The 57,845-nt window shown below is 40.4% G+C and overlaps 2 protein-coding genes and 1 non-coding gene across 3 annotated transcripts in view; 2 read left to right on the forward strand and 1 right to left on the reverse strand.

Moving 5' to 3' along the window:
- Nucleotides 1–202, reverse strand: part of LOC110591536 (small ubiquitin-related modifier 2-like) — a 216-nt gene extending 14 nt beyond the window's left edge. The window contains exon 1 of the mRNA XM_044912686.1: nt 1–202. This exon is cut by the window's left edge and continues 14 nt beyond it. Within this exon, the coding sequence (XP_044768621.1) occupies nt 1–202 (202 nt within the window).
- An 18,622-nt stretch (nt 203–18,824) lies between these two features.
- On the forward strand, nt 18,825–39,254 carry LOC110591492 (placenta-specific gene 8 protein-like). The gene is made up of 7 exons (XM_021702414.2): nt 18,825–18,873; nt 25,475–25,602; nt 26,043–26,133; nt 31,171–31,299; nt 32,842–32,966; nt 37,278–37,400; nt 39,044–39,254. Exons 1-6 carry the CDS (start codon nt 18,825–18,827, stop codon nt 37,380–37,382), a joined length of 627 nt encoding a protein of 208 aa, XP_021558089.2. The 3' UTR covers nt 37,383–37,400; nt 39,044–39,254.
- LOC123324244 lies at nt 26,145–26,275 on the forward strand. Its single transcript, XR_006539724.1, has one exon. It is a non-coding gene; the product is annotated as a small nucleolar RNA SNORA18 (small nucleolar RNA).
- Nucleotides 39,255–57,845: the final 18,591 nt, after the last annotated feature.

A 57,845-nucleotide genomic window follows, 5' to 3' on the forward strand; every position in this document is an offset into this window, starting at 1 on the left:
CCATCTGCTGCTGGAACACATCCATTGTATCTTCATCCTCCATTTCCAACTGTCGTTCACAATAGGCTTTCATTAGTTTACTAAGTGGTGTATGGCTCTTAATCTTAAACTGCACCACAGAACCTTCCTGCCCCGCCACCTGCAAATTAATATGATCGTTGTTCTCAGTCTTGACTCCTTCCTTGGGCTTTTCGTCGGCCATGGTGAGCGCCGAGTCTCCTCAGCTGCCGCTTCGCAAAAGAGGTACCAGGTCTGCACCGAACGAGCACATGAGGAGCACTTGCCCCACTTTTTAATGTTCTTATTCAAGCTAAAGAGCAACAGCTTCCATATTGATGTGTCTTCTAAAATACACAATTTTAACTTTAAAATGCCTATATTGGGAACATATTTTCTTTTTTTTTTTTTAAGATTTTATTTATTTATTTGAGACAGAGAGAATGAGAGAGAGAGCACATGAGAGGGAAGAGGGTCAGAGGGAGAAGCAGACTCCCTGCCGAGCAGGGAGCCCGATGCGGGACTCGATCCCGGGACTCCAGGATCATGACCTGAGCCGAAGGCAGTCGCTTAACCAACTGAGCCACCCAGGCGCCCGGGAACATATTTTCTTATCACTAAATACCACACATATATCCCAAATTTGCTTTCTTTTAATGTGTCGACGTATTAGCTACTCATTGCGGCGTAGCAAGTTACTCCAAAACTAGTGATCGAAAAGAACAAGCACTTATTATTTCACAGTATGTGTGGTCAGGAATTTGGGTGCAGCTTAGCCAGGTGGTTCTGGGTCAGGTTCTCTCCCGGGGACAGAATCAAGGTGTCAGCCAGGGTCTCAGTCTTCTTGAGGCTGAGCGGGGAAGAATCTGCTTCCAAGCTCACACACGTGGCCGTGGGCAAGTCTGAGTCCCTTGCCACATGGGCCTCTCCATGGAGCTACCACAGGCCAGAGCAGTTGGCTTCCTGCTGTACAAAGTAACCCGAGCGAGAGCAAGAAAAAACCACCCAAGAAGCCGGTCTTTTAATAACCTAATCTCGGAAGTGACATCCCATAACTTCTGTCATGTTTTGTCGTTAGAAATGGGATCATACTGGGTCCAGCTCAGTATGATCCTCTGCAAGGACCCAGGTAGCACAGTTTGCCCCACTTTTTTTTTTTTTCCTTTTAAACAAGAAGTTTATTTAAACAACAAGACGCTTGACTTGAAGGGAAAACTATCTAAGATTCATTTCTTTTAGAGTAATTTATCCCTACTTAAAGACAGATTGCCCTACATGTAACAGCTACGTACAAAGAAGTTATAAAATTGTCCTTGGAGTCTCCTCAGCTGCCACTTCGCAAAAGAGGTACCAGGTCCGCACCGAACGAGCACACGAGGAGCACTTGCCCAGGGGGAGGGAATTCGTCAAGGGCACAAATACCAAAAGCAGGATCACTGAGGGTCACCCCCAAGGCCGCATATCACAATTGATAACTATGTTTCGATACAATTGCTTTTCCTTGCAATTCTTTGTATTTTATTTTTTGAATTTAAACACATTATTCTACAAATAGGTCCAAGGGCTTCTCTAGCTATACATAGCACGAATTGGTTAAGAGTCCCTGTTCCAGTGCCAGACAGATCTGGATTCAAACCCTGCCTCACCTCCCAGCCGTGTGGACCCTGAGCAATCACTTCCCCTTTGTGAGCATGGGTGGCTCCAACAATAAAATGGAGATGATAATAGCCCGTCTCCCAGACCTGCTGTAGGGATTAAATGAGATCATGCGTATAAAACATTAAGATTCTGCCAGATTGTGTTAAGCACCCAGTAAATGGTAGCTTTTATCCACAGAGAAAAGAACGTGCCTGAATTTCACACATATGTATGCTTTTCTATTTCACGTAGTTACAAAAGCCCAGGGATCACGTTTATTAATGGTTGGGTTCCACTCTTTCCCCCTGTTGTGTACCTTAAAAATCTTGAGGAATATATATGATGAAGCCCAACGTGTCTGTACCTGCTCCCTCACCAGAAAGCACCACGTAAAACACTAAGTATTATTGCAGCGGGAAGGACTAACGGTCAGTGTAAGAGCCGGACGCTGGGCCAAGATCATCCATAGGGCAGGGACATATAACTCAAGAAATCGCATACAGCTGACAGAATCTCAACCCCAGCAATTAGCATTTTCAATCAGTAAAACACCAGCCATGCAGGACACAGGTAAATAGGGAAGATCAACCCCCTTTTAAGCTTTCCAACTAAGTGTCCCTACCAGCCAGTCCAGTACAAAAAGGAGGAGGCAGGGAAGGGGCTGGGGCTACCCTATTATCGTTTTGTGATTCTTTTATGATTCTTTTAACAGAGAGGATGCATTATATAAGAATTCAGTAACAGATCAGAAACAACGTGGAAAACTGAGAGTCGGGAATGGCTTGCTGCCTACATCTGTTTGTTCCTGTGCGTCTGGAAATCAGAAAGATGGGATTTGCAAGAGCAGGGCTCACTTCCTGACCTGGAGCCTGGACACAGGTAGAAATTGCTGGTTCGACTCCACTAGAGAAAGCCTCTGTTCCAGTTGGCGTCCCTCGCCTGACGTGGCCATAACTCACAGCACACACACGGATGGAACATGATAACAAAGAGGGGCAGCACCTGTCACCATGAGGAAGTAAGCACGTTCACATGTTAGTTTTGATTTCCCAGCAACCATGTGGGGAAACCAAAACACACTGTTCCGCTCCACTCCCCACCCCTCCCCAGCAAGCTCACTCCCGGTTCCTGGGCACAGTTGTTCAAAACCTGGTGTACCAGAGAACTGGATTTGAAAGATCCTGATTAGCACCAGAATTAGAATTAAGGCTCACAAGCAAAGGATACATGGGCTCTTTCTCTGTTGTTTCTTACAACTGCATGTCAATCTATGGTTTTCTCAAAATAAAAAGTGCCATTTTAAACATCGAGCTACTCAGAATATACGACAACAGGAAGAAAGAAATAGCAACCCCCACTCACTCCTCCAAAAAATAAAAAAGCCCCATTCTGAAAATCAACTTTTTGGTTTTTTATTAGATGAACTTCCTCAATCAAGCTATTCCCATATAGTTGCCGTTCTGTGCCAAGTGGAAGGGGGTGCAAGAGAAAATGACACCGTTCCTTTTTTCTCCCTTCCCGTTACCAAATTGACAAGTTTCTTAAGAGCAACTGAAAGAATATTCTGGTAGTATAAACAAGAACTGGGAAGACACATTTGCTCCAGAGAGAGCAGAGGAAGGGGCGGGGAGAGAGAGAGAGAGATGAAGGTACACCCTTTCATGACAGATACTTTTGGACTTTTGAATTTTATATTATGTGTACATGTTGCCTGGTCCAAAACACGATTCCCCAAATTTTACATGTCCCTTGAAGGTCTAGAGCAAACACAGCCTTCTGCATGAGCGTGTCTCATCCTACCAGTTTGAATACATCCTTCTCTCCTGTGTTCCATAACGTGACGGTTCTCAATCTTGACTGCCAGTTGAAAAAACTGAGAGCTTTTTAAAAAAATACCCACACTCAGGCCCCTCCCCAGACCGACTGAATGAGAATCTCAGACGGGAGGAGATCAACAGGGATGTTTAAAAAAAAAAAAAAAAATTCCCCAGTAGTGTTAAATATGTACTCAGGATTGAGAACTTCCGCCCTGGCGTTTTATGGAGCCCAGATTCCAGCACTCACCCTGTAAGTAAAATAAGTGATTACAAAAATAAAACAAATAAATAAAAAACCACTTTCACATCTTTGATCTCATTTTGTCTGCAAAACCGCCCTGTGAACTGGGTGTCATGGCCGCGCTGCCCAGAAGAGGAAAGGGACTGTTGAAGTGTGAGAAGTCACAAAGGGTCCCTTTGGGCTTCTGGGTTCTCTACTTTGTTTGACTGGCTCCCCTGAGATTACGACTGGAGTCTCTGCTCCCCACCCATATTCTAGCACAGCACCTCATGCATAGGTGGTGTTCAACAGCGGGTTATCTGCACGGTAACAACCGAGTGGTCCCAAAGAGTGGCAGGAAGTGTCTCAGTCACCCAGAGCTCGCCCTCCACACAGAGTTCTCAGATGGGAACTATTAGCTATTAGCTATTCAGGGTGCTTTGAGATTCCATATGAATTTTAGGATAGATTTTCCTATTTCTGCCAAAAAAAAAAGTGCCATTGGTATTTTTAAAGGGATTGCATTGGATCCGTGGATCACTTTGGGTAGTATTAGCAATTACTACCCAATACTACTTAGAATTAACAATATTAAGTCTTCTGATCCATGAATGTGGATGTCTTTCCATTTATTTGTGTCTTTTTACATTTCTTTCAGCAGTGCTTTGTAGTTTTCAGCGTACAAGTCCTTTGACTCCTTGGTTAAGTTTATTTCTAAGTATTTTATTACTTTTGATGCTACTGTAAATGGTATCATTTTCTTAATGTCCTTTTCAGGATATTCATTGTTAGTGTATAGAAATGCAACTCATTTCTGCATGTTAACTTTGTATCCTGCAACTTTGCTGAATTGGTTTCTCAAATCTAACAGTTTTTTAGTGGTGTTTTTATGGTTTTCTACATATAAGATCATGTCATCGTGAATAGTGATAATTTTACTTCTTCCTTTCCAATGTGAATGTCTTTTATTTCTTTTTTTTACCTAATTACTCTGACATCTAGTACTTTGTTGAATAGAAGTGGTGAGAATGGGCATCTTTGCCTTGTTCTTGATCTTAAAAAGAAAGCTTTCAGTTTTTCACCATTGACTATGATGTGAGTTGTGGGCTTTTCACGTATAGCCTTTATTATGTTCAGGTAATTTCCTTCTAATCTTAATTTGCTGAGTAAATGAAAGAGTAATGAATTTTGTCAAATATTTTTCTACATCAACTGAGGCAAACATGTGGGGTTTTCCCCTCATTCTGCTAATATGGTATATTACCTTGACTGATTTTTGTAAGTTAAACCATCCTTGCATTCCAGAGATAAATCCCACTCCTCTTGGTCATAGTGTTTAATCTTTTTAATGTGCTATTGAATTCAGTTTGCTAGTATTTTGTTGAAGATTTTTACATCAATATTCATCAGGGATATTGGTCTGTACTTTTCTTTTAGTATTGTCTGATTTTAATCTCAGAGTAATACTGGATTCATAAAACGAATTTAGACATGTTCCCTTTTCTTTAATTTTTGGGAAGATTTTGAAAAAGGCTGGTGTTAATGCCTTCCTTAAATATTTGGTAGAATTCTCTTGTGAAGCCATTTAGTCCTGAGTTTTTCTTTGTTGGAAGGTTTTTGATTACTGATTCTATCCCCTTACTAATTATAGGTCTGTTTATACTTTTTAATTCTTCATGACTCAGTCTTGGTAGGTTGTATATTGGTACAAATTTATCCATTTCTTTTAGGTTATCAAACTTGTTAGCATATAATTGTTGATAATAGTCTTAGTCTCTTATGATCCTTTTTATTTCTGTGGTATCAGTTATGTCTCCTCTTTTGTTCTGAGTTTTGTTATTTGAGTCTTCTTTTTTTTCTTAGTCTAGTTAAGGGTTTGTCAATTTTATTGATCTTTAAAAAAACAACTTTTAATTTTGCTGATTTTTTTTCTATTCTCTATTTTGTTTATTTCTGCTCTAATCTTTATTATTCCTTCTGGTAACTTTGGTGTAGTTTGTTCTTTTTCTAGTTCCTTGAAGTGTAAAATTAGGTTGTCAATTCGAGATTTTTTTTTTAATATAGGTATTTTTCATTGTAAAACTTACCTCTTACGTTTTGCTACATCCTGCAAGTTTCAGTATGTTGTGTGTGTGGTTTGTTTTTTTTTTAAGATTTTATTTATTTATTTGACCGAGAGAGACATAGTGAGAGCAGGAACACAAGCAGGGGGAATGGTAGAGGGAGAAGCAGGCTTCCCGCGGAGCAGGGAGCCCGATGTGGGACTTGATCCCAGGACCCTGGGATCATGACCTGAGCCGAAGGCAGACGCTTAACGACTGAGCCACCCAGGTGCCCCTCGGTATGTTTTGTTTTGTTTTCATTTCTCTCAAAATATTTTCTAATATCCCTTGTGATTTATTCTTTGACCCATTGGTTCAAGAGGTAACTTCCTAATTTGGGGTTGGGGGGACGTTTATATCCAAATGATTTGAAGACCAGGTGCAAACAGGGCAGAGCTCTTCTCTTGCACAGCATGGACTCGGAAGACACAGGCTGTGAAATGCCCAGTTTGGAAAAGGGTCATCAGAACCAGCTGTGGAAACCATGATGCTTATTGAGCATCTTGATCACTATCTCCATGTGAGGCTTTGTGTCTATTTGTGGTTCTGTCCAGACAGAGCTTTGGTTTGTAGTGCAGTGACTATTCCCTGAGCATAGCACAGATGTTTCTGTACCTAATCTTGTCCCCAAGCTCAGAGACAACTAGCCACAGATAGAGAGATAGTCCATTTGGTCTCCTTATTACTTCCTCTACCTACCCCTTCCTTGGAAACCACTACTCCACTTTTTCTCTCTACTCCTTTCCCTCATTCAAAGGGGGAAGAAAGAGAGGAAATAATATACCATGTACTTAATATGAATTGTCTCATTGAAACCTCACTCAGCATTACTATCCCCATTTTATAGTTGAGAGAACTGAGGCTCAGTTAAGTAACTTGCTCAGTAACTGTTAAATAAGTAGACAGTAAGAGGAAGAGATTGGACCTCAAAATAGGTGCTTCTGGATCTAACACCCAGACTCTTCCCAATGCAGCTACCTTTCCCATTCATTCAACAAATACCTACTATGTACTTGCCCTGTGCTACAAGCTCAGGGAGCTACAAAGGAAAACAAGATATGGCTCCTAGCATCCAAGGAAGCCACTGCTGGTAGAGGACAGATACCAAACCTCTAATTACAAAGATTTTTTTTTTTTTAATGCTAAAGTGGTGTAAATACTATGGGAGCACAGAGAAGCAGGGATCCTAGGATATAAGTAGAGAGAAATCTCACATTTAGGGAAGGATTTCACTAGGGAAAAAAAAGAGGAGGAAGAGGATTTTTGGGAGTTTTGAAAAATAAATGCCAGATAGTAAATCTTTTAGGCTCTGCAGGCTAGACCATCTCTGTTGCAGCCCCTCGACCCTGCCACTGTAGCACAAGAGCAGATGCAGACAAACATAAACGGATGAGCATGGCTGTGTTCTGATAAAACTTAATTTACAAAAATAAGAAGTCAGATGGATCTTGCCTGGAGGCCATAGATTGCAGACCCCTGAAAAATCAAAGGTGATTAAAGCAGAGAAATAATCAGATTTTCATTCTCAAAAGACCACTCTGGACAATGTAGTGGAAAGATTATGTCTTCCCTATCCTTTTCCTTGGAGTAGCTCAGAGAAATGTGCACCACAGTGGGCCATCAGCTTTGGATTTTGTAAGATGAGGAGAGTAAGGGGTATGGGAACTTTCACACAACTCTCTCACTCCTTCATTCTATTCATCATCCCAATTCCATTTCCTCCTATGTATTTTTATCTGCCCCGCCCTTTGGGTGTAGATTTGCCAGATTTAGCAAATAAAAATACAGGATATCCAGTTAAATCTGAATTTCAGATAAACAATAAAAAATTTTTTAGTATAAGTATGTCTCGTGCCATATTTGGGACATACTTATGCTAAAAATGTATTCATTATTTATCTGAAATTCAAATTTAACTAGGCTTCTGGTATCTTATCTGGCAATGCTACCAGGGGGCACCTTTATTACCCAAAACTGGCTCCAACTCTTGGCGGATGCTGAGCTGGAAGACACAACCAAGTCAAAGAATAGGAAAATAAAGGTTTTATTTGCAACAAGTAAAGGAGAACACCGGGGATATTTTCCAAAGCAGAGTCTCCCTGAACAACAAAATGAGGGAAGTTTTAAGCTAAGACTGGGTACATATTCGTGAAGGCGCTTGAGCAATGGGGACTATAGCATGGAATTGGGGCAGAAGTCATCTTAAGCTGACAGAGTCCAGGTTGAAGTCACAAGGCTTGGAAAGGGTCAGCATTATCAATTCTCTGGTTTCAGTTGGTCTAGTATCTGAGTACTCAAATGGGTTTAGATCCTACAAAGATGACTTAAGTATGTGGGTCAAGTTGATCTTTACTTTGAACCAATACTGAGAATTTTACCACTGATTTTTTTGTCCCTGGTATGATTAGGTTATTTCCTATTTGTTCTTACATTCTTTCACAAGATGGCCAGGGGGCTAAATGAATTTTCTTATGTCAAGAAAGCTATATCTTGTCTTTCTTTTTCTGGGGACCCCTAATTCTTTCTGTCTACACCTTTAGTCTGAGTTGCTTGCTCAGAATTCTAACATAAGAGATGGGGATCAGGGCAGCCTGATGTCTAGATTGGATTGTGAGTGATAGGCATGTGGTCGGCAGCTCCATGTAGGTGGGGCCATAGAGTGAGGCCTAATAGAATGAGTATCAAGGTAGATTCCAGCAAATTCTGGAGGTTGAGGGAAGGGGTTGCTGTTGAAATGTGGCTGTGAGGCCTGTGGAATAAAGGTTGGGCCAGGAAGTGAATCACGGGTAGGTGTGGTACGTACTATAATCCCTTGCATTTGAATAGAGCTTTACAACTTTACAGAAGTGACTCCCACAGGAACTTTGCAGGGAGGGGGCATGAGTTTTAATAGTCAATGACCTCACCTAAAAGTGATAAAACCAAAGACTCAATATAGGTCAAGCAAGTGCCCGTGGATGACCTAAGTTAATGGCCCTGTTGAGACTTAAATAAGGTCTTTTGACCAAACTTCACTTTCCCTGCTTTCTGAATGCTTGTTCTATGGCCAAAGAGATGAATAATAATTATAGGAAGAAGCAGCACCAGCAACAGCAGCTAACATTTATCGAGCACTTACCATGCACCAGGCCCTGTTCTAAGTTCTCTGTATATTTAACTCACTTATTTCTCACAGTATCCCTATGAAATAGGTATTATCATCCCTATTTAACTGGCACAAAGAGATTGGAGCAACTAGCTCAAGATGATATAGAATGAGAATCCAGATCCAGTCATTCCTGTTCAAGAGCCCAAGAACCTGATATAGACGCTCTTCTTAACCAAACTTGAAACTCCTCTGAAACCCCTTCTCCACTAGGCCTCAACCTTGCCCCCACCCTATCCTTGCTGTGTCTAGTTATAACAAGAACCTTGCTAAGTCAGTTGAGAGAATCCTCCCCCTTGATATCTGATCAAATTCCTCATCCCTCACCCTTGATATCACATCAGTCTGGCCAGTCTTGGGCAAGAACCCCCCTGTCCTTAATGTCTTCTCTTAGCACTTTTCCATGTACTGACTCTTCAGTCTGCTCATTGGCTGTCAATCCCCAGCTGCCTTGCTGTATTTGGAGTTAAGCTCCATTTCTTTCCCCTCTTTTCTCTTTTCCTGACACCTGTGACAATAGTCCTGAATAAAGTCCTCCTTGCCATTTTGACAAGTCTGAGAATAAATTTTCACCATAACTAACCTTCAGCCTCCTCAGGTCCGAGGGCTGAAGACATGAAGAATCAGAGGGAGGAGGCTGGAAAGCAGGAGTTAGCACGAAATGAGACAAACTGGGTGACTGAACATCTCATCCTTCCCAGACTCCTCATCCCTTTGCACAAGCTGTCACCCAACTGGCCCCACCACTGTTCCCCACACTTCCTCACCCCAAACTCCTAGGCACCCTTCATCGCCCTGCTCAGATGTCGCTAGGTAGAGGAACCCTCCACTTCCCTAGGTAGTGTTTAGAACTCCTTCCCCTGAGCAGCAGACTTCTCTCTTAACGCCTGTGTTAGAGGACTGCATTGCCATCATTCACAAGCCTGTCTCCCTTAATAGACCGTGTTCTTTTCCATGTGAGGGCCATGCCACCTGCAACCCTAAATTCAGGACTTTTAAAACAATGCCTGATTCTCAGTGGCTCACACAATAGAAGTTTATTGTGAATTTCAAAGGACAATTACTGATCTGCAGGAAGACTTCCACTTGGTCATTTAAAAACCTAGGCCCCTTTTCATCTTGTGACTCTACCTTCCACTAGGACCTTGAAGTTCCCTATATTCAGCCGGAAGAGGAGGTAAGAGGATGAAGGACTGCATGTGGAAGCTGGAGGTAGCGCTCTTCACTTCTGTTCACGTTCCATTGGCCACAACTCAGTCACATGGCCACAAGCTAGCTGCAGGGGAGGCTGGGAAATGCAGTCTCACTGTGTGGTCTGGAAAAGAGGAAATGGGCCATAGCCAAACTGCCTGGGTTTGAATTATGGTTCTATTACTTACTGGTTGTGTGACCTTGGACAAGTTCCTTAATCTTTTAGAGTCATAGTTTCCTCATCTGTATAAATGAGAATGATACCTATAGGGTTGATATAGGAAATACATGAGTTAATATACATAAAGTACTTAGAACAGTGTCCAGCATCTAGGAAATGCTATATGAAGGTTAACTGTTATCAGCATTAATATCCTCTAATCACAATTTTCCTATACTTTCCCCCCTGACTCAGAGTAATAGTCTTTACAATGGCTCATGAAACTCTTACGGGAGCTGAACCCAGTTATCTCCTGCTTCTGTCACTACGCAAACCACCCTGACCTCTTTGCTCTTCCTTGAAAGTGTCAAGCATATTTCCACCTTATGCTTTGATGTGCAGTCTCTCTGCCCAGAAGGTTCTCCCTGGGTTTCTAAAGGGCTCACTACAAAACTCCTTCCCATGTCTGCTCAAATGCCACTGCCCTGACAGTTCTATCAAAAACTGCTAAGAGCCCCCCTCCTATACTTCCCATTGCCCCTCCCTACGTTATTTTTCTGGGCCATCAGCTTCACAAGGACAGGAATTTTTGCCGGTCTCATTCCCTCCTGCTTCCCTAACACCTACAATAGTGTGTGGCAGAGAGTAGGCACGCCATGACTGTTTACTCGGTACGTCAGCGAATGAATGAATGGCGATTCTCCACTGACACTCTAAGGTCTCTGGCCTTATTAAATGTCTGTCGCAAATTGTGGTGACTCTGATTTCTACATTGTCAGACACACAATTCATCTATTAAGTACGTGTAATATGCAAACACTCTGAACCAAGGGACAAACTTGTTCCCTTATTTTTTTTTTGTTTTAACAGAAATGGATTCCTTCTTCTGGTGTTCGTGTTAACTTCTGCAATTGTGTCTTGTTGGTACTTTCCTGTCAGCTTTTTCTACGTGTCAATTTGGGGAAAGGGAGGAATGTAGATGGAAGTCAGCTTTTCAAGATTTGAGTCAAGTCAAACGGCACTTTTTTGCTCACACAGATGCGAGAGAAGGCCGTCCCTTGCTTAAAGTAACACTAACAGAATCGGTGATGGGTCCGGTGTCACTTCTCCACCCAGGGGCTAATTCTAATTTTTGTTTCACACAGAGTGTGTTTAAAAGACATACTTCACAGAGTATGTATTTCCCAGCCTGTGAAAACACTGAAACCGGTTTCAGCTGGTCTGGGTGGGGGGTCAGACTGTCTACCCACAATTCTATTGAACCCACCTGTGCAGTAATCGAACCCTCCCGCCGAACAAAACAACCTTGAATGTGTCTGGCTGCATCCAACAGCAATTAAGGACAGGGTCCTTGAAACTTGGTTTTCAGAGGAAAACGAAGTGTGCGACGCCTTCCACTCCCCCACCCCCACCCCAGCCTAGGCACGGTTCCTGTGTTTTATTCTCCCAAAGCACCTGTTTGCGATGTTTAGCATTTGCGGGGATTTGTAATTTTTGGTCTTGGGAAGGGACTGGCTCTCTTGGATCACATTCACTACACTACACCGGATGCCTGGCGCAGGAAGTGCTCAATAAATCCGTGTCTCCACGACCAAGCCACTGACAACCTTCTAGCTGTGATTAACACCTGTGGGGAAATTTATTTTATTTTATTTTTTTTAAAGATTTTTAAAATTTATTTATTTGACAGAGAGAGAGGGAACACAAGCAGGCGGAGTGAGAGAGGGAGAAGCAGGCTCCCCGCTGTGCAGAGAGCCCGACGCGGGCCTCGATCCCAGGACCCTGGGATCATGACCTGAGCCGAAGGCAGACGCTTAACGACTGAGCCACCCAGGCGCCCCCTGTGGGGAAATTTAAAAGAGCACCGCCTTTAATCTGAACCCCTGAGTCTCATCCTTGACTCTACCTTTTCCAGCTTTGTGACTCTGGAAAAGTCACCTAGCCTTTTTGAGCTTTTATTTCTCCATCTGCATCCGCATGGTAAGGATGATAATATTATCCTCCTCTGGGGCATTTCTAAGAAGCAAATGTGATTACGGGCTTGGAAGGACTTTGTGGATACTCAAAGCACATCAGCCAAAATCAGTTAAGTGGTCAACATTTTAGCATTCATGTTATAAAAGAACTTTGTGGTGGAAAACAAGATGAGTAATCCCTCACTCACTTTTGCCTCTTAAAGCATTCAGCATCATTGTCCTCGCTTCCTTAATGGAAGGTTTCTACTTGTTGTCTCCAGGTATGGTTTTCTCTTTTTCTTCTGCCTCCTCTGACTCTATCCTTCCTGGTGTCTTTGCTCTCTTGTTTCTCCTGTATTCACTCCATATTTCTGGAGGGACTGCAGTGTGCCAAGCACCATACTCCCAGTAGGAAGCAACAGATGTACAGACTGCTCCGCTGGGTTGTTAAAAAGAAAACCACAGGCCCAAGATAGAGTCACTGATGCCAAGCCAAGTCACCAACCTGAGGCTAAATACTCAACATAACTGCAGTTTCAAAGTCCCCCAGAAATGTAATTTTAACTGCTCAGTGAGGAATTTTCTGGTAAGTCCCAGTGAGGCAATCTGTCAGTTGCGCCCTCTAGATCCCACAGAGGAAGATGAGGTAATCCACATGATAAGACCCCTGTTGCTTCCCCCCACCCCCTTAGAGTAACACGAACAGAATAGCTGAAAGGGACCATGCCTGAAATAATTCTATCTTTCCTTTTCCTAATAACTTCCTTGACCTGAGAAGTTATTAAAACTTTCCTTTTTTTACCACTCCTCGGAGCATCTCTCTACTTAGTAGGTGGGATGCTGCCTGATTCATGAATTGCTTAATAAAGGCAATTCGATTTTCAAATGTCCTCAGTCAAATTGTGGTTTTCAACAGGGTGCCCCCAAGGGGGGAGAGACAGGTGTGGATCAAGTCATCACAGCAATATGGACTTGCAGTGACAGCTCACAATTGCCACGGGGACCCTGGGCCATGCCACGGGGACCCTGGGTCAAAACTGGTATAACCATGGTATAACATTGTGTTACTTGTTGAGTTGAATGATTTTTTTGACTATTAGTTCTGGCTAATTGTGAGCAAGGTATTTCAAAATTTCTCATTATAATCATATAAAGTCTCCTTCCTGCCTTTATGTATTTAGTTGCTACGCTCTTTGATGCCTCCCTTGACCGTTATCTCTTCTTTATTATTTGTGCCTTTATCACTATATACGGATGTTCCTTACACTCTAAGTGCTTTTAGCCTGAAGTTCTACCTTGTCTGACATGAATGTTACCACTCCTGCTTTCATTTGTCTTCATTTGTCCAGTGTCTCTTTGCTCACCCTTTTATCATCATCTTATTTCAAATATGAATCAATATGTCCAATGGGCTGTATCTCTGCATGAATGCTTTCCTCGCACTTCAAACTTTAGCTCTGTAACACTGAGTTCCTCCTTTTCTCCCTAGAGCCCCTTCCTCTTTCTTTTCCATCTCACTCGTGACGGAAAGCTCTTGTTTTGCTTGTCTGTTCTGAATAGGGTATCCAGATCCCCTTCTGCTGGGTGGTCCCTCCCCTTGCCCAGCCCAGGAGCCCTGCATGGTGTTTCCTTATGCCCACTTTAGGATGGGCATGTGACTGCCACTGGCCAAGTAGACATCACCTTCTTCTAGCCTTAGGGACCCAAACACAACTACCATAGTACAAATGGGTCCAAAAGATGGTGGCTGTTTTTCAGTAGAGACTCCTTTTTTTAGCCATAATATTTTTTTCAATTTAAATTCAATTAATTAACATATAATCTATTATCAGTCAGTGATTCATCAGTCTTATATAACACCCAGTGCTCATTACATCACGTGCCCTCCTTAATGCCCATCACCCAGTTTACCCCATCCCCCCACTCAGCTCCCCTCCAGTAACCCTCAGTTTGTTTCCTAGAGTTTAGAGTCTCTTATGATTTGTTTCCCTCTCTGATTTCATCTTGTTTGATTTTTCTCTCTCTTACCCTATGATCCTCTGTTTTGTTCAGAAGAGGCTCTTTAGAGCACAGACTTTGAAACCAGACGGCTGGCTCAAATCCTAGCTCTGTCTCTTATTTTTAACCTTTGGGCTAGTTACTTAATCTGCCTCAGTTTTCCTACCTACCTCATTCTTGTGACAATCACAAGAATCAATATATGCAAAAAATATTAGAACAGGGGGCTGACTCAGTCAGTAGAGCATGTGATTCTTAATCTCAGGGTTGAGAGTTCAAGCCTCACATTGAGTGTGGAGCCTACTCTAAAAAAAATTAGAACAGTACTTATGATATAGTGTGCAAATATGGGTGTTAACTATTGTCATTTTCTCTTGCCCCAGGACCTGAGAGATCAAGCCCGGAGCTGTTGGCAGCCCAGGGCATGTGAAGTCTGAGAAGGAATGGAGTACACATGAAGAAGAGGAGAGCCAAGGGGAGGACAGACCCAGGCCCTGCACAGGCTCGGGCCCTGGAACAAGTTGGTCCCAAACCTGGTCGCGCCCAAGATTTTTCAGCCATCAGGCAATAAGTCCCCTTTTTGTTTAATATTCTGTGACTGAGTGAGAAAGCCTTAAATGACACAACTATCAAGCAGTGTGCCAGGCTAGAAACGTGGGAGCCATTTCGATTTTCCCCTCTCTCCCATTGTCCACATGCTATGTGGCACGTCTGCACATTCTCCTTCCTCAGTTTCTTCTCACTATGATGCCTTTTCTCCACTTCCCTAACTCAGGGTTGAAGAAAGAAAATCAGTATTTGCAAATACCCGTTACGTACTTATAGACTGCGAGGACATGTTCACTTTCTTTTTTTTTTTTTAAAGATTTTATTTATTATTTGATTATTTGAGAGAAGGGGAGAGAGAGCATGAGCGGGGGGCGGGGGGCGGGCAGAGAGAGAGGGAGAGCAGACTCCCCTCTGAGCAGAGAGCTGGATGTGGGGCTTGATCCCAGGACCCTGGGATCATGACCTGAGCCGAAGGCAGATGCCCAACTGCCTGAGCCACCCAGGTGCCCCCAGGTTCACTTTTTAATCCTGACAACAACCCCGTGAGGAATCGGAAGCATGGAGACAGTGACTGACTAGTCCGAGGCTGCCCAGTGAGCCGTTGGTGATTCCAACTCCAGAGGCCACAGTTAATACCACCCTGCCATACTATCTTGATAAACATTTGCTGAACAGCTAACCCCGGGAGCAGTACCATAGAACCCACTCCAGGCAGTACCCCACATGGCATAGGCCAGGGATTTTGTTAAATCCCTCCTCTTGCTTTCCATCCCTGCTCAGACCCTCTGCATCTTTCACTCACTATGAAATTGCTCCCAGAGTGGGCTCCTTGACATCAGTCTCGCCTTTGAGAACCTGGCCCCACACTGGTACCAGACAGGTGGCACCAAAATGCCACTGACCACATCCCCACTCTGCCCCCTACCCTTCAATATCCCCTCTTGTCCATGCCACCCAGCTCCTTAGCTCAGAACTGAAGTCCCAACCACCTGGCCAGAAGGAAGGTTGCATATCTCTTTAGCATTCTGAGACCTCAGACCAGCTGCCCAGTGCTTACTTTTAAACACATTTCATGCCCCTTAAATGCCTTAGGGAGTGAATAAATTAGAGAAACCCTAAATAAATAAACAAGCCTTGGGCCTTCATAAAACATGTCACTGCCTAATCATAAATAAATCTCGCTGTCTAAGGGAGCAATGGTGTCAGGCAAATGTCACAGAAAATAAATATAATGAGATAAAATGCAGTGTCCACTTTCTTAAATAGAAAAACACTGACCCCCAACACAGTGGAGACAACTAGATTACTTTCCTCCAGTCCCTCCTCCTGACTTTCCCCACCCCTAACCCCACCCTTGCTGACTACAGCCCAAGGCTGCACCAACAAAGCAGTTGTGTTCCTGAGACTTCTTTTTGGCCTGAGCTGCCCGTTTTCTAAGGTAACTAGAGTGTGGTAAGTATTACTGCAATACAAAAGAATACCTTTCAGTTGTGTAAGCTTTTGTCTTTCCCATCTTCTTTCAAAAGAAAAACAAATTATTAAAAAAATTAACCATAGAATGAGTAAAACCTTACCATGTAATTAACACAAGCCGGGGCAGAATTGAGTGGTAGGTATTCATTATTTGCCTCATTGAAAAAAAAATTTTTTTTAAACTCATATGTCTGCAGCATGCAGTTGTCTTTTAAATTAAATTTGGCAGTAGTGATCCTAAGAGGCTAGGTATTTCGTAGACTGTTTCTTTAAAATGTGCTACTAGAGATACATTTTTAAGAGGAAAAAAAATGTTCTTAATCATTGCAGAAGAAATCATTGTGTTACCATTAAGACTGGTGTGTTTAAACAGAATATTTTAAATTGCTTCTAGAAAGTTTCTTATTTTATAATTGGTTTCAGGAATTGCTGTTGGAATTAGTTTTGCTAGTAGGGAGGCACAATTTCTTTCTTTCTTTTTTTTTTTTTAAAGATTTTATTTATTTATCCATGAGAGACAGAGACAGAGAGAGAGAGAGAGAAGCAGAGGGAGAAGCAGGCTCCCAAGGAGCAGGGAGCCCGATGTGGGACTCGATCCCAGGACCCCGGGATCATGACCTGAGCCGAAGGCAGACGCTTAACCATCTGAGCCACCCAGGCGCCCGGGAGGCACAATTTCTGCTTTCATTTTGAGGCTTATTATTATCTTATTGTCAGAATTAACTCTAAATGTCTCTGTTTTTATATAACAAAAACAAATTTTTTGAAATTGTGATGATCTGGCCACTTGTTACCTTTCCTGATTTGTAGCATTGTTGTTCTCAGCAATAATACCACGGCAGCTCGGGACGTCTGATGGCTCAGTTGGTTAAGTGTCTGCCTTCGGCTCAGGTCATGATCCTGGGGTCCTGGGATCGAGCCCCACATCCAGCTCCCTGCTCAGCGGAGAGCCTGCTTCTCCCTCTCCCACTGCCTGCCACTCTGCCTACTTGTGCTCACTCTCTTTATCTCTCTGTCGAATAAATAAATAAAATCTTAAAAAAAAAAAAAAAAAAAACCAAGACAGCTCTCCGTAGTTTCCCTGTTGAGGGAATGATTAGCTTTTCTCACTTGCGTGATTTAAAATGAAGAGGAAAAAAGAAAGTTTTTTCTCCTTCTTTTGTCCAGACCCCCTAAGGCAAGCACATTTCTTAAAAATGGTTGTTACAAGGGAGGGGTTGGGGTGTCGGGAGGTGGTATTTCTGACATCTAGATGTCTAGGCTAGAGACTTTAAAATCGTGTGTATGAAACTTAAGATTTCTAACTTCATACCTTTGTTCATTAATTAATTAATTAATTTATTTTATTTTATTTTTTAAGATTTTATTTATTTATTTGACAGAGAGAGACACAGCGAGAGAGGGGACACAAGCAGGGGGAGTGGGAGAGGGAGAAGCAGGCTTCCCGCTGAGCAGGGAGCCCGATGGTGGGGCTCGATCCCAGGACCCTGGGATCATGACCTGAGCCGAAGGCAGACACCTAACCAACTGAGCCACCTGTTCGTTCATTTGTTTTTTAAAAAAACACCCATTGAGCATCTTGTCTGCTCCAGGCTCTGTAGTAGGATAGAGAGTTGACTGGCTAGCAGCAGCAGCGCTGTCACCCTCACTCCAGTAGAAGAGAAGGACCTGAAAACAACTGACCTGATGGGAGTCTTTAGACGTCTTAAATGCACTGAAAAAGTTACAGTGTGCTCCCTGTCTATACCCTTTCAGATGTAAATAAGTATAAAGTCCAATATAATTATGATTATGTCCCTCAAGGGTTACATTTATTGGAGCAGGGAGGCTAAATATTTTTCTAAAATTTTCTCTCATTTATTTTACTTTATTGCCCCAGCTTTATTGGTGCCCTAAGGATGGGCTGAGTTTATCTCCTGGTCAGTAACCAACCTTAAGAGCACCTGAAAGTGTTAGCAAAATGGAGAGGAAGTCCAGCGGCCTGAGTGGGCATCCCACGGTTAGCCATCAGTTTTATTGAGACATTAGCATTGAATATTGCATGGAAGCTCACTTGGGTTTAACTTGAGGGACTGATGTGTGTGAATTTAATGGATGACTCTCTTAGCACATTGACCACGTTCTGGAAGAATACATCTGGAGAAAAAAATATTTTATAATCAAGTGTTTGTAGAGTCTGCTGCCTTTTCCCTGAACTAAATTTGTCAACATTTAAGTGTTTCATGGCCACGAGTAACTGTATTTTCACTGAAGTTTTGAGATCTATTTACACCAACTAGAAGACTCAAAATGGTTTTGTTGTTGTTCTATAAAGTATTGGATGGGTCCCGCTCAAGTTTTAGATTACAGACACCACCCAAACTCAACAACCTGCAAGTTTTGATAGTTGACTTTATGGCTAAGGACCAGCACTATCTTAGCCCGCTTTACTTCCATCGCCGGTATAAGTGGCTGACAATGGGGGGCGGGGGACTGGGGTGGAAGGGACGCTTCCACCCACTTACAATAAAACAAAATTTAAAATCACTTAACGAACTTCACTGTTTAGCCAAATTAAAAAAAAAAGAAGTCTGTTGGCGATGTTTTGTACTGGAGTGGATGCAGCTATTGGCTATATTGACTTACCAGGTAAGGGACCTCTGGCCTGCATATTTAAAAAGGACAGGTAATTCCAATTCAAATGTGAGTCACAGCAAGATTTAAAATAGAGTGCTATGCTGCATAGATCTTCTAGTTCTTTTAGCCAAAATATTAAATCTGAGACATCTACAGGACAGCTGTCCTGTAGATGCAGTAGATACCAAATAGGCTAAGCATGGGAGAGCCAAACCCTCTGCAGGTCCAGTTGCTGGTGATACCCTCTTCTCCTTTTGGGATTCCTCTCTGCTGAGCTCCTAATGGAGACAAAGAGTTCCAGGAAGGACATGAAGAGAGAAACAAAATAAAGGCAATACATGAGTCTGGGGAAATAAACCATTGCCCAAGTGAGGGATCTGGTTTTAGTTGAGGGATTTTAGGATATTTGCGTATGAGTTGGGACTTTTAAGTTAACTCAAAGATTGATTCACTCAGTTAATAATATTTTAACCTTGGGCGCCTGGGTGGCTCAGTTGGTTAAGCGACTGCCTTTGGCTCAGGTCATGATCCTGGAGTCCCGGGATCGAGTCCCGCATCGGGCTCCCTGCTCTGCAGGGAGTCTGCTCCTCCCTCTGACCCTCCCCGCTCTCATGTGCTCTCTGTCTCTCTCATTCTCTCTGTCTCAAATAAATAAATAAAAAATCTTTAAAAAAAAAAAATAATAATATTTTAACCTTTAATTCTGCGGACAGAAATAAATTGTGGGATGAGCTGGAAGATTTCCAATTAAACTCTTTCTTAGAAAGAAAGACCCTGGGTGGCTCAGTTGGTTAAGCGACTGCCTTCAGCTCAGGTCATGATCCTGGAGTCCTGGGATCGAGTCCCGCATCGGGCTCCCTGCTCAGCAGGGAGTCTGCTTCTCCCTCTGACCCTCCTCCCTCTCAGGCTCTCTGTCTCTCATTCTCTCTCTCGCAAATAAATAAAAAATCTTAAAAAAAAAATAAATAAAATAAAAAAAAAAAAAAGAAAGAAAGACCCTCTCTGCTCTTCTACATCAACTCAAGAGTCATAGCAGGGGTCTTAACTAATCAGATAATAATTCTGAGCTAGAGCACGATGATTGGCTATCACTTCTAAAAGAGATGAATGCTTGCTCCCCACGTGTAATGCACAGCAAGATCTACCCTGTAGGAGAAATGGATTTATTGCCATATTTAGGAGAATATTCATTAAAATATAGTCCTGTGTATGAATTATTTTTTATTGGACTAAACATAAGGACATACATCACAAATTTCAATAAGGTTAACTTTTGAATGGTGGATTTATGAGAGATTTTTTCTTTTGATATTTTTGTGATTTTTTAGAGTATCTTCATTGAACATATTATTTTGACTAAATTTTTATAATTATACATGTTTGCAGTAAAAATTTAAGTGGTAGGGGAAATTTGAAATTGGCCGGGGTGGGAGGGTGCGAAATGTGTGTTTTATTTTTGTGTAAAAGACTTAAGCTCCACTACTTCAGTACTCAAATCTTCATTTCAGCTAGACTTTCTTTAATACAGTGATTTTCAACCCTCACCACACCTTGGAGTCACCTGGGAAGCATTAAACATATCCGCTCCAAGGCCACTAACCCCCTCGCCCAGACCAATGGGTCAGAATCAGAGTGAGGCCAAGTGGTTGGTATTTGTAAAAGGTCAACTCTTTGCGCTATCTATGATTCCATGTTGCAATTCTTTGATCTCCATAGCACTGCCCAGGAAGTTAGTTACTTAAAATTGGACTCCAAGGGTGTTTTACTGCCTTTTTTTATTGCCACAGTGAGTGGGTTTTGCTAACACCTGATATAAGCATTTTCCAGGTTCTACGGTGCACAGCTTTCGGACTTTGATCACTCCTCTGCTCACATGCAGCTCATTAGTACATGCAAAAGATGTGCCTCTTAACAGAACAGCATCTGCTTCTTTTAAATGCTCATTTAAATGTCAGTTGTAGTCTGTATTGGCCATTTTTCCTTTCTCAGTTTCCCCACTGTTCACTTGCTAAAGCAGGCCCAGAACTGGTTTCTGAGGAAAACACAGGCTTTCTCACAAATATGCCTTTAGCTTATCTCCATGTTGAGTTAGAACAGCCGTAGGCTCACCTCCCTGCTACACCAGGGTGCCTTCTATTCAGCTGTGTGGCCTGGCTGCATCATTTAATTTTTATAACCATGCATTTGCCTTTATAACCATGTCTTTCCTTCTGCATACCTGTTCCTATGCATAACAAGCAGCCCTCATGGGAATCTGAACTTGGGTTCTCACCGAAGACTTCTAATTCAGACCCATTGCTGCCCAATTTTTATCAAATCCTATCTGGTGAAAATACTGCTCATGGAGGGTTGTCCAAGAATATACATCCACGTGTCTCTCTGAACAATCTACATTTTAAATCTGATTTTTAATCCTGAATCATTCAGATGATTAGAGAGAAAAGGAATTCCCTGGGATCATTTTAGCTGCTCATAGATTGCTCTCAGTGATTCTACACCAGCATTGCCCTTTAACCCTATAGTAGGAAATAAGTTCTCAGAAGTCACTGTTCTGTTTATTGTAAAGATACTGTTAAAGGCTTTGACCACCGCATGCCATATATCGTCTCCTTTTTGAAGACCTTGATGAGAAATTTCTCTAGGTCTCGGTCTATTTTTATTTTATAGACATGGTCAATTTCCTAAATGTTTGTGTTCCCTCTTTGCTTTGCCTGGCAGGAAGCCCAAAACCTCATACACAGCCCATGTCCAGCACTGTACGGGAATCTTATTTTTATTTTATTTCATTATTTTTTTTAAAGATTTTATTTATTTATTTGAGACAGAGAGAATGAGAGACAGAGAGCATGAGAGGGAGGAGGGTCAGAGGGAGAAGCAGACTCCCTGCCGAGCAGGGAGCCCGATGCGGGACTCGATCCCGGGACTCCAGGATCATGACCTGAGCCGAAGGCAGTCGCTTAACCAACTGAGCCACCCAGGCGCCCTGTACAGGAATCTTAAAGCATGTGCTAAATTTGCTCCAGACTTTATTTCCCCTGTGACCAATTTCTTCATTTTTCATTTTGTATCTTGTTTTATATGTAAGTTTGTAAGCTGCTCAAATCTTCTTAAGAACAAGATGAGAGTATGAATCAGAGTTTCTCAGCCTTGACACTGTTGGGCCAAATAATTTATTGTTGGCTCAATGGGGGATTAAATGGGGAGTTTGGAGGAAAGAATGGGAGGTGCGTCCTTGACCTCTATCCACTAGCTGTCAATAGTAGTTCCTGGTACTGGGAAGGTACCTTTCACTTGATAGATTTATCTCCTGCTTTTAGGGAAGAAGGGCAAGAAAAAGAGGTAAAAATGACCTTCCAGCTTCTGCCATTTTCTCAAAGTCCTTCAGCTTAATAACATTCAACATGCCAAGCTGCCATATTTTAGGGTAGTGTATCCTGAACCCCAATACTTAGTATTTTCTAGGATACATGCAACTCACTGTTTTGGGGGGACCCAGATGACTGAAGCCCACTTTCACCCTCAGAAAAACCTGCAAACAAACAAAAAAAGAAAACAAAATAAAAATAAAAGTGCTCAGTTTGCACATCTCTGTATCTCATATCTCAAGTTAATGTAGCTTCTGAGGCCTTTCCTGATGACCCTTGGGAAAAGGAAGTGGAGATACTATTATTGGCATTTAGACAAAAAAGGCACAGAGGTAGCCAAGTACCTAGTGTAGCTAGTGCCCAGTGTGCTGACTCCCACGTCCAGCAGGCTCTCCACCATATCATGAGAGTGTTGAAAAAGTTGAGCAGGAAGACAGGCAAATCCAACTTGGAGGATTAAGAATGGCTTCATGGAGGAGGTGGCATTTGAGATGAGATGTTAACAGGTAAGTAGGTAAACAAGGGACAAGAGCTCAGGGCAGGAATTCTTGCAGACTGGTGAGTACTGTGGCCTGACTGGATAGATAAGGGAAGGAAATGGTAAAGGACTGAAAAAATAGGGTAGGTCCTTTTCTGAGGGCACCCTGAAATGGTTCAGAAGTGAACAGGCATTCTTCCCCGAGAGCCATGTATGCCCGACAGCAGATTAACAAACTTTAAGAAAAAAGTAGCAGAGAAGCTAAATTAATTAGGTCACCAGAGAGACTAGTGATGGTAGAAGGATGAGAGACCTAGGAGGATCCAATGCATCCTGTGCTCTTTGTCCCCAACCCTCGCCCCAGTTAAATGTTTTAGTGAGCAAAAATCTTTACTTCCTTAATGAAAGTAGGATAAAGGACTCTCTGGTGTCAGAAAAATTCCCAGTCGAGCACTATCAAATATGCAAATACTCCTGAGAGGGCTCCTAATTTAAGGATAACCAAGGACGAGCACCATTTTTAACAAAAGGGGAAATGTTTTGGAGTAGCTTTTTGGTTATAGAAATTATTTAGCTTCAATTAGGAAATGCCATAACTTCAATTACACACAATTGACTTTAAATTTACATATAACATAGTTTTCATTGTTTTGGCTAAAATTTTCAGAAAATGATGTGATTGGTGGTACATTAGTCAAGGATCCTATTGTGATACAGGCAATGCAGGGCTCTGTAGGTGATCCTGATAACTGGCTCCAGAGGCAGATCAGACTCAGGACTAGCAGCAGGCCTGCTTTGGCGCTTCTGGGTGCTGGAGAAGCTCAAAGAGGGAGATTTTTGGGGAGGAGCAGGATCTGAGTGTGTCTGAGGAGAGAGGGAAGCCTAGAAGCCAGATACTGGTAAGTGAGGAAACTCCTTTCCAATCCAAGTCTGTAAGGAGAAGGGATATATCCTCAGCTAAGGCCCAATGTGAGGGCTTCACTAAGTTGGGCAGAATGCCCTCCTGCCACCACTCCATCACCCTGGACAGTGACCAGAGGCTTTTTGTTTCCAGATATTATTTAGCTTAAATTAAGAAATGTCATCCTTTCAACTATGCATAATCATTTTTAAATTTCCTTATAACTGAGAGTTTTCAGGGTTTGGCTAAAATTTCAGAAATGACTTTGTAGGAGAGAAAAAATCATTTACCCTCTACCCTTCTAAGTTCTCAACTAGGGCCCCTGAAAGAAAAGACAGATTAAGAAGAGAAAAACAGAAGTTGATTACACATGTATCTCATATACATGGGAGATATGCAGGAAAATGAGTAACTTTCAGAGGTGGCTTAGAATTCAGGCTTAAACACCAGCTTCAGCTAAAGGCACTAGAGAGAAAGTGTGGGGGAAGCCAGTTATGGGGAGGGGAGCAGGAAAATAAGGGTAAGATTTGCTATGCAGATTTAATTCCATAAGTCTTAACATTGATTAGAGTCCCTTGTGGTATAAAGTCATCCCTCTCTTCCTGATAGGAGAGTGGGACACTTACAAATGGAAATTTTCCCTTATAAATGTAAATTTCCCTTAAGGGTAACTTTGACTCTGTTTTCAGAGCTTCTCCTGTGTGTGCTGTTTCTCAAAATAATGGACTCAAAATAACTCTTATGCCAAAGAGGCGTATTTTGGAATGGCATTTTCTGGTCTATATGCAACAGGTACAAAGACAGAGTCCCCATGTGATGCAGAGAAGGCAGAATTCTGTTTGAGATGCAGGGTAGTGGGACAAATGGTTCCAGATGCAGACTCAGAACCAGCACTGAAAGACAGGCCTGCTGGGGGCTGTTTGGATGCTGGAGAAGCTCAAAGTGACTCAAAGCAAGGCCTTCCCAATTGACTTTATTTACTTTGCTTTTCCAGAAACGGGTTGCATATAACCCATGGAATGATCTAGTAGAAAGCTGAAAGCCAGAAGGAAGTGGACAGAGGAGAAAGGAGGGATGGAAATAGAGGGAATGAGGAGCCTGGGGAAAACCAAGGTGAGCGATATTCAGCAGTTTGGTGGATCCCATCAACATAGCTGAGACTGGTTGAGAGAAATGGAGCCCATGCAGGCCCCAGGCCAGTCAGTGCGACTCCTCCATAGATAGGACTTGGAAGATAGGACTTGGTAGAATGGAAGAATATCGACTTTGGCTTCAGCTCACCTGCCTGGGAACCTGGCTATGCTGCTCCAGGTATTTGGTTTCAAATTAGGAGATTATTATGAGGCTAGAATCCCGCCACGAACCTAAGATTACTTAACATGGAAACTGGCAGTAGAAACTGCTCAAGAAATTTCAGTTTCCTTCCTTTGTCCATGAATAAACAATTGCATTCCCAGAGAAAATGCTCTTCTAAGAATTTAGATAGAAAATCATAAATTGTGGCCACCATTAGGGTCCTTGGCCTCTGCTCACTCCCTGGGGGGTGGGAGACAGCTTCCTGCACAACCTAGGAAAGCCCCATTGTTTTGGCCTCCCGCACACCAATCCCATTCCTGTAAATTGGGAGGCAGAAACTGCCCCACCCACCATGATATTCTCTAATTCCAAAGTTATTCCCAAAACCCTCCAGATAAATAGAGAATGCCCAGTTAAATTTGAATTTCAACTAAAGAATGAAAAATGTTTTAGTATAAGTCTGTCTCAAATATTGCTTGGGACTTATTCAAATTTAACAGAATCTCCTTTATTTTTTTTCCTAAATGTGGCAACTCTATTTAATCATTTAACCATAATTTCTGTTTTTCTCAGTCTTAAGCCTAGGCTTCTGCTTCCCAGATTCTTGTAGCACCCTATGGGTAAAAAGAAAGATGGTGGCATCACCAGGTATTGACAAGGACGTGGGACAAATGGAACTCTCATCCATTCCTGATGGGAGTGTAAATTGGTACCACCACTTGACAATACTGTTTGGCACTATCTACCAACCCTAGGACCCAGCAGTTCTACTCTAGGTGTAGACACAACAGAAATACATACCTCATCCACCTAAAGATATGTACAAGAATGTTCATAGCACTAGGAGACCATTCCTAATAGTCCAAACTGGAAACAATACAGTGGTAGCATGGATAAATACATTGTTTATATCTATGTGATGATTTATTATATGTCAATAAGAATAAATGAATTATTGCTGTATGCTACATGGTTGCATCTCACAACCCTAATTTTGCACAAAAGAAACCAGACACAGAAGAATAAATAGTGCGTATAATTCAACATGTGTAAGGCTCAAACACAGGCAGAGGCAGAGGGACTTCCTAAGAGAGTAAGGAGGGCTTCTGTGGTGCTGGTAATGTCCTTCTTCTTGAATCAGGCTGTGGTACAAGAACTGTTCACTGTTAAATTCATCGATCATGCTGACGATTTCGGCACTTTACTGAATGTATACTGCACTTCAGTTAGAGGTTTGCTGAGAGTTGAGGTCTATCCCGATGGGACTTTTTCTGTAGACCCACATGGTTGGAAACCCCTCCTAGAGTGTATGTGTGGTTTCCTTTGTTCACAGAACTATGTGTTAGATCTGTGGGAAGGAACTGCAAGACATCTATCTGCTAAAACTATGTGAAAGACCTAATAGTCACATTTTTTAAATCTTAGGTATTGGTGTATCCCAAAAATCTGTACAACTCTAGGGTGTGATAGTTTAAGGGTGAGTATGATTTGAACTCATTCATGTTTAGAAGGTGTTTGAAACTGAGAACCAGGCAGATCCATCTACTCTGACCCTAAACATGGCCCTAAAGTAAAGAAATTGGACCCCAAAGATTACAGGTGGGGAATTTTTGAAGTATGTCCATATTCAAGTGGAGATCAAAGAAGTCCAACTGAAAGAAAGAACTCTACCATATTGAACAAAAGTTCTTTTTAAAAGAGCTATTTTGAAGATTATGATTCTGACTTTGGAGGAACTATGGTGATTGGCAGTGGAAGGAATCACATGTAAAATTCCTTAAATAAAAATTTATTGACTTTAAATTTTAAAAAAAGTTTATTGAAAGAGAAAAAAAGTAGAACTGGAGGGTTACACTGTCCACATAGGAACAAAAGCAGAAGGAAAAGAGGCAGGTGGGTGGGAGGGGAACGACTAGCCCGACTAGCAGGATGTGCCACACAGGGAGGGATTTCAGAACAGGATGTGAACCAATCTATGGGGAAACCGGGGCATGTAATGATCCCTGAGTTCTAGCCTTTGAAACATGTGTGACTAGGAAGCAACGTGTTAGGTCCCATTCCTCACAAGGACTGCTTGTCTGGCTACCGTAGACCCTGGGAAACTGAATCAGACACCATTAGAACCCCTCCAGAAGCTCATGCTTCACGATGCCCTTGATGTTTTCGAACCATGGTTTCTCAGCACTGTTGTTGACATTTGGGGATAGAACATTATTTGTTGTGGGGGCTGTCCTGCGTTTTGCAGGATGTTTAGCAACATCTCTGGCCTCCACCCCCTAGAATGACCATAGCACCTCACTCCCAATTGTGATAACCAAAAATATCTCAAGGCATTGCCAAATGTCCCCTGGGGGGGGGGGGGGTTCAAAATAATCCTGGTTGTGAACCAGTTAACTGAATGTGTATGGTGGAACTCTAGAGGAAGTTTTTGAGTGACTGGGTTCAAGATACTAAAAATACATACCTAGATAAATACACACGAGCACACACATACAGACCGACAGGCATACTAAAAGAAAGCAAAGTTAGTCACAAACTGTCCACCTCCCTATAGTTCCAAAATTTGCCTGGGAAGGGACAACTTAAGAAATGCTTACCTTTCCTTCCCAAACAGGTCTTGCGCACTTTAGCTGGCCAAGATTCATAATCCCAGATTGAGAGACTCCTTGGAAATAAACGTAACAGTTTTGGAATCCCAAGAACTGAATTCAAATCCCAGCCCTGCCACTCTGTCACTGTGGACGTGTGACTTACTTTCTGTTTCTTTGCCCTTCATCTGTGGCCTTGTGGAAGACATGCCTCATGTCCTCATCTATAAATTAAGGATGTTGGACTAGCGATCATGACTTTTCCTTGGCCCTGGCATGTAACCTCTTTGCCTCAGTTTTCATGTCTGCAGTAGAAGGCATCTTACCAGCCTTCATTCCCTGCGTGCTTCAGTCTGCTGGGAATATTAAAGGGATCAGTGTTAACTAGAGATCAAACAAGAACACGCTTTAAAAAGCAGAGTGCTCCTTGCAAGCATAAACCATTGTCATATTGGCAACAGATCACACTCAGGTTTTCCAACCACTTTCCTGGCACTCAGACTCTCTGTAGACTATCTCTCTCTCATGTATATGGTGATTGGCAGTTTTCAAAATGTCTTCACATAACAGGATCTTACTCGACCCTGCCAAATACCAGCAATGACTTCAGTCCCAGCTTCAGATTCCTACCCCATTGCTCATTTTATCTACCACACTGTGTTAACTTTCTGGAGCTGTGATCCCAGGCACGGCCCCATACTATGAATCAGGCATAAGACCTGCTACTTAATGACATTTAGCCTCAAATAGACACAGGGGTGCATATATCAGCTCACTGACATACAGGAAACACAGTGTTGAGTAGACATGGTCTATTGACCTACTCTCATCACAGTAACACAACAACCGATGAGGGCTACTACACTGATTTTAAAGATGTCAAAACTGAGGCACAGAGAAGTTAGTTTACTTGTCCAAGAACACACAGAGGGTGGAAAATAAATTTGAACCCAGTTCCTAATCACAATCTAGATCCTGAAGAGTCAAAGTGTGGGCCAGATACCAGCAGGACTGGCACCCCTGCAGAGCTTGTTAAAAAGCAAGCCTCAGGTCCCATTCTGGACCTATTGAATTAGGTTCAATGCTCTAAAAGGATACTAAGTGAGTCCTGTGCACGGTGTAATGTGAGAACCACGGCTGCTCAGTGTAGATCCATCCACACAGAGAAGCACAAAATCTATAAATAGACATACAACACATGCACACAGACATACAACACATGCACACACACATACAGTATAAAAATATACTTCTAAACATCTTACTTTAAGAAAGGGAATTTACGGGTTGAAAAACAAGCGGCAAGAGTCCCTGTGTTAGATTAGGAATTAAATTAATTGACTTAACACACACAATACAATTTAGGATAGATGTGATTTGTATGTAGGGCAATCGCAGCAGATGCCCATTTCAGGATTCCTATCAGAACTGATTCTCCAGCCTGCTCACTGGCATTTTTTTTTAAAGATTTTATTTATTTATTTGACACAGAGACTGAGAGGGAACACAAGCAGGGGGAGCGGCAGGCAGAGGGAGAAGCAGGCTTCCCGCTGAGCAAGAAGCCCAATGCAGGGCTCGAGCCCAAGACCCTGGGGCCATGACCTGAGCCAAAGGCAGTCGCTTAACCAACTGAGCCACCCAGGCGTCCCTGCTCACTGGCATTTTGTTTTTACACCAAACACAGCAAATTTTATACTTACTGTAAACTAGTGACCACAACAAATAGATATTTCCAGGGCTGTACAAAGGGTAATGAAGCGCTGGAAGAATAGTTAAGATAGAGTCTTTGCCCTGGAATAATTTTTAGGGTTGGGGTCTTGAAAAGAACTTTAACATAGTTTTCCGTTTTGGTACGTTGGCTAAACTGATTTGTGTGGTTATGTGAATTTTTTCACCCAAAACATTGATTCTTCTAAGAAGTAATTTTCTATTAAGAATACAGCCTTACTGGCATATTTTTCTTTTCTTTCTTTAATGATACACACGCAGCAGGAAGAGCTATATGTACCTTTCGTGTCATACTTTTCCCAGTATATATTTTGAAGGCATTGGATCATTCATCCTTGAGGCCGGAAGTATATCTATAACATTCAGTATTGAACAACACATTACCTGTGCAATTTATTCAACTTTGGTTTTGTTGAATCATGTGCCCACTCTGATTGGATGATAGTAGGAAAGATATCATAGTCCTCCTAAATAATCAGAGAGGAGAAAGACCTTTGGACTCCAATGAAATGTTTATCTAGCCCCATAGTTTCAACCGTAATTCCTGGTGCAAGGTGACAGTAATTATAGCGCCTTCTCAATCTGGTGGTTTTCCCTTTGTGTCATAAAACAGGTTCTTGATAATAAATATTAGAGTCAGCCTTTTAAGGCGGTCAAAGTGCCCTGGCTTATATTATTCCATAATACCTCCACCCCATTTGTAGGGACTCCCCTGGTGGGGGAATCAACTGATCACAGCCACGATCTCAGTGGAGACAAAAATCAATCAGGAAAAAGAGCAGGGCAGGGGAAGAGCTAAGAAGACCGACTGGTAAGGGCTGAGCGAGAGGGAAATGACCTGTAATCAGTGGTCCGCAGAGCTTTCTGCATCACAGTCGCCTCTTAAAACTTTTACTCGCCCAGGGTCCACCCCAGCTACTGAATCAGAATCAAGTATGTGTGTTTTCAACCAAGCACTAAGGATGAGCCTAGTGCAGTCAGGACTGAGATACACTCCGGGGGCATCTTTGATTGGGGCCCTCCCTGATGACAGGGAGGGGCAGGTGGACCGATAATGGGGCTGGATATTCCTTCCACCTGGCTACGGGAAGTGTTAGAGGTGAGCAGGGTCGAAGGCTACAAAGTACAGCATATGGTTAGATATGAAGTAGTAAGGAAGAAAGTTTTAACATTAACCCTTGTGAAACCTAACACATTATCTCCCTTGGGAGTTCTGGAGACTTCCAGGAGACTTCACTTGATCGCTGGATGATATCTGAGAAGTATATAGGCACCACTTTGTTTGAGGGACACTATTTCTTAGTGGTTTTGCAACTACTGGATTTTTCGGTGGAAGCTTGAAGTCCACCCCCCATTTTTTTTTTTTTTCAGATTCTGGCCTGACAATTTCACAAAAAGAAGTTAATCTTTTTTTTTTTTTTTTTAAGTAACCGAGGACATCTGTTAAAACTTTAGCTTTCAGGATACCACTAGCAATTATGGAATGAGGACTGACATGATCTAGAAGCATCGGTGTAATGACAATTTTTTTGGAGAAGTAAAGAACTCTATCTCACGAAGTTCTTAAGGGGCAATTGAGATATGTCTATGCAATAGCTTTGTAAAAGTCATTACAATCTCTATTAAATAAAACACCTCATGTGCAAAAAAGACATTGTTCAGGATGGTTATCTTGAAATAGAAAAAAAAATCTTGCTGATAAAAAGAAAAAAGGGATCGGAGAAAGGGGCAACAAAACCCCCCAGAAAACCTGTGGAAGGAACCCTCACCCCACTTCCTTGCTGTTTCTCATTACCAAGTATCGACAATAGTCCGGAAATGTCTTGCTAAGTCCGTTGAGGGTGGCCACCCCAATCAGGAGAAGTGTGATGAAATGTCTTCTCGACCGGGGTCTACGTGCCATCCAACCAATACTGGTAGGTGTTTAATACCTTTTCGATTTTGTTTTCACAGGCAGTGCCCTTTGGAGCTTAGCCTTAAAAATGAATCCAGTCGTTTCGCAGCCAGGATATGGTACAGGAGGTGTGATGAATAGTGACTGGCAAACTGGCACATTTGACTGCTGTGATGACCTGGGGATTTGTAAGTGCGCCTAATTATTGCTCCTCCTCGACTCCCAGAATGCAGGTTCCTGACCTAATAAAACTCATCTACTTTTCCTGTCACTGAGCCCCCTGCTCTACTGTCCAACTCGGAAGTCACGAGCTGCAAGCCCATGGGTGGATTGAGCCACTGGATGTGTTTTGTTTGTCCCGTACATGATGAACTCGCTTCTTGTAGTAATTTAAAAAATACAAGGAAACATATGAAAATAAGATTTCACATAAAAATCTGGCTTTCCAATCTAGATTTCCAACTCCTCTCAAAAATTGGAAAATGTGGAAAGATGAGCCTTCATCACACACGGCAGAGTTCAGCTGCTGCTTCGCAGGAGCTGATCCCATTAAAGGAGATTCTCATTCTACAGTTTGCCGTATTTATTTATGCCCGCTATTGGCTATTTTGTGTTTTTCTCCCGTCTGTTTCACTCATTTTACCTGCATGACCTTGAGTTTGTGATCCTTGTCGAGATCAATCGCCATCTGCCATTTTTCACCTCTTAGTATCACCGTGCTCTTGACACATGCTCCATCTTGTCTCTACTTACCTCTCCCTTTTCCGACAATGCCGTTCTGTGTTTTCCATCTTTCAGTGCCATTCTAGCAACTCTTGTCACTGTTCCATTTCAGAAAGCACTGCAGGCTTCTACTTCTTTCCCACTACAAAACACACTTTGGTATGAGAAGTTTTTTATTTCAGAGTCTCCTGCCATACGGGTTGTAGACATTCTCTGTGGGGCTCATCTCGACATCATGTGTGAGAAACAGCCTCCTTTTTTTGTGTATGATGGAAGTGCCAGGTTCTTTGGAGATAGCGTTTTGCTTAAAAACAATCAATCAAAAACCACTGACTCTATTATCATATCTAGGGTACAGCCACACTGCAACTCCACCCCAGCACTTTTCAAAATAGACTTTTACTCAAAGCATATTTGAGAACAGTTTCCTGTTTGTTGTTATTTTCTTGGGCCCTTTCTGTGCCTTGCAGAGACTCTTTAAAGTGAAACTGTGCTCAACTTTTTAAACAACTGATACCAATATCCCTTAATTTCTGCTTGCTTCCATCCTCATAAGGATGATAGAGTCCTTTTGCCTGAATGACCTTCTAGAATCTATTTCCGCTCTTTGTCCTTAATAATTCTTCACTCAGTGTTTTCTGACCCTCAACCCCCTCCCATGGTTTTCCGAGGGCTTCTCAGACACCCTGATGCCACAAACTTCCTCCCCAAGCGTGACCCAGACGTAACAAGGGCAGGGAAGAAAGATAACGTGAGCACGCTCAGATTGGCAAGGCAGGAGCTTCTGCAATTAAATCGGACCTGATACAATGACTCACAAATTATCCCCAATTCCTGGATAGAGGGCTCTAGCAGCAAGACATAAGGAGCCAGATGACAACATTGTTTTCTCCGAGGGCGCGTGAAAGCCATTTCCTGAGCCAGCATCTTTTTGAAAGAGGTGTGATTTCGTTGAAAGCATGATGCCTTTCACTAACTCTTCTGTCTGGCTTCCCCCCTGCACTCAGGCCTCTGTGGGACTTTCTTTCCCTTGTGCCTTTCATGTCAGATCGCCTCTGACATGAACGAATGCTGTCTGTGCGGAGCGAGTGTCGCTATGAGGACCTTGTATCGGACGCGATATGGCATCCCGGTGAGTCAGCCGCGCGCACCCGGACACACACGCCGGGACACCCAAGGGCTCCCTTCGAGCTGACTGCATCTGCGCGATTGCCCCCCTCGCCTTCACGGCTTGACCCTAATCTCTTCTCTACTCCCATCCTAAATTTTTGAAGTGATTGACAGGGGCCGCGCTGCTGCCCATACCGTGGAACGTATTAGTAATAATATCTTACGTTGTTCCTGTAGAGGTGTCTCTGAAACAGTTGCTGGAGGTGAGCGGGTGAGGAATGGAGAGCCCTTAGCCTCTCCCCGCTTTGCTCAGCCGGACCCAGGACCCTGCAAATCTGCAGGCTGGACGATAGTTTGTTAGAAAGCCTTGGGGAGAAAATGGGTGTGTGGTAGATCCCTTCCGAGCTGGTACATCTGCCTCATAAGCCAGTGTTCCTCCATTCAAAAGGGATTATTGAGCATCTAGGCTCTGGCTAAGTCATAAACTGGTATTCATTCATTCAACAGAGGTTTGTCCTGAACATCAGACATGCCCAGTACTATTCTCGATGCTAGAGGCACCTTAGTTAACAAAGCAAATCAAAATCCCTGTCTACATGTAGCTTACATCTTGTTTCTTCTTATTTTTTTGAGACCTTTAACATAGTTTCAAACTTAAAGAAAAGTTGCAGAAATAATAAATGGGGTGGGGGGAGGAGAAACGATGCAAGGAATTCCTGAATATCCTGCACCCACATTCCCCAAATACTAAAATCTTGCCATCTTTGTTTTATTTACTCTTTCCTCCACCTATTTGTCTATCCTTTTTTTCTGAAACACTGATAGGAAATTACAAACTTGTTGACCTATTACCTTTATTACATCATGTATTTCTTAATAACAAGGACATTCATTTATATAACCATCATACAATGATCAAAATCAGTAATTTAACACTGATACAGTACTATTAGCTAATTTGTGGATCTTATTTAAACTTTACCAATTAACCCAATAACATTCTGTGGATGAGAAGAAAATCAATCTGGGATCACACATCGTATTCAATTGTCCTTCCTCTTTAGTTTCCTACAATAAGGAATAGTTTCTCAGTCTTTCGTTGTCTTTCTTTTCCCCCCAAATACAGATCAGTTATTTTGTAGACTATCCTTTCAATTAGTTGTGTCAAATGTGTCCTCATGGTTAGACTTAGGTTTTACACTTCAGCAGAACCTCCGTAGAACTGATGCAATATTTGCTGTGCTTCCTATCAAGAGGCACATAACATCAGTGTATCCCATTATGGTTGTTGTTTACTTTGATTACTTAGTTAAGGTAGTGTCCACCAGGATTCTCCACTGTAAGTTTGCCATTTTCCCCTTTAAAAGAGTAAGGACCATGTAGAAAGATGTAAATATCCTATTGCTCATCAAACCTTCACCCACTGAGATTGACATCCATTAAAGCTTCTCACCTGAATTAGTTATTACTATGATGGTTGTCAATGGTAGAGCTTACACTCTAATAGGAGAAGATTGCTACACTGTAACTAAGTAAAAACCTTATAGGATGCTGATAAGTGGTACAGAAAAAAATAAAGCAAAGAAGAGGAATAAAGAATGTTGAAGGTTCTAATTTTATTTTATTTTTTTTCAGCATCATAAAATATATTTTTATCCAAGCAAGGTTCATCCCGGGAATGCAAAGATGGCTCAATATCAGAATACTCTATTTACAGATTCAAAAAGAAAAACCATATGATCATCTCAGTTGATGCAGGAAAAAAAGTTCAACAAATTTCAATGCTCATCCACATTTTTTTTTTAATTTTTTTTTTTTAAGATTTTATTTATTTGACAGAGAGAGACACAGCAAGAGAGGGAATACAAGCAGGGGGAATGGGAGAGGGAGAAGCAGGCCTCCCGTGGAGCAGGGAGCCCGATGCGGGGCTCGATCCCAGGACCCTGGGATCATGACCTGAGCCAAAGGCAGACGCTTAACGACTGAGCCACCCAGGCGCCCCGCTCATCCACATTTTTAGAAAGGGAGTTCTACTTTTAAATAGGGTTATCAGGAAAGGCCTTGGTACAAAAGTGAAAGGATGAGAAGATGACCCATCTGGGGAAGAGCCAGGCGGAAGAAAGAGTGTCACCCAAGGCTTTAAAGTAGAGTTTATCTGGAATGTTCCAGAAACTGCAAGGGGCCAGAGAGGCAGGAATAGAATGAGTGAGAGGGTGGGGGTAGGATGTCGTAGAAAAAGATGACATTGGAGCAAGATTTAGAAATTCTAGGGCCTTGAGAAACCATTATAAGGACTTTAGCTGTTACTCTGAGTGAGCAGGGAAGCCACTGAAAATGTTTTAAAGAAGTGACATGATGGATTCTTTTCCTGGAAACATAGCCTCTGCCCCACTCACTGCTCCCATTGCAACAGGAGCAAGTTATTAATCTCCCTAAGCCTTGACCCCCTCACTGCTAAATGGTCACAACAATACCTCCCCTTTAATGGGGTAGCAAGAGTCATGTGAGATAATGTGTGGAAAGGGCTTAGCACAGGACCTGGCAAGTAATAAGTGCTCATTAAACAATCACTTTTATTTTTATTCTTTTCTCAGAGAATTACTCAGCCATTTCCTCAGGGCAGAGGTGTGTTCAGGGCCCTGGCCTCATTTCTCCTGTGTGCTTGCTCAGCTACCTGACTTGCTCAGCACTCAAGGCTGCTCTCATTCATGCTACTCCTAAGGCAGCATAACACACAGGGGTTCTTAACTTTATGCCTGGACCTTGAATTTCCTGAATTGTATGCAAAGTGTCATGCATGTGTACTTATGTGTATGGTGTGATGGTAAGATTCTCAAAGCAGCCCAAGACCCCAACATGGTGTCTAGGAAGGGGCACTTAGCTGGATCCTGGAGATAAGACTTTGGGAACAGCTCAGCATGTTCTCTGATAAATCATGTGGTGGCATCAGTTTTCTCATCTGTCATGAGGAAGTTGTACAAGATGATTTCTAGGTCTAGGATTCTAGATATAGTAGGTTTCCTTAACATACAATGAAGCAGTATATTTATAGACAGTGTATCTCTATTTCCTCCTTAGAACAGACCTAAAAATAATTCCCAGGACTGATTTGTATCACTCAGGCTCTCTGTTTTCTTTCCCTTGCATATCTATGCAAATCTTTATGAGACTGCTACAATGCAGCCTCTCTGATCTGCCCCTCCCTTCATGAATACAGCCAAGAGAGCATCCCTTTGGCCAGGGCATAACCTGTGCAGGAGAGAAGGAGGAAGAAAAGAGACAACCACTGATTGTACTACCATGAGCTGGGATATTATTCTGACATATATTTGCTCATTTACTACTTGCAAACTCTTGTGGTGTGGAAATTGTTACCTCCCTTCATAGATATGGATTGGCTCTTTGCCCCAAATGCTTACTCTGTTACATGACGATCAAAATCACTGTAGCAATGGGAAAAATTTTTTTTCATGAAAAATAAATCACTCATAATCTCACCATTTAGAAGCTCCTAACTATACACCACACCCCCGCTCTGCCCCGCCCCACAAGCTCACACTGTAAATTGGGAATTATATTAAACTCAACATTTAAAAACATAAGTGCTGTCAAATAATGGAGCTCAAATTTATTTCAATCTGTCAAGACATGCAGTAATAAAACCAGGTTATCAGACTATAACTCCCTGGTTCCCTCAGTGCCTCCTGCACCAGAACAGGAACCCCTTCAAGGGTATGTCTTCCAGAAGGTCATTGAGGACCCAATTGGACCTTGCATTGAGAGGGCCCTCAAGTCCTTGCAAAGTACCTTATTCCATGGCTTTCCAAACAATAGTCATTTTTTTCTTTCTTCTTTCCCCCATAATTTATGTATCTCCCCTTTGCTCCAAGCTTCTTCCATTGCAGAACTTGAGAGATGTCAATGAAAATGGCTAGAGGGATACAATGTGGGGCCTCATCTGGCTCTGCTCACAAACTACAGAAAAATTGGTGCATTTCACAACAGGCTTTAAAGGGAAGCATCTTAGAAGAGATGTTAGAGGATGAGGGCTATAGTCATAACCTGCAGACCAGTTAAAATCGTGTCATATATGGTTAAGGGCACTGGCTTGAGAAAAGAAAGACCATGTGGCACTACCAATTTGTTATGTGTTCTGAACAAATCATTTACCTTCACTTGGATCATCAGAAAAATGGGGATAATGAGGATTCTCACGATAAACCAGGGACATAAAATGTACCTTTTGAAGAGTTTTGAAAAGCTATGCAAATGCAAGGACTTGTGAGACTATATTTATGGGCTGTATGTGGATCCACTGTTTGTTTTTTAACAGGGATCTATTTGTGGTGATTTCCTATGGCTGAGCTGTTTCCCTCTATGCAGCCTTTGTCAACTCAAGCGAGATATTGAAAAAAGAAAAGCAATGAATGCTTTCTAAAAGGTGCTTGGTAAGTTGGTGGGAATTCTTTGATTTAAGAGTATCAAAACAAATGCTCACTAACATCCTTTATTTCCTTGGTCCTCTCTCACAAATACATGAAAAATCCCTTACAAAATGGAGGATAAATGATTTTTAATTGCCAGCCTACACCAACAGTTGGTAGTCAGCTTCCATGGGTTGAGGGCTAAACCTGGAAGGATAGGAAAGAATTCTGAGGTTTGTTAGGTTGTCTGCCGTGTGACATACCAATGAGCATGCCCCATATCAACCATGCGTATCTTAACTAGACCATGATTGGAGGTAGTCGAGATAGGTGTGTGACCAGACATTCATTTCCCTAAGTCTAGTTCCTAGGTCTGCTGCTACCAACACTAACCAGTTGAGGTGTTATACTAAGTGTGACTGTGTAATGTGCCTAGTTCTGTGTTCTTGACAACACCAGAATGTTAGTATAATAATCCTTCCTCCAAAGCGATGGGAAGCTATTTTAGTCTCTATAAATTCAGTGTGGACATTTCACCCAGTTATCCAAAATTCCTAAAGCCCCTACTATGAAGAGGAGTTACTGACTTTTTGGTGGCTGTGTTGTCGAAGTTGGGTAGCTGCTCATTTACCTATTTCCTAGCTCCCCTAGTCACATTTTTAATCTTCTGAGTATCTGTTTCTCTCAGACACGTGGGTAATAGTTTACTTGTCCTGTCTTTCAGTCTCTTATTGCCAGTCCCCATGGAATTTGCAATCAAAGTTTAGTTTTCACCTGGAAATAACTATTATCTCTAAAATCCTTTCTCCCAAGAGGTCTTTGGGAATGTTTGATCAGGATGGCACATTCATGTGTATAACAAGTTGTCACTGGCGCTATTTTGCCACATGCGCCACAAAATGGTGTCTTCTTCACGAACATTTTAGTTCATTTCATGTTGCATTTTTGTATCCTAGCATTTGTCTTCTGATTGTTTCAATGGCTTCCTGGAATGACTAAAGTGCTTTACTCAGTTTCAGGCAGAGTCAAGATGGGGAGTTTTCTTATCATTCTGTTTCCTCCTTATATGCTACCTCCTGAGAATTGACTGTTGTCTCTCTTTCCAAGCAGTGACATTTGTTAAAAGTCCTATGTTAACAACCTGACTCAGAATTTGATGCCAAAGTAGCCCTAAGGGAAGGAAGATGTGACAGTTTACTGGTACAGTCAATGAGAAAGATTGTTTCGTGTTCTCTGCCTTTTGGAGACTCCTACCTTGGCATGGTTGATGACCCATTGACATTTGATAATAAAAGTTAACTCTGGCAGTCTACAGAGCATTCTATTGGTTCCCTCAACCACCTAACAACAATGCCTGACACCTAGTAGTCACTTAATAAATACTGTGGAAGAATAAATCAATGCAATTTTCAAGCAAGGAAGCATAATGAGACCCTAACCTAGGAGACTCATCTGAATCTTAACTGCTGATTGTGACTCTTTCTAATAGATTGTACTGAACCATGGGCCATGATTTGATGTAGATCTTAAATATGTAGCAGTTTGGCAGTAAGAGATGGGTGGAATGGAAGTTTTGATATTTGGAACAAGATAATGTAAAGAAAGATGAAACTGATAAATCCTAATTTGTTCATTCATTTATTCTCTCTTTTTTTTTTTTTTCTGATTTCTACAGGTCACATTCATAATGTGGTGAAAGAAATGCTAGAATCACATACTGCATCTGTTGAGTACTATCTCACCCCAAATCTTAGAAACTAATTCAACTAATCATATGGTTTCCAGTGGCTTCAAGACATTTTAAGTTTCTAGTTTATTTCAAAAGAAATACATTTCCAGTGCTGTTCTCTAATATGACTGCTATTAAAAAATTAATGTCCTCAACATTTCTTGTGTCTTTATTTTTTTAATTTAAATTCAATTAGCAAACATATAGTACATCATTAGTTTCAGAGGTAGTGTTCAGTAACTCATCAGTGTCTTTAAATACAGCTTTATGAAAAATTACAATATAATTTTTTTTAAAAATGAACCCAAATTTGTCAAAATGTTAAAGCTGAATGATGGGTACATAGAGAGTCTTTTTTTTTTTTAATTTTGAAAGGTTTTGGCTTTTTTTTTTTAAGTATAATTGGCACATAAAGATTTCTTATTCCACTTTTCTATCTTTATATATGTTTGGAAATGTCCAGAATAAAAAGTGTTCTAAATGTTGTCAAGGCTTTTCTAATTTTAGTCTTTCCCACCACAGGTAGGCAAGGTATCACCCTGTGTAATCCCTCACCCCAAGAGAGGGTGATATTTTATACGGTGACTAGCATAACATAATTAGAAAAAAAGAAAGGGTGGTATTTTGATCCACCTTGGGCCTCCCTTTGGGAGCCAGGATGGCATTTGACACTTCTTACAACCCCATAAAGTAAATCCACTCCAGGAGTATTTGCTGGGCAATGCAGAGTTTACCATAGATTATATGGACCAAAGAGTATTTCTGTCATAAGCCACACAATTTCTAATTGAAGTTGTCATTAGTCATTTCTATCCTCTGTAAAGTCATCTGCAGCAAGCCAGCCACAGGAACTCCACATACCTTTCTTTCTTTTTTATTTCCCCCCAAGGTTAATGTGGCATTTTTAAAAATTGAGGTATAATTGGGACATAGGTGTACAATATTATGGTGTGTGATACATGTACACACTGCAAAATGATCATCACAATAAGTTTAACTAACATCTATCCCTGAACATAGTTACAATTTTTTCTTGTGTTGAGAACTTTTAAGATTACTCTCTTCACAACTTTCCAATATGCAATACTTTACAATATATAATACCATGCTGTACATTACATCCCCATGACATATTTATTTTATAACTGGAAGTTTTTACCTTTGACTCCCTTCACCCATTTCACCTTCCACCATACCCATCTGGCAACCACCAATCTATCTATGAATTCAGGTAGTTTATTGATTTATCTTAGATTTCACATATAAGCAACACCATGCAGTGTTTGTCTTTCACTGTCTGACTTATTTCACTTAGCTTAATGCCTTCAAGTTCTATCCATTGCTGTCCCAAATAACAAAATTGCTTTTTTTTTTAATGGCTGGGAAATATTCCATTAAATATATATATGTATACACACACACACACACACACACACACACATATATATATATATATATATACCACATCTTCCTTATCCATTCAACTTTCGATGGACTCTTAGATTGTTTCCATAGTGTGAAGCACTATCTCATTGTAGTTTTGATGTGCCTTTCCCTAATGATCAGTGATGTTGAGCATCTTTTCCTGGGCTTATTGGCCATTTATATATCTTCTTTGGAGAAATGTCTTCAAGTTCTTTGCCCATTTTTGAATCGTGTTGTTTATTCTTCTAATGTTGAGTTTGAATTGTTCTCTGTATATTCTGGATATTAATCTCTTATCAGATATGATTTGCAAATATGTTCTCCTATTCTGTAGGCTGCCTTTTTCTGCCAATGTAGTCTTTGTCTGGGTGGGAAGACAGATTCCGGTGTTTCCTACTCTGGGCTCCAAGGGCTCACCTGAGTTTAGTCACAAACACTGTGAATAGGGAAAGGTACTATGGTCCATAATTCAGTCCTTACAACACCACAAAAACACCAGTGAGCATTAGCCTTAATCATTTGCCAAGAGGGGAGAGAAGACAATAATAACACAGCCACATATGTAGCCAGAGATCTGTTTATTTGGAATAAAAATGAGTAACAAGGGATATCTTCAGGAGCAATGAAGCCTGGCAGCATGGTGGACTTTGCCTGCAAAGTAATCCCTTGGGTTGTTTACTGGTTTCAAGAATTTTTGGCTGGTGATAGAGAAGAAGATTGCACAAGATTTCAGAGTGAGGGCTGAATATTTGCATCTGGGGGTGAATCGAGACTTCTTCTTTTGTCACAAAGCCACAAACCTCAGAGAGGGCCTGGCAGAAGAATCACACACCCATGAGCTGGGGACATGGGCAGGTGAGAAACCATGTGATTTCAGCAGAAACAGCAAGTGGTGGGGCACCTGCTCTGAAAGCCACACAGCACAGAGTATAAGCTTAAGGATAAGCAAGGACACTTAAGAGTAATTCATTCAATGCTACTTCTTGTCTTCAGAAATAACCTCAACACAGAACTGTTTAATGGAGAAAAATAAAAGCAGATCCCCAGCAATCCTATCTTTCTCTCAGAGCTTTTTTCCCATCTGCTCTTCTCCAACTCAGAGACCTCCAAAATATGGCTTTCTCTCTCCCTTTGCCTCATGCCATCTTATGAAAAATATCTCCCTGTTGTATTCCTTCCCCTGCCCACCATGTCTCCCAAACCACCACCAAGGAACCAACTTCTATATTAACCAGTATATTTAACATCCTAATCTGATCTATTTGCCTTTGGACAACTTCATCAAAGTCCAGATATTCCCAAAGATAGTGGTGGCAGGGGGTGGATAGCAAAGGGGAGGATAGCAAAGGGGGACCCTGGCAGGAAGGCTGGTCTTATATTAGTATACCCCAAAATGTTCACCTCGTTGTCCAACTTTTGTTTTATTGATTAAAATAAAATATAAAGATGTATTTACCTGAGTCCCTGAAGCTGATGAATCTCTAGTTTTAAATTTGAGAACAGAAACCAATGTGCTTTCCCCTAAAGGAGTATCCCTTTATGCTCCTTTAGTCACTATCTCAGCACTATCCCAGTCCCACTCTCAGGATACAGTGCATACCAAGTCTTTTCAGTCTGGCCTACACCAACCCAGGAAAGGCTGGTGAAGGGAAATACTTCCTGTTTTGTGTGTTTAGGTTCAGATATGACTTTTACATTTAAAACCAAACTGGTTTCCCAGAGTCGAGAGTCTCATATGATTTGTCTTCTCTGATTTCTTCCCATTCAGTTTCCCCCCTACCCCTATTGCCCTCTGCACTATTCCTTATATTCCACATATGAGTGAAACCCTATGATAATTGTGTTTCTCTGATTAGCTTGACTCCAGGAAACAAACTGAGGGTTGCAGAAAGGGAGGTGGGTGGGGGGATGGGGTAACTGGATGATGAGCATTAAAGAGAGCACATGATATGATGAGCACTGGGTGATAAACTAATGAATCATTGAACATTATATTAAAAATTAATGATGTACTATACCTTGGCTAATTGAATTAAAAAAAAAACCCACAGGTGCTTCTGAGCACTCTAGCCCTGCATGTTAAAGATATGCTTTTAAAACACCTGATGAATAGTTCAAATCAAGGAACTACCTTTTCTTTCTAAAACTGAAAACAAAATTGTTTCTCCCAGAACAAAAGAAGAATCCTCCCTACAAATTTGCAATTTTCACTGAGTGCAAAAATACAAATTTCTGGCAGTTAAAGGATAGCTATTTTTTAAATGCTTCTAGCCTTCAAGAGTACGTAGGTCAAGGGGTGCCTGGGTGGCTCAGTTGTTAAGCATCTGCCTTCGGCTCAGGTCATGGTCCCAGGGTCCTGGGATCGAGCCCCACATCGGGCTCCCTGCTCAGAGGAGAGCCTGCTTCTCCCTCTCCCACTCCCCCTGCTTATGTTCCCTCTCTTGCTGTGTCTCCCTCTGTCTCTCTCTGTCAAATAAATAAATAAAATCTTTATTTAAAAAAAAAAGAGTACGTAGGTCAGAACTCTGAGAGACACAATCAAGAAAACTATACAGTAATGAATTAGTTTGGGGGCAGGGGGGATCTTTTCCCTTCTTAGCTGGCTTAATAACTAAATTGACATAGATTAACAGAAGAAAAGCAAATTTAATATTATATATACAGGAGTTCTTGAAAATGTGAGACTCAAAGAAGTGACCAAAAACAGACAGCCTTTATACTTTTTAGACAAAATAATAATAATAATTAGTAATAATAATAATACATTTGTGAAGAATCAACAAGACTGATATATACCCCTAGACTTCCTATGAAAAAAGCCTATCTACTTGACCTGGAGCCTTAGCAGAGGGGCAGGCTTCAGGTTTACCACACGTTGAGAGGATACAGAAGCACTCTCAGGGAATGCAGTTTGGGGGAATGCCATTTTTGAGCTCTCATCTGGCTTTACTATAGCTTCTCCCAGAAAGGAGCTTACTTGTCTAGAGCCCCAAATTTTGCAATTGTCACTAAGGGGACACTTCTAGATCATTTGGACTGGAGACTAGCATGGCCTACAATTATAGTCTCACAGCTATATATATTTGCAAACCTTAAGGGTCTAGCTTCCAACTAGCCTGAAACTAGGTGCTGACTGAGATCCCTTCCTCTGAAACACTCACAGGTCTCAGCACATTCTCAGCAACTGGAATTTATCAAGAATAAATCAGACTGCTTAGGCAATCACAAAAGATTAAGAGACATCAAAGAGCTAGGGCAAGGTTAAACTGCTTTATCTCCTACATAAGGCCACTCTTGCAAGACTAGAAGAGAGAGCTGTTTTGCCTAATACATAGAAGCAACATGAGAGTCAAGCAAAATGAAGAAGCAGAGAAATATGTTCCAAATAAAATAAAATCCCAGGAAAAAACTTAATGAAAGAGAAATAAGTAATTTACCTGATAAAGCATTCAAAGTAATGGTCATAACCAAGCTCACCAAATGCAGGAGAAGAATGGATGAACACAGCAAAAACTTGAACAAAGAGATTGAAAATATAATAAAGTACCAAATAGAAGTCACAGAACTGAAGAATACCATAGCCAAACTGAAAAATACAGTACAGAGTTTCAACAGCAGACTAAATGAAGCAGAAGATAGAATCAGTAAGCTAGAAGACAGGGCAATGGAACTCACCCATTAGAGCAACAACAACAACAAAGAATTTTTAAAAGTGAAGATAGTTTAAGGGACCTATAGGACAACATCAAGCAGAATCACATTTTCATTATAAAGGTTTCAGAAGGAGAGGAGAGAAAAGAAGAGGCATGAAATGTATTTGAAGAAATAATGGCTGAAAACTTCCCCAACCTAAGAAAAGAAATAGACATCCAGATCCAGGAAACCCACAAAGTTCAAATAAGGTGAACCCAAAGAGACCCACACCAAGACACACTATAGTTAAAATGTTGAAAGTTAAGGATAAAGAGAGAATTTTAAAAGCAGCAAGGGGAAAAAAACTTGTTACATACAAGGGAGGCCCCATAATGTTATCAGCAGATTTCTCAACAGAAACTTTGCAGGGCAGAAGAAAATAGATGATACATTCAAAGTGCTGAAATGAAAAAATTTGCAGTCAAGAATATTCTACCCAGCAAGGTTATCGTTCAGAATTGAAGGAGAGAGAAAGAGCTTTCAAGACAAATGAAAGTTAAAGGAGTTCCCCCAGGGATGCCTGGGTGGCTCAGTCAGTTAAGTGTCTGCTTTCAGCTCAGGTCATGATCCCAAGGTCCTGGGATCGAGTCCCACATCAGGCTCCTTGCTCAACAGGGAGCCTGCTTTTCCCTCTGCCTGCCGCTCCCCCCTACTTGTGCTCTCTCTCTCTGACAAATAAATTAATTAATTAAACCTTAAAAAAAATAAAAATAAAGGAGTTCCCCAACACTAAACTAGTCTTACAAGAAATATTAAAGGGACTTCTTCAACCTGAAAAGAAAGGGTAGTGATTAGTAACCAGAAAAAAATATGAAAGTAAAATCTTACTAGTAGAGGTAAATATAGAGTAAAGGAAACAGATTAATCACTTTATAAAAGTTAAAAGAAAAAAGTAGTAAAAATAACTATAACTAAAATAGTTAATTAATAGATACACAAAATAGGGGCACCTGGGTGGCTCAGTTAGTTAAGCATCTGACTTTTGATTTTGGCTCAGGTCATGATCTCAGGGTCATGAGATTGAGACCCATGTTGGGCTCCATGCTGAACATGGAGCCTGCTTAAGATTCTCTCTCTCTCCCTCTGCCCTGTGCCCCGCTCAAGCACACAAGCTCTCCCTCTCTCTCTCTCTCTCAAAAAAAAAAGAGATACATATAATAAAAAGATGTAAAATATGACATCAAAAACATAGAATATAAGGGATAAATAAAAACATAAAATTTAGAATGTGTTTAAACTTAATTTGCTATCAATCTAAAATAGACTGTTATAGGGACGCCTGGGTGGCTCAGTCGGTTAAGTGTCTGCCTTCAGCTCAGGTCCTGATCCCAGGGTCCTGGGATCGAGCCCCAAATCAGATGTCTTGCTCAGTGGGAGCCTGCTTCTCCCTCTGCCTGCTGCTTCTCCCTGCTTCTGTGCTCTCTCTTCTCTCTCTCTCTGACAAATAAATAAATAAATAAAATATTTTTTAAAAAATAGACTGTTATATATGAGCCTCATGGTAACCACAAAGCAAAAACTCATAGTAGGTACACAAAAGATAAAGAGAAAGGAATCTAAACAAAACATTATAGAAAGTCATCAAACCACAAAGGAAGAAAAAAAAAGAAAAAAGGAAGAGAGAGGAACTACAAAACAGACAAAACACAATTAACAAAATGATAAGTACATACCTATCAACAATTAAATGTAAAAAAAAATTAAATGCAAGTGGACTAAGTTCTCTAATCAAGACATAAAATGACTGAATGGGTTAAAAAAACAAGACTCATTTATATGCTGCCTACAAGAGACTCATTTCAGATGTAAGGGTGCACATAGACTGAAAGTGAAGGGATAGAAAAAGATGTCTCATACAAATAGAAATCAAAAGAAAGCTTGGGGTAGCTACCCTGATATCAGACAAAATAGACTTTAAAACAAAGACTTTAATAAAAAATAAAGATGGGCATTACATAATGATAAGGGGATCAATCCAGCAAGAAGATAAAACATTTGTAAATATTTATGGACCCAAAATAGGAGCACCTAAATACATAAAACAAATACTAACAGACCCAAAGGGAGAAACTGACAGCATTACAATAATAGTATGGGACTTTAATACCCCAGTTACATCAATAGGTAGGTCATCCAGACAGAAAATTAATAAGGAAACATTGATCTTAAATAGCGCATTAGAGCAGATGGACTGAATAGATGTATACAGAGCATTCCATCCAAAAGCAGAAGGATACACATTCTTCCCAAGTGCACATGGAACGTTCTCAGGATAGATCACATCTTAGACCACAAAACAAGTCTCAATAAATTTAAGAAGATTGAAATCATACCAAACATTGGTACCTGGGTGGCTTAGTCGGTTCAGCATCTGCCTTCGACTCCCAGGGTCCTGGGATCGAGTCCCGCATCGGGCTCCCTGCTCCACGGGCAGCCTGCTTCTCCCTCTGCCTCTCTCTCTGTCTCTCATGAATAAATAAATAAAATCTTAAAAAAAAAATCATATCAAACATCTTTTCCAACCACAATGGTATGAAACTAGAAATCAGTTATAAGAAGAAAAGTGAAAAAGTCACAATTATGCAGAGATTAAGCAACATGCTACTGAACAGTCACTGGGTTAATGAAGAAATAAAGAAAAAAATAAAAAAATACTTTGAGACAAATGAAAATGGAAATAAAATATATCAAAATGTATGGGATGCAGCAAAAGCAGTCCTAAGAGGCAAGTACAAAGCAATACAGGCTCCCTCAAGAAAAAAAAAAAAATCACAGACAATCTAACTTTACACCCAAGGAAACTAGAAAAGGAAGAACAAAGCCCCAAATTAGTATCATCAAGGGAATAATAAATATCAGAGCAGAAATAATTGAAATAGAAACAAAAAGACAGTAGAAAAGATCAATGAAACTAACAGCTGGTTCTTTGAAAAGATTAACAAAATTGACAAACTTTTAGCTAGACTTACTAAGAAAAAAAGAGAGTGTTCAAATATAAAAAACAGACAAGAAAAAGAAATTACAACAGAAAAGAAACGCAAAACCTTATGAGACTAGTATGAACAATTATTTGCCAACAAATTGGACAACCTAGAAGAAATGGATAAATTCCTAGAAATACATGATCCTCCAAGACTGAATCATGAAAAAGCAGAAAAATCTATAGACCAATTACTAGTAAGGAGCCTGAATCAGTAATCAAAAACCTCCCAACGAACCAAAGTTCAGGACCAAACAGCTTCACCAGTGAATTCCACCAAACATTCAAAGAAGATTTAATACCTATCTTCCTCAAATTATTCCAAAAAATTAAAGGGGAAAGAATGCTTCAAAACTTATTTTATGAGACCAGCACTACCCTGACACCAAAACCAAACAAGGACACCACAAAAAAGAAAATTATAAGCCAATATTCCTGATGAACATAGATGCAAAAGTCCTCAACAAAATATTAATGGATTCAACAATCCATTAAAAGGATCATACACCATGATCAAGTAGAATTTATTCCAGGGATGCAAAAATGGTTCAACATCTACAAATCAAACAATATGATATACCACCTTAGTGAAATGAAGGCTAAAAATCATATGATCATCTCAATAGAAGCAGAAAAACCTTTCAATATCCACTTATGATAAAAACTCTCAACAAAGTGGCTATAGATAGAACATATCTCAACATAATAAAGACCATATAAGACATGTTCACAACTAACATCATACTCAATGGTGAAAAGCTGAAAGCTTTTTCCTTAAGATCAGGTCCAAGACTGGGGTGCATGGGTGGCTTAGTCAGTTAAGCGTCGGACTCTTGGTTTTGGCTTAAGTCTGATCTCGGGGTTATGGGATTGAGCCCTACCATAGGCTCTGTGCTCAGTGTGGAGTCTGCTTGAGGTTCTCTCCCTTTCCCCTCTCCCCACTCTCTCTCTCGAAAAAAAATCAGGTACAAGACAAGTATGCCCACTCTCGCCACTTTTATTCAACACAGTATTGGAAGTCCTAGCCAAAGCAATTAGGCAGAAAAAAGTAATAAAAAGCATCCAAATTGGAAAGGAAGAAGTAGAACTGTCATTTATTGAGAATAACTTGATTTTATATATAGAAAACCCTAAAGACACCACCAGAAAACTGTTAAACTAATAAACAAATTCAGTGAAGTTGCAGAATATAAAATCAATATACAAAAATCTATTGTGTTTTGGAACGCCTGGGTGGCTCAGTTGGTTAAGCATTTGCCTTCAGCTCAGGTTGCGATCCCGGGTTCCTGGGATCAAGTCCCACATTGGGCTCCTTGCTCAGTGGGGAGCCTGCTTCTACCTCTACCTGCTGCTTCCCCTGCTTGTGCTCTCACTCTCTCAAATAAATATATAGTATCTTTAAAAAAAAGTCTATTGTGCTTTTATACACTAATGATAAACTATCAGAAAGAGAAATTGCAAAAGTAATCCTCTTTATATTGCACCAAAAAAATAATAAAATACCCACGAATAAATTTAAACAAGAAGGTGAAAGACCTATACACTAAAAACTATAAGACATTGGGGCGCCTGGGTGGCTCAGTCGTTGAGCGTCTGCCTTCGGCTCAGGTCATGATCCCAGGGTCCTGGGATCGAGCCCCGCATCGGGCTCCCTGCTCGGCGGGAGGCCTGTTTCTCCCTCTCCCACTCCCTCTGCTTGTGTTCCGGCTCTCACTATCTCTCTCTGTCAAATAAATAAATAAAATCTTTAAAAAAAAAAAAAAAAACTATAAGACATTAATGAAAGAAACTGAGAAAGACACAAATAAATGGGAAAATATTCTGTCCTCATGGATTGGAAGAATTAATATTGTTAAAATGTCCATATTACTTAAAGCAATCTATGGATTCAATGCAATTCCTGTCAAAATTCTAATGGCATTTTTTACAGAAATAGAAGAAACAATTCTAGTATTTGTATGGAGCTACAAAAGATCCTGAAAAGCCAAAGCAATCCTGAGAAAGTACAGAGCTGAAGGCAGTGCACTCTCTGATTTCAAACTACTACAAAACTATGGTAATCAAAATAGTATGGTATTGGCATAAAAACAGACACATAGATGAATGGAACAAAATAGAGAGCCCAGAAATAAACTCATGCACATATGGTCAATTAATTTACAAAAAAGGAAACAAGAATATACAATGGCCAAAGACAAGCTCTTCAATAAATGGTGCTGGGAAAACTGGAAAGCCACATGCAAAAGAATGAACCTGGACTACTGTCTTACATCATACACAAAGATTACTCAAAATGGATTAAAGACTTGAATGTAAGACCAGAAACCATAAATTTCCTAGAAGAAAATATAGGTGGTAAGTTCCTTCATATTGGCCTTAGCAATATCTTTTTGGATCTGACTCCAGAAGCAATGGCAACAAAAGCAAAAATAAACAAATGAGACTACATCAAACTAGAAAGCTTCTTCACAGTGAAGTAAACCATCCACAAAATTAAAAGGCAATTTACTGGAATGGGAGTAGATATCTGAAAATCGTATATCCAATAAGGGGTTAATATCCAAAATATATAAATAGCTCATACAACTCAAAAAAAAAAAATCCAGTTAAAAGATGGGCAGAGGAACTGAATAGACGTTTTTCCAAAGAAGACATACAGATGGCCAACAGGTGCATGCAAAGATGCTCAACATCGCTAATCTCAGGGAAGTGCAAATCAAAACCACAGTGAGATATTACCTCAGACCTGGAAGAATGGCTCTTATCAAAAAGACAAAAAAAAGTTGTTGGTGAGGGTGTGGAGAAAAAGGAACTCTGTGCACTCTTGGTGGGAATGGAAATTCCCATACTTCGTTATGGAGGTTTATAAAAAAAAAAAAAATCCACCATATGATTCAGCAATTCCATTTCTGTGTATTTTTCCAAAGAAAATAAAAACATTAGTTTGGAAGTATATATGTGCCTCTATGTTTCTTGCAGCATTATTTACAATAGCCAGGTCATGAAAACAATCTAAGTTTCCATCTGTGAATGAATGGATAAAGAAGATGTGGTATAGGGACACCTGGCTGGCTCAGTTGGTGGAGTGGGTGACTCTTGATCTTGGGGTTGTTCAAGTTCAAGCCCCACATTGGGTGTAGAGGTTACTTAAAAACAAAAATCTTAAAAAAAAAAAAAAAAAAGAAGATGTGATATAGATGTACAATGGAATACTATTCTGCTGTAAAAAAGAATGAAATCTTACCATTTGCAACATGGATGGTCCTTGAAAACATTATGCTAAGTGAAACAAGTCAAACAAAGACAAATATGAGTTCACTTAGATCTGGAATTAAAAAACAAAACAAAAGAACAAAGAAAACAAAATTCCTAGATAGAGAGATTGGTGGTTGCCAGAGGGGTGAGGAGTTAGGGGGTGAATGAAGTGTATGAAGGGGGTTAAGAGGAACAAGGCTCCAGTTATAAAATAAATAAGCAATGGTGATATAATATACAGACAGCATCAATAGTCTTTAATATTGTGTCACAGATTTGGATGTTGAACAGAAGGTAAATCTTAAAAGTTCTCATCACAAGGGGGAGAAACTGTTGTAAAGAAAAATGAATAGAAGCTTCAAAGACAAAAAATTCCTGACTCACCAGCTAATTCTGTGACCTTTGGCAATTTGCTTAACCTCTCTGCCTGGCAGTTTCATCACTAGTAAGGTTAAAAATAGTGCTTCCTCATAGGACTATTACAAGACGAAGTTAACAATTATACAGCAATTAGAAAAGTGCCTAGCAATTAGAAAGTTCTCCATAAATGGATAAAGAAAATCGAAGCTTGGCTATGTCCATAATGATATTCACATAGTCATAATAGTGTTAATAGTGCCTTTTCAAGTACTGAGGTTCAACTATCAAGCAAAGTACAAATTACTTAATTATGGATACAGAACAGGATGTTCTAATAAGTTTTATCTCCTTTGAAAATGTACAGGTAAAAGTAGAGATTTACAGAAGTTGGGAGGTAGAAATGGCGAGGAGAGTAGAAGGGCATAGTAATGACACTGCTCTTCTCATCTTAGAAAGTCAAGGGCGCCTGGGTGGCCCAGTCGTTAAGCGTCTGCCTTGGGCTCAGGTCATGATCCCACGGTCCTGGGATCGAGTCCCTCATCAGGCTCCCTGCTCAGCATTTTTAAAAAAAACAGGAAGTAAAGGGATACTGTCTAAAGTAGACAGAACCAAAAATATAGGTCCACATATAGCATTTAAAGTTATAAAGGAATTAAAGTGGGAACTAAAAATAGAGCTGGTGCTATATTGAGAAAGAGGAGGAAGGGGAGAACTGTAATTGCATAATCCTCCTCTATCATGCAAAGTCATAGATAATGCCCAAAATTATTCACCAAGACACAATTGTATATTATTCAGAGGTACAGAGATAAACCCCAGGAAACAGAAACAGAAACAAAAATAATTGAGTTAAAATTACTTCCCTCTGACCCAAAGAACAAATAATCCAATCAAGAAACGGGCAGAAGGGCGCCTGGGTGGCTCAGTCGTTAGGCGTCGTCTGCCTTTGGCTCAGGTCATGATCCTGGGGTCCTGGGAATCGAGCCCCACATCGGGCTGCCTGCCCCGAGCGAAGCCTGCTTCTCCCTCTCCCACTCCCCCGGCTTGTGTTCCTGCTCGCTCTCTCTCTCTCTCTCTCTCTTTCAAATAAATAAATAAATAATCTTAAAAAAAATAAAATAAGGGCGCCTGGGTGGCTCAGTTGGTTAAGCAACTGCCTTCGGCTCAGGTCATGATCCTGGAGTCCCTGGATCGAGTCCCGCATCGGGCTCCCTGCTCGGCGGGGAGTCTGCTTCTCCCTCTGACCCTCCCCTCTCTCATGCTCTCTGTCTCATTCTCTCTCTCAAATAAATAAATAAAATCTTTAAAAAAATAAAATAAAATAAATAAAAATAAAAATAAAAAAAAATAAAATAAAGGTATAGTTTAACCAGGGAAACAAATCTCAAAACCTCTTCCACAGCACCTATTCATTATCATAAAACCATATTCCTGGTTATAACCTTCTAGACTATGTTTCCACCAGACATAAATTGACTTTAGTTGCTGGCCTGAGCTGGAAGTGAAAGAGGCTCTCACCACAGAAATAGACTTCCACAGAAACTAGTTTTATATTTGTCTTCTCCTTTATCAAGTGAACTGTAAATCATTTGGTCTTTGTTCATTTCATGTTCCTTCCCACTGAGAGAATGTTTGGTTAGGGAAATAACTATGTGAATTGGACTACTCTGCACTGTGCTTATTGTTAAAACTGGTTCCTCGGCATTTAGAGGGTGTAGACTCTTCAGTCTTCCATTCCCAGTAAGCTTTATGATTTGTATTTAGTTTGCATGCTTTAACTAAAAAACAAGGGACAATAAGCCAAAATGAGCTTTGCCATCAGTTCTTTTAGGATATTACTTCATCTGGAGAAATGCCATGATTTCGAACAATGTTTATAGCAATGGGCCCAGAGTATAAGCAAACAAAATTAAGATTCATTTACACATGACTTGATAAAAGCCTATCAAGGAATATAAATGTTTTGTCCTCATTCACACCTGGAAATGTTTAGTTTTTCTATGAAAATATTTATGTAATGGCCAACTTTCTGGTTAGAAGAATATTAATGATTTCTCAAGAATAATAATTTCACAAGCAACTGGCCCTCTGTTTGATATGAATGATAGCTCTAGTTATTCCAGATGCTGATTAGAAAAATGTATTGAATGAAGAGTTTAGCTCGATTTGTTCATTTTTTTTTAATATAGAAAAAGAAAAGATGAGGGGCACCTGGCTGGCTCAGTTGATAGAGTATGCGACTCTTGGTCTTGGGGTTGTAAGTTTGAGCCCCATGTTGGGTATAGAGCTTACTTTAAAAAAATAAAAATAAATAAAAATAAATGTAAATAAATAAATAAGTAAATTTAAACATGGAAAGAAAAGGATTTCCAACTCACAGCTTTTAAAATTTTGATATATAGGGCGCCTGGATGGCTTAGTCGGTGAAGTGTCTGCCTTCAGCTCAGGTCATAATCCTGGGGTCCTGGGATGGAGTCCCACATTGAGCTCCCTGCTCAGCAGGGAGTCTGCTTCTCCCTCTGCCCCTCCCCCAACTCGTTCTCTCTCTCTCTCTCTCTCAAAAATAAATAAAATCTTTAAAATTTTGACATATAATTCACATACCATAAAATTCCTCCCTTTCAAGTACCATTCAGTGGTTTTTGGCATAGTCACAAAATTATGCAACCATCACCACTAATTCCAGAATGTTTTCTTTTTTAGAAAATCTGTACTCATTAGCAGTCACTTCTTATCTTCCCTACCGCCCAGCCTCTGCCAACCGCTAATCTACCTTCTGTCGCAACTCACAGTTATTTTGTTTGAATTTTCTCCTGATCTATATAAACTACCAAATTAAGCATTACATATTTTTGTGTGTGTAGCGGGAGCAGTAAATTATAAACCAAGAGATTAAATAAATTGCTGAAAAACTGAAAACCACACCATCCATACATAATGTTTACTCATTTATTCATTCATCACTTAACAATCATTTATTAAATCCTTTTTCTCATCATAAGGGCATGCTATTTGTAAGGGCATATATGAAGACACACATTGGAGGAAGGAAGACAAGAAATTAAAATACAATAGAAAACAGTACAATAGACAAGAGCAGAGAAATAATATAACAGCCACCTACCCACCATACTCTGGCATCACATCCAGAGCGGGAAAAGGTGAATTTTATTTTGAAAATGTAAAAAATGCTTTATGTAAATATAGATCACAGATTAGAGATGATAGAAGAATATATCAGTTTCTTTAGAAATGAATTTATAATGGTATAAGGTGAATTTTTTCCCTTTTCAATTTTCATATCATTTCTTTTTTTTTAAAACATTTTTTTAACTTATTTGACAGAGAGGGAGAGAGAGAGAGAATGAGTGTATGCTCAAGCACACAAGCAGAGGGAACAGCAGACCCCCCACTGAGTGGGGAGCCTGAGGTGGGACTCCATCCCAGGATCCCTCGATCATGACCCGAGCCGAAGGCAGACATTTCATCGACTGAGCCACCCAGGCGCCCCTTTCATATCATTCCTTAAGGCTGTTATCTATGGGGAACTGGAGAGGGCAAAAGTAAATTTGTTCAAGTGCCAAATTTCCCTCTTTCATAATAAAATTTTTATGCATCTACATTACATTGTTTGCCCTCTGCTCCATCAGGTATATGTTTCTGAGAACAAACCACCCCAATGTTCAGTGGCTTAAACTAGCAATTATTCATTTTGTTCACAAATCCACAACTTGGGCAAAGCTCAGGAAACAGTGCATGTACTTCCACACAGCATCAGCTCAGGGAGACTCTACTTTCAAGATAAATGACAAGTTGGTGCTGTGAGTTGGGAGTCCAGTTGGGGTTGTGGGCTGGGTCTCAAATCCTCTCTACATGATTACAAAATAAATAAAGGAAGATAAACCAGAAACTAAAGAGATTGGTTACGGAGAGGGGATGGGTAGGAAAAGAGTGTGAGGGGTGTGCTGGGGGGAGGGATTAGGGGACCAGAGAAGACTATTCTGTTTTTGATACTCTTACTATGGTTATATGAGATGTTAATTTTAGGGAAAGCTAGGTGAAGGTCATATGAGAATTCTATCCTATTTTTGCAACTTTTTTGTGAAGTCAAAAATTATTTCAAAACTTAATTTATAGCAATACAGGCTTACCTCAAGAAGCAAGAAAAATCTCAAATAAACAACTTAACTTTACATCAGAAGGAGCTAGAAAAAGAAGAAAAAGCAAAACTCAAAACCAGTAGAAGGAAGGAAATAATAAAGATTTAAGAAGAAATAACAGAACAGAAATGAAAACAAAAGCAAAAACAAAAAACCAATAGAACAGATCAAAGAAACCCACCAGAAGCCAAAAGTCAGGAGCTGGTTCTTTGAAAAGTGCAACAAAATTGATAAACCTTTATCCAGATTCATAAAAAAGAGAGAGAGAGGACTCAAATAAACAAAATCAGAAATGATAGAGGAGAATAACAACTGACACCACAGAAATACAAAGGATTATAAAAGAATATTATGAAAAATTATATGTAAAAACTTGGACAACCAAGAAGAAATGAATAAATTCCTAAAAACATATAACCTCCCAAAACTGAATCAAGAAGAAATAGAAAATTTGAACAGACCAAAATTACAGCAATGCAATTGAATCAATAATCAAAAAACTCCCAACAAACAAAAGTTCAGGACCAGATGGCTTCACAGGTGAATTCTACCAAACATTTAAGGAGGAGTTAATACCCATTCTTCTCAAACTATTCCAGAAAATAGAAGAGGAAGGAAAGCTTCCAAATTCATTCCATGAGGTCAGTATTACTCTGATACCAAAACCAAATAAAGACACTACAAAAAAAGAAAGAGAGAGAGAGAAAGAGAGAGAGAACCTCAGGCCAATCTGTGATGAACACAGATGCAAAAATCCTCAACAAAATATTAGCAAACTGAATATAACAACACATTAAAAAAATCATTCACTATGATCAAGTCGGATTTATTCCTGAGTTGCAAGGGTGGTTCAATATTCACAAATCAATCAGTGTGATCCATTATATCCACAAGAGAAAGTATAAAAACCATATGATCATTTTAATAGATCCAGAAAAAGCATTTAACAAAGTACAACATCCATTCATGATAAAAATCTTCAACAAAGTAGGTTTAGAGGGAACATACCTCAACATAATAAAGGCCATATGTGAAAAACCTACAGCTAACGTCTTACTCAATGGTGAAAAACTGAGAGTGTTTCCCCTAAGGTCAGGAACAAGACAGAGATGTCTACTCTCACCACTTTTTTTCAGCATAGTACTGGAAGTCCTAGCCACAGCAATCAGACAACAAAAAGAAATAAAATGCATCCAAATCAGCAAGGAAGAAGTCAAACTCTCTCTCTTCGCAGATGACATGATACTATATAGAGAACCCTGAAGACTCCACCAAAAAACTACTAAAACTGATAAATGAATTCATTAAGGTTGCAGGATATATATAGAGAAATCTGTTGCATTTCTATACACTAATAATGAAATAGTTGAAAGAGAAATTAAGAAAACAATTCTGTTTACAATTTCACCAAAAATAATAAAATACCTAGGAATAGACTTAACCAAGGAAGTGAAATACCTATACTCTGAAAACTATAGAACACTGATGAGAGAAATTGGAGATGACACAAAAAAATGGAAAGATATCTCATGCTCATGAATTGGAAGAACAAGTATTGTTAAAATGTCCATACTACCAAAAGCAACCTACAGACTTAATGCAATCCCTATCAAATACGAACAGCATTTTCCAGAACTAGAACAAACAATCTTAAAATCTGTTTGGAACCATAAAAGGCTCTAAATACACAAAGCAACCTTGAAAAATAAAAACAAAACTGGAGGTAGCACAATTCCAGACTTACAAGTTATATTACAAAGATGTAGTAATCAAAACAATATGGTACTGGCATAAAAATAGATATATAGATCAATGGAACAGAATAGAAAACCCAGAAATAAACCCATGATTATATGGTCAATTAATCTATGACAAAGGAGGAAAGAGTACACAGTGAGAAAAAGTCTCTTCAACAAACAGTGCTGGGAAAATTGGACATCAACATGCAGAAGAATGAAACCGAACCACTTTCTTACACCATACACAAAGATAAACTCAGAATGGATTAAAGACCTAAATGTGAGACCTGAAACCACAAAAATCCTTGGAGAGAACACAGGCAGAAATTTCTCTGACATCAGCTGTAGCAACATTTTTCTAGATACGTCTCCTGCGGCAAGGGAAAGAAAAGCAAAAATGAACTATTGGGACCACATAAAAATAAAAAAAACTTCTGTACAGCAAAGGAAACAATCAACAATACTAAACGGGAAAAGATATTTGCAAAAGATGATAAAGGATTAGTATCCAAAATATATAAAGAACTTATATAGCACAATGCCAAAAACCCCAAATTAATCCAATCAAAAAATGGGCAGAAGACATAAACAGACATTTCTCCAAAAAAAACCCATCCAGATGGCCAACAGACATACGAAAAGATGCTCAATAGCACTCATCATCAAGGAAATGCAAATAAAAACCACAATGAGATATTACCTCAAACTTGTTAGAATGGCTAAAATCAAAATTCCAAGAAAAAATCAGTGTTGATAAGGATGTGGAGAAAAAGGAACCTCCTGTTGGTAGGAATGCAAACTGTTGCAGCCACTGTGAAAAACAGTGTGGAGATTCCTCAAAAAATTAAAAATAGAACTACCATATTTACCCAAAGAATACAAAAACACTCATTTGAAGATATATGCACCCCTATGCTTACTGAAGCATTATTTACAATAGCCAAATTAGGGAATCAGCCCAAATGCCCATCGATAGATGAATGGATAAAGAAGATGTGATATATATATTCCTATATATTTATGTATTACTTAGCCATAAAAAAAGAATGGAATCTTGCCATTTGCAACAACATGCATAGATCTAGAGAGCATAATGCTAAACAAAATAAGTCAGTCAGAGAAAGACAAGTACCATA

Source organism: Neomonachus schauinslandi, chromosome 2, assembly GCF_002201575.2.
Source record: "Neomonachus schauinslandi chromosome 2, ASM220157v2, whole genome shotgun sequence".
NCBI classification, from domain to species: domain Eukaryota; kingdom Metazoa; phylum Chordata; class Mammalia; order Carnivora; family Phocidae; genus Neomonachus; species Neomonachus schauinslandi.

What these genes read in the sequence shown, in the direction of transcription:
- LOC110591492 (XM_021702414.2), top strand. Translation starts at nt 18,825, where the DNA reads ATGTTTTGTACTGGAGTGGATGCAGCTATTGGCTATATTGACTTACCA. An exon ending in TGGCTATATTGACTTACCAG is followed by an intron (nt 18,874 to 25,474) that starts GTAAGGGACCTC and finishes TGTTTTTCTCAG; the next exon opens with TCTTAAGCCTAGGCTTCTGC. An exon ending in CTGTGATGACCTGGGGATTT is followed by an intron (nt 31,300 to 32,841) that starts GTAAGTGCGCCT and finishes CCCTGCACTCAG; the next exon opens with GCCTCTGTGGGACTTTCTTT.